At 46.3% G+C, this 53,161-nt stretch overlaps 1 protein-coding gene across 1 annotated transcript; it reads right to left on the minus strand.

Annotated features, from left to right (window-relative positions):
* Positions 1-12,913: 12,913 nt before the first annotated feature.
* On the minus strand, positions 12,914-52,958 carry CYP19A1 (cytochrome P450 family 19 subfamily A member 1). Its single transcript, XM_077918794.1, has 10 exons — positions 52,582-52,958; positions 31,020-31,195; positions 25,708-25,858; positions 21,824-21,978; positions 20,112-20,288; positions 18,493-18,607; positions 17,661-17,775; positions 15,588-15,750; positions 13,938-14,179; positions 12,914-13,378 (listed from the first exon to the last, which is right to left on the minus strand). Exons 2-10 carry the CDS (start codon positions 31,156-31,158, stop codon positions 13,127-13,129), a joined length of 1,509 nt encoding a protein of 502 aa, XP_077774920.1. The 5' UTR covers positions 31,159-31,195; positions 52,582-52,958; the 3' UTR covers positions 12,914-13,126.
* Positions 52,959-53,161: the final 203 nt, after the last annotated feature.

Here is a 53,161-nt window from a genome sequence, read left to right on the forward strand (position 1 = left end):
CATGTGATTGCCTTTGTTTAGGACTGTTTAGGAAAGCTGTTTTCAATTACAGATCAGAACAGGAAAATTGCTATCAAGTGTGGTGTCCGTGCCAGCGTGGAGTTGCACCAGGAATAGCAAAAAATGGGAAGGGGGCAGAAGGTTCAAGAATAAAAATGTGGCAAGCAGGACCAGCAACAAAGAGTTGCAGTGTGGAGTGCTCCAGTTTGGAATTCAAGTCCTTCTATTCCCCTTCCCCCACAGTTTTCTGATTCCCCCTTTCCTCCAGAGAGTGTGCTTTCTGCAGCGACTGAGCATGCTCAGTGCTCATTAGACTGCTTTATTGTGTGTGTGTATGTGGGGGGAGGGACGCGGGTGGCGCTGTGGGTAAAAGCCTCAGCTCCTAGGGCTTGCCGATTGAAAGGTCGGCGGTTCGAATCCCCGCGGCAGGGTGCGCTCCCATTGCTCGGTCCCAGCGCCTGCCAACCTAGCAGTTCGAAAGCACCCCCGGGTGCAAGTAGATAAATAGGGACCGCTTACTAGCGGGAAGGTAAACGGTGTTTCCGTGTGCGGCTCTGGCTCGCCAGAGCAGCGATGTCACGCTGGCCACGTGACCCGGAAGTGTCTCCGGACAGCGCTGGCCCCCGGCCTCTTGAGTGAGATGGGCGCACAACCCCAGAGTCTGTCAAGACTGGCCCGTACGGGCAGGGGTACCTTTACCTTTTTACCTTTATGTGGGGGGAGGAGCTCTCCAATGGTCCACCCGCCCCAAATATTTTTTGTATTTCTGCAAACCTCAGGACCCCCCAAAAGCTCCTGATCGACAGCAGTGGTAGGTAAGTACTGCAGACACACTGTTTTTCAAAAGCCAAGACACTGGCCCCCTACTTTTGAAAATTCTATGGGGGCGTCTATGGGGACGCGGAAAGGGACGCGGGTGTCTAGGACTTGCTGATCGTATGGTCGGCGGTTCGAATCCCCGCGGCGGGGTGAGCTCCCGTCGTTTGGTCCCAGCTCCTGTCCACCTAGCAGTTCGAAAGCACTCTTAAGTGCAAGTTGATAAATACCGTATTTTTTGCACCATAACACTCACTTTTTTCCTCCTAGAAAGTAAGGGGAAATGTCTGTGCGTGTTATGGAGGAAATGCCTACGGGTGGCATGCCTACGGATTTTCCTCCTCTAAAAACTACGTGTGTGTTATGGTTGGGTGCGTGTTATAGAGCGAAAAATACGGTAGGTACCGCTTTATAGCGGGAAGGTAAACGGCGTTTCCGTGTGCGGCACTGGTGCTGGCTCACCGGAGCAGCTTTGTCACGCTGGCCACGTGACCCGGAAGTGTCTTCGGACGGCGCCGGCTCACGGCCTCTAGAGCGAGATGAGCATGCAACCCTAGAGTCGGACACGACTGGCCCGCACGGGCAGGGGTACCTTTACCTTTACCTTTATGGGGACGTGGGTGGTGCTGTAGGTTAAACCACAGAGGCTAGGACTTGCCGATCAGAAGGTCAGCAGTTCGAATCCCTGCGATGGGGTGGGCTCCTGTTGCTCGGTCCCTGCTCCTGCCAACCTAGCAGCTTGAAAGCTTGTCAAAGTGCAAGTAGATAAATAGGTACCGCTCCAGCGGGAAGGTAAACGGCGTTTCTGTGCGCTGCTCTGGTTTGCCAGAAGCAGCTTAGTCATGCTGGCCACATGACCTGGAAGCTGTACGCCGGCTCCCTCGGCCAATAAAGCGAGATGAGCACCCAACCCCAGAGTCGGCCACGACTGGACCTAATGGTCAGGGGCCCCTTTACCTTTATGGTAGTTTTTGTTGTGTGAAAGGTGCCACAGACCCCCTGGGTAGGTACCACAGCCTCCTGGGGTCAACAGACCACCAAATGGGAACCACTGGTCTAGAGAAACGACTATCTCTGGCGTTCTGAATTAAATGATGGGTGGGCCTGTTCAACCATTGACCTGGTGGTCAGGGGACCATGATCCAGACCATGTACCTGTTTCCCTTCCTTTCGTCCTCCTGGTCCCAATAGACACCAGCCACCACTGGCCAATCCCATGCACCATGGTTTGTTACTATCACCATTAGGGGAGCGGGTGGCGCTGTGGTCTAAACCACTGAGCCTCTTGGGCTGGCTGATCAGAAGGTCAGAGGTTCGAATCCCCATTATGGGGTGAGCTCCTGTTGCTCGGTCACAGCTCCTGCCAACCTAGCAGTTCGAAAGCACACCAGTGCAAGTAGATAAATAGGTACCGCTGTGACAGGAAGGTAAACGGCGTTTCTGTGTGCTCTGGTTTCTGTCACGGTGCTCATTGCACCAGAAGCGGTTTAGTCCTGCTGGCCACATGACCTGGAACGTTGTCTGTGGACAAACGCCGGCTCCCTTAGCCTGAAAGCGAGATGAGTGCCGCTACCCCTAGTCACCTTTGATGGGACTTAACCACCCAGGGGTCTTTTACCCTTTTTACCTTTTACCTTACTATCACCATGCTCTTGGGTCAGAATGAAGCTGAGCTACATGCAAATGGCTTCAGATCAAGTGCAGAGTTCCAGCTGAACTGAGCTTCTTGGTAGCATTCCTTTGGGAGGGAGTTGCAAAAGGTTAGGGTCAGGGTTGAGAAGGCATAGGGTTGTTGCCAAGGTAAAGGTAAAGGTAAAGGGACCCCTGACCATTAGGTCCAGTCGTGACCGACTCTGGGGTTGCGGTGCTCATCTCGCTTTATTGGCTGAAGGAGCCGGAGTACAGCTTCCGGGTCATGTGGCCAGCATGACTAAGCCGCTTCTGGCGTACCAGAGCAGCGCACGGAAATGCCGTTTACCTTCCCGCTGGAGTGGTACCTATTTATCTACTTGCACTTCAACGTGCTTTTGAACTACTAGGTTGGCAGGAGCAGGGACTGAGCAACAGGAGCTCACCCCATGGCGGGGATTCGAACTGCTGACCTTGTGATCAGCAAGTCCTAGGATCTGTGGTTTAACCCACAGCGCCACCCATGTCCCTTTTGCCAAGGTAGGTCTAAGTTAAAATCACTTAGCAGTACATTTGTTCAGTGGGTAGCATGCTTGGTGCCAGTGAGATGTTCTTGTGCAAGAGAATGCATAAGCAGGTTGCTGGTAGCTTTATTGTGAAATAGATTGCACAGTCAGTTGCACAAGAAGTTTCTGCTAGCGCAAATGTTGCAATGGATTCCTCCAGTGGATTCCTCCAATTGGATTCCTCCTCCTGGAGCTAGCAGATAGAGAACACAGGATACAGCCTCCTATCCCCAGTACCTGCAAGTCTAAAACAACAACAACAACAACATTTTTCTCTTTAAAAATGTTTAGGGGTATGCTCATTTTGTCTCAAGAAAATCACCATTTTATAGTTCAAATTGGGAAAAATAAATACAGTAAATGGACAAAAGATTCACAAAATGTTTAGGGGTATGCGTATCCCTGCGTCCCCCCAGATAAAAAGCGCTGAAAATAATAATAGACTGATCTTCATTTTTTTTTTTTATATAAATTTTTATTGAGTTTTCAAGTTTTATAACAACAAAAAGAACAAAACAAAAACAAAAAGAACAAAAAAGAAAAAAAAATAAGAAGAATACAAATAGATTCTTTCATCACCCTCTTTCTTGACTTCCCCCCACCCCACCCCATGCATCCCAATTCTCCTGTATAATTCAGCAAGTTCTTATTTCACTCCTTCAACCTGTTCTTGTTATACTTAAACTTAATTCCCTTTGCTAGGCCCAATTTAATTATCTAGTTCTCTTATATACATTAAATCCATTTTCTAAGATCGATCCAGGTTCTTATACCATAAATTCCACTTTTTCATATTAGAATCTAAATTAAGATAATAAAACCCAAAAATCATAAGATGAAGTGAGATTTCCCCCCCCTCCTCCCGCCCTGGTATCTGTCCCTTCCCAGATCCCTGTCCTCTTGTAGCACTCTTAGCCCGGATTTCTCACATCAGAGGCTTTTAAGTCCCTTTGAGTCTCTCTCCGCCTGTTCTGTTGGTAGTCCTTCTTGTAGGTATCCAAGTCTCGAGGGATGTTAAACACAGTCTCTTCACCTTCTCTCCAATCACCTTCCAATCGGGTTTGCTGCCAGAGTTCTAACAAAAGTTCCTCGAAATCACAGTCAACAAGGCCAGAAAAAAGGAGAAAGTCCCAGTTGTGTTTCTTTATTCCTTTGACTTTAACTCCATGATGTCCGTGGGCTTTCTCCTTTGCTTTTCTTCTCTTGTAACTTGTAATCCAAAAGAGTTCTCTGTTCCCTGGCTGCACAAGTTCGTATTCCTGCACTTTCCCCCCTCCAGACTCCTTTTCCACCAACTCCAAAGATGTTTTTTCTGGTTCAGTTGTAAAATCTTTCAAGGTCAAGTCCTCACTCCCATCCGCAGGGTTGTTTATTTTAGAGATCAAGGTCATCAGCTGCTTTTCCATAACCATCTCTTGCTCTTGTAGAGTTCCCACAAGACAAAGAGTTCTTTCTATTTCTGCTAGTAGTTTTCCTTCCGCAACCATTGTAATATCACTGGTTTCCCCTAGGGGGATTTCCATTTTTCAAAGTTCCTCACCAACAGTCCTGTACTTTATTGTTACTTGTTGTTACTTTATTTCCAATCCCTTCTAGTTAAATGTAACACCTCTGTGTCAGAGAGATATAAGGATACAGTTCTTATCTTGATCTAGCCGTTTGACAGCTCAGTTGACAGCTGTCAAACTCCCGTTCTTTCACGCTAAGTTAATACAGGACACACCAGGGTCCCGGAGGGGGGGGGGTCCGTAAAAACTTTCCAAAAAAGAAAAAAAACACCTCTTCTCTCCAGCACCGCTTTGAAATAAAAAGTAAGAGCTTATTCTCACAAATTTATGGAATCTTTTGTCAGTCCAAAAAGGCACAAAAAGATTTTTTAATCCGATCTTAGGTTTTCGTTCCTTGCTTCCAATTATCTGCATGAAAAAGGGGGGGTGCGGACTTCCCTTTAACACTACCCCCCCGTTCGTTCCAGATTAAGGATATTAATTTCTTCTAAAGTCCGAATTTCGTTCTACTTACGGGGTATTTGTTTCCAGTCCAATTGTCGGGAAAAAAGTTGACGCTCTCCGGTAATGGCTTGCGGCTTCGCTCCGCTGAGGTAGCGGTCTACTCTCAGCACCACGCCACTCCTCGTACCTTCTCCGCAGCCTTTAAAAAGGCTCTTCGACTGTCAAGGAGGGCGTTTAAGGTGCCCACCGAGTCACCAAGTCCACAGGCATCCGCGCCTGTGGTTTCTGAGGGTCCCCGCGTCGCCGGCACGGTAAGACCCGTCCTCAGCAGAGCCGATTCCCTCCGGAGCTCGGAGGGAATCCGCCATTAGCCGATCGCGTCAACCCGGAAGTCCAATAGACTGATCTTCAAGGTGGGAAACAAACAGGTTCTCTGATGCCGATCTTAAAACACAGGCAGGTTCATATGGACACAGGTGGTCTTTTAAATGCGTAGGATTTTGTATGCTTAACTCTGTTAGGATACTGTTCATCAGCATTGAATCAAGGTGAAATAGGGAACGTTTGCTTTAGTCCAAAATGGGTTAGGCTAGCCAACCTTTGCAGTTCTATGATTTCATTTTCATATAATGTACAATGGGTCATAGTTTCCCTCTGTGCCCCCAAGTAATGCACTTATTTCCCTTGTCGTTTATTGCATTTGTTGATTGCGAAATACAATTTGAGAAGGATGAAATCAAATTTCCGTACAAACTACAAGTTTAAGGTAAGCTTTATAAAGCACCGCATGAGAGGTGGGCAGTCGCCGCCCATTACAATCGGAGACATCCATGCTGCTAAAACTCTGAGGTCTCGTTTCTCAGCGGCCTGGCTGTGGAAGTGGACCCTGCAGACCCCATTAATCCTCTCTGCTTCCTTCCTGGCTTGGACGTCTTGATTCCCTGACATGTTACAATGATTACCTTAAAGACTGTATATTGAATTTCAAATCTCTCTCTCTCTCTCTCTCTCTCTCTCTCTCTCTCTCTCTCTCTCTCACACACACACACACACACACACACACAGTTTTCAAAAACCTGAAAGCTCACCCACCCTGTACTGACCTGTAAGTTCACACTTAGACCATCTGGGAAGAGATTTTATTCACGCCCCTGCACTGTACAGAATATGATAGGTTTGTGTCTCCAGGGCCGACTTAAGCATATCCGGTGCCGTGGTGCAAAGATCCCTCCAGTGCTCCCCCCTTTCCCAGAGTTGTTGACCTTTTTTTGGGGGCTGGAGGAGGCAGGCAGCGGCAGGAGGGCGGCTCCTCCAGCGGGGAAGAGGCAGAGGGTAGAGGCAGCGCCTCCCGGCTCAGCTGGCTGCTTCGTGCCACGGTGGCCACGGCAGGCAGCACACCGAGCGAGCGGGCCTGCGCTGCTCCTGCCAAGCATCAGCTTGGTTTCCCCCCCTTTTTAGGGGGAAAAAACCAAGCCGACACTCAGCAGGAGCGGCACATGCACCCTCGCTCACTCAGCGCGCTCATTCGGTGTTCCCCGGACTCTTGCCTGGCGCCCTTCAGAACTTGGCGCCCTGGCACCCCGCGCCACTAGCCTCTATGGGCAAGACGGGCCTGTGTGTCTCCAAAATGGGCATTTCTCTCCATAGTCTCCTGCGCTCTGAAGCATTATCTATCAAAAGCTTCAGACATCTAGTAAAGTCCTTTCTTTCTGCCCATGCTTTCCGTGATGCTACTCCTGATTTCTGTTTTTATAATATTGCTTAACTGGTTTTTTTTTTATGTTGTACAGTTCTGTTTTTATCACATTGTTTATTTTCCTATACCACTTTAGAGATTTTTGAAATATTAAGTGGTTCGGATTCTATTTATTTATTTATTTATTTATTTATTTATTTATTTATTTATTTATTTATAAATAAAGAGGCAATTTCTTCTCCCTGCCTTCCCTCCATTTACCTCCCACCCACAACCATAACTCTAACGTTCTGTACTTAATCGATAAACTCACACAATTTGGCTCATTTCTGCTTCCTTTAGACCAGATGTTTTGGGGTGCAAGCTCCATCACTCCATCACTGACCATGCTGGCTGTGGCTTATGGGTGTTGTTGTTCAAAGCACTCGAAGGGAACAAGTTTGGGAAGCCCATTTTAGAACTATCTCTATCAATAGAAATGAGAGTTGCCTATAAACAACAACAACTAAGGAATCTGGAGTTTCAGCAGAGCTGTGATTGGGCAGCTGTACTCATTCCTCACTCAAAAGAGATGTTGCTCTCTTTGGCATTCATTGTGAGCCTGGAAACTCCATCTGCAACCGATGGGGCGAGTTATTGAATAATTTTTTGCCTCTAGGGACTCAACTACCATCCACATGCCCTAATTCCTCAAAGCTCACCTGTCCCTGCTTTTTAACAAATGTACATGTTTGTGTATGTATACAACAGGCAGCGCTGTGGGTTAAACCACAGAGCCTAGGGCTTGCCGATCAGAAGGTCGGTGGTTCGAATCCTCGCAACGGGGTGAGCTCCCGTTGCTCGGTCCCTGCTCCTGCCAACCTAGCAGTTCGAAAGCACGTCAAAGTGCAAGTAGATAAATAGGTACTACCCCGGCGGGAAGGTAAACGGCGTTTCTGTGTGCTGCTCTGGTTTGCTAGAAGCGGCTTAGTCATGCTGGCCACATGACCTGGAAGCTGTATGCCGGCTCCCTCGGCCAATAAAGCGAGATGAGCACCGCAACCCCAGAGTCGGCCATGACTGGACCTAATGGTCAGGGGTCCCTTTACCTTTACAACAGGCACACAAAAACACACCTTTTCTTTTCCTGTACAAATTTCCATACCTAGGGACACCCCAAGTGTGTAGAAACGCACCCAGCAGTGTTTATGGCCCGAGTTTCCTCCCAAACATGGAAAAATAGCAAGGTAAAGGTAAAGGTACCCCTGCCCGTACGGGCCAGTCTTGACAGACTCTAGGGTTGTGCGCCCATCTCACTCTATAGGCCGGGGGCCAGCGCTGTCCAGAGACACTTCCGGGTCACGTGGCCAGCGTGACATCGCTGCTCTGGCGAGCCAGAGCCACACACGGAAACGCCGTTTACCTTCCCGCTAGTAAGCGGTCCCTATTTATCTACTTGCACCCGGAGGTGCTTTCGAACTGCTAGGTTGGCAGGCGCTGGGACCGAGCAACGGGAGCGCACCCTGCCGCGGGGATTCGAACCGCCGACCTTTCGATCTGCAAGCCCTAGGCGCTGAGGCTTTTACCCACAGCGCCACCCGCGTCCCTAAAAATAGCAAGAGCTCAGCTGAATTAGACCAAAAGCCTATGTAGTCCAGTAGCCTCTCACAGTGGCCAGTCCGTGGCTAGTCAACGTGGCAGCCTCCAGCCAGTGGTCAGGGCTGATGGGAACTGAAGTTCAGCATCACATGGAGGGGGAAAGCACTTTTGGGTGGGAGGGATTGTGAATTCAGAAACAGCAGAGGAGGCGACTTCCTAGCTGCTTCCATCACCCCTCTGTAGAGTTCCAGATACAGCATTTATCCTGTCAAACATGGTGAGCAGAAGCAGACAGAGTGGTGGATTCAGAGAGACAAATCAGTGGATGGGGAAAGTCTAGAACTGGGCTAGAATTCTGAGAAGGATAAGGTCCTGACCAGAGTGGAATGGCAAACTGAGATGTTGGAGTACGCAGAGATGGCGGAAATGACCGGGAAGATCAGAAATCAGGAAGACCAAGACTTCAATAAAGATTGGGGAAAATTTATATTATACATGGGAGACGACTGTAAACAACTGGATTCTTTAGCAGGATTCAAATAACACTTGTAATGTAACAAAGACTTTGGATACAATGGATAATTGAACAATTAATAATATGCAGCAAAAAAGATTAGCAAAGAACCCGTGGGGGTTGGGGTGGAAGGAAGTCTAAAGATTTGGAAGAAACTTGGTTATTTGTTCTTATATGCGATTTTGAGTGTAATTATCAATTTGTAAAACCAAATAATTTTTTTATATTTATATAAAAAGAATTCTGAGAAAGAATACCCCTGAACCTCAATGAGCAGGTTTCTTTCTTCTTCCTCCTCCCTCCTCCCCTTTCTTTCCTCCACTCACTTGACATCTCAACATTCCATGAATCCAGGAAGCTCACAAGTCCTTATCAAGTGGTGCCTTCCCCCCCCTTTTAAAAACCTTTCTTTACAAACATATATACTTCTGCATATGTTGGGAGTCCCACAAGGAAGTGTAAACCAATCCTTTACTTTTGGGTGTCCCCATTATGTTTCCAAACTGAGAGGTGCTCAAGCGCTCTTGTTTTGCTTGGCATTTGTTATTTTATTTTTGATATTAGAGGGAATTAGGATGATGACATTTTCTGTGTGCGCCCTCTGCTGCCTGACATTCAGCATAGCACTTAAGCTGAGGTCTCATTCTCACAGATCAACAACAGGTGACACAAAGGAACACAATAAACTGTCTTGTAGTGAGTCAAATCATTGGTATGTCTAGTTCAGTATTGTCTAAACTCACTGGCAGCTGCCTCCCAGGATTCCTTCCAGTCAAGAGATCTTCCTAGTCCTACCTAGAGATACCAGGGATCAAGTCTAGGACTTTCTGCATGCAAAGCAGATGTCCTGCCCCTGCCATAAGGGAACATATTAAAACCTCTGTACAATAATTTACAATGCAATTTTACAGTAATTTTACCTAAAAATGCTAGCAGCTGACGCGTTACAGAAGATAGCCCTCACATTGCTTACTTTCACCCTTTAAAATCAGTTTTTTTGGGGGAAAGTCATGGAAATTTTGCTTTGCGCCAGAAAGAAAGAAAGAAAGAAAGAAAGAGAAAGAAAGAAGGAAGGAAGGAAGGAAGGAAGGAAGGAAGGAAGGAAGGAAGGAAAGAAAGAAAGAAAGAAAGAAAGAAAGAAAGAAAGAAAGAAAGAAAGAAAGAAAGAAATTTGTCATGGCTTTAGGTGACTGAATTAGTGGGTGTTTCCCCCTTCTTAAAAATTTAAAGCAAGCTTTATATAAAAGCTTTCCCCAACTTTATGTTATGTTATGTTGTTATGTTATGTTATTATTTCTTAATTGTGCAACCCACCTTCCTGCCCAATGATGCTCAAAGTGGCTAACAGCAGTGAAATACAAAGTATAGTACAAAATAGCAGTCAAAAACGTACAAACATCAATAAAAATCAATAAAGCTGACCGAAACAACAGCCAGTTGAACAAATTGCAACATATTAATTGTACCCATAACAAGTCAGCGCGTGACATTGAAGGCTTGTCTGAATAAACACATCTTCACATGCTGGTGGGAGGCCCTTGGAGAAGGAGCTTAGATGGTCCTCCCTTGGCAAGGAAATGCCAAGCCTGGGAAGCAACACTGAGAAGTGCCTCTCCTGAGTTTTTCCCAAATGGGCTTCAGATGTTGGCCAGACCAGAAGAAGGCTCTCTCCTGGAAGAATACAGCCATTCAGATAATCTTGGCTTGTATCCAGCTAAGTTCTCCTTCGAGAAGACCCACTGAAGTGAAGAGACCTAAGTCAGGCTGCTATTCTAATCGTAAGCCCATCTGCCCTATACATTTAAAGTAGTTTCATTCCACTAGAGTTGCTAGGAGACCTCCTATTCCCCTCACAGAGCTACAATTCCCATAGTTCCTTGGGAAGAGGTGTTGATTATCAATCAGCTCTGGAAATTGTAGTTCTGTGAAGGGAATGGGGGGGAGGGACTTAGCAACTCTTGGTACCCTTAACAAACTACAGTTTCCAGGAGCCTTTGAGGGAACCCATGACTGCTTAAAGTAGAAGGATATAGCATTAAATGTATCAGGCATGTGAGGCCCCTATCTACCATAGCTGTCAACGTTTCCCTTTTTTAAAGGGAAATTCCCTTATTCCGAATAGGATTCCTCGCAAGAAAAGGGAAACGTTGACATCTATGCTATCTACTCAGACTAAGTCCCATTGAATTAACAGACAAGGCACACCTGCAATCCTAACCCAATTTACTCCCAGTTAAATCAGACTAGGATTGTAGTTTAGTCATGTCCATTAATTTCTGTGACTCTACTCTGAGTATAACTAGTATTTGATACCACTCCAATGTAACCAGTACCTTGAATGGTGCCCACAATTGGACCAATAACCAGTGAAATTATTGTCACAGGGAAATCACATTCTCCTTATAATGACCCCCACATTGTAGGAGAGTACCAGTTAACCGCAACTGATAGCCCTTTAAATATACCTCGCAAGCAACCTTGCGTGTCTACGTTTAGAAAACAACCCCCCCAGCTTTGATCTGTGCAACAGCCACTGCACAACAAAGTCATCCCCCAAATCAGCAAAACCTTTCACAGGAGCTGATCACAACAAAGCAGTGCTTGAATCCAGGGCAAGAGTGTGAAATCATACAGTCAGTTTAGGCATACATGTTTGCATGCAGAGTCAGGAAAAAAACACCACAAGAATCAATCACAAGAACCAGAAATCAGTCCTGCAGAACTCAGCAATAACTCTTTGAAATCAGTGTACTATCTGGTATGGATGTGTTTGGTCCAGTTCATCAAAACAGAGCAAGAACTGCAAGGACCTCAGAAGACGGTGCCAGAGTTCTCCCAAGATTGGCCAGGTGGGGTCACTCAAGGGATGATCAGGCAAAAAGCAGCAAGTTCCATTGCTGTCAAGGCTGATGGATAAAGGAGAGGGAGAGGTTCAATTCTTGGACCGAGCAACTTGCTGTTCCTTGAGCTTCGTCCTGGAAGAAGGAGGTAAGCTGAGTTAAGACTCAACGCATGGAGAGAAAAGGGGAGGCAGAGTTGAAGCCAAGAGTGAAGAGGCTGAGACTTGAAGAGTAAACTCCGAGTTCTTCTCCCATTCTAAGGTATTCATGAACAGTCTCTTCTCAGTAGCATGGATATCCCTTTTGAATTTGAGCCCTGAATGGCTGGGGCTGAGAACATAGCCCATGGGGGGGTCACCAAGTTGACTAAGCTTGGCCAAAGGCAGTCATCACGAAAAGGTGGAAACTCCGAGCCAGGAATCAGACGTAGCAAAAGCTTCTGTGAATGCCCAGAGAAGTCCCACCACAATCCAGAAACCTTCATAGTCCTTCCAGATGTGAGAGAGCCAATGGACAGCTGACCCAGAAATAGTTACTTTGGAGTCCTGGGGAAATTTACTGCCCAGGGAATGTTCCAGCCTGTCATTTCAGTGGTGGGCCAGAAAGGGCAGGAGAACATAGATCTGTGGCCTGCCAGTTAGCCCAGGCAGTTGCTGAATGCCTATGCTGCAGAATGTGGCAGCATTTGGATTTTTGTCGTCCCGGCTCTCACCATTGGCAGAGGCAAAGAAAAGATGGCGGCCATATGCTTCGCTGCAAGCAGACGCCCAGCTCGTATTCACCCAACTCATACTCTCAGCCTGGAAAAATAGTTCTGTGAAAGTGACCCGAACCCCCCACCCCACACACATGCACCCCACAACGTACAAAACAAATGGGAGAGAGTCACCCATCAAGTCCAGAGAGAATATGTGTGCTCCTCTCCTTCAAATCAAACAGATGAAGAAAATCAGTGCTTTGCGGTACTCCAAAGTGAATCAGGATGGCTTGCCATGATAAGACAGCAAGCACAGCCGTCAATGAAATTTTCATGACTCCACAGTAGAGTTACATTGTTCTGTTGCTTTCAAAGAAGTCTTATCTGTGCATTGTGCAGCTCAAAATTTGACTTCTGCTTCCTAATCAACAGTGGTGCGAGAATCCAGCTGCTGCCTCTTGCATAATTCTTATCTCATCTCATCTCCATGGATCTACATAAACGGGTTCTTCAGTGCTTCTTGCAGAACGGAATTTCCATCACACAATTTCAGCTGCCCAGAATAATTTGCAAAGATACTTGTAGGTCTTCCTTGCATGAATGTTAACTTTTTTTGGGGGGGGGGGGTATACCAAAAAATGGTGCTCCATCCTGAACGGCAGCCAGAACCTGAGTTCTATCAAATGGCCACTTGCACCAGCAATTTATTCATTGGATGAGTGAATGGATGCTCCCCAGATGGATGAGAATTCTTCATTTGAGCAGAGTAGTCCAACCAATCAGTTTTCATTAGGGTAGCCCAAACAATCAGTGTTTGGAGACTTCATGGGCTGTTTTATTAATCATGATGGTTGTTGCTCACGTTATTTCTTGGCACGAAAAGCATCTGCAGCAATGGCTGGCTTTCATCTGGATGCATTGACAAGTCATTGTTTTTTGGAATGTGGTTAAGACCTTGGTCTTTTAGAGTCCGGATACTGCACCTTCTCAGGAAAGTCACCAGGATAGCTTTCATCATCACCATGGCAATAAACTTCCCAACACAGCCACGGGGACCAAATCCAAAGGGCTGAAAGTAACGATGGGGGACCTTCACAAAAAAAAACAATTTTCGAAGAAAAGTCAGAATTAAAAAATTTCATAAACAGCACCCCAAAACACTACACCCACCCACCAAGGGAGATGTGTTCATCCCTATTCCACAACTTTATTTTCCTTCCAGTTCACTCTTCCCTGAGTTCCACTCCAAAATTCTGGAGAAATTAAATAGGGAAATTACTAAAAGCAATTCTGGAGCAGTTTGCTGCAGTTTTTGTGTGACTCCCTTCCCATTACGAATCAGTTTCTATACACTGGTAAAACACTACAGAAAAAGAAACCTTGTGTCAAAATTCTTTTTGGACGGTGTTTTACTGGTGGGCACACGTGCTCTTGTGGCAAGGTTGAATTTGAATTTGTATCTAAGTCTGCCTTTACCTATTAGACTTAATTTTATCACCAGTAACTTCCCTGTCCTAAATAAGACAGGACCCAGATCATATGTCAGCGGTGGGGTCTCGGGGCCCTAGCAACTAGTTGAAGAGACCAGATACCGATGCTAGTGAAGCAACAGCCTCAAACAATTAAAAACAAACAAACCCCAAACTTACGTTTTTCTCAAAGTTGTCAAGTGAGAATTCATTTGGCTTTGGGAAGAACTCAAGCTTATGTATGCGCCCGATGTTCAGAATGATGTTGGTTCCTTTCTTGACAGGATAGCCATCAATCACATCGTCTTGCAAGGCTTTGCGCATGACCAAGTCCACGACTGGCTGGTATCTCATGCTCTCGAGAATAAAATTCTCCACCACTTTTAGCTTTGGGATGTCCTCACTTTTGATATCTCTGTCACCTTTAGGAAGCATGTAAGATAAAACAGCTGGTCTCTGATATCACCACTGAGAAAGAACTGAAATGACATTTCTGCACAGATTTGGAATATGGTGGAATTGCAGAATTCATTTGTACACTTTTAAAGCCAGCTTTTGAATTTTGCTTCAGTATAAAAACCTAAAACTTGAGTCTTGCTGATCACTTCTGAGAAACAGACTATCAAGACTACATCCTCGCTTGATGTCTCTGTTGTGGGACTGAACCGCTGCAGATAGCAGGTGGGAGAATCATGTGAAAACAAAACAAAACCAACTCCCTGCACAGTCCAAACTAACAGAGCCATGGCGCTGAAGCCCTGAAGTTAAGCTGGCTGTTGGGGTTTCAAAGACCCATACATAGTCCTCTGCAAGCACAAACAATCAGCGATCCTGTAGAGAGACCCTTGATGATCAGCTGGTGGTGCTTGCAGAGAGCAGCACTGAGCACTCTGAAGTTCCAACCACCAGCTTATTGTCAGGGCTCCAAAGTGGCAAGAACTGATCACCCAATGTTGTTGTGATGTGAGGTGACCTACAGCTGTGTAGGAGACCATTCCCAGTTCCCCACTCCTGCTTTTGTTAGTTAGCAATAGGGCAGCAACATTTCACACCAATGGAAGTTTCCAGAGTGCTTTGAATGCCACAGAGAGAGTATCACAATAAATAATCCAGTCGAATTTTTTGAACATCCAGCAGTTATCAAAGGCACAAGAGCCATTCTATTCCCTGCCGCCAAATTAAAGCGGCAAGCCTAGTGTTCAGTGGGGTTTTACAGAAAACTTTGGGATCATTATCTTTGGATCCCTAATAGTTTGGACCCTTTTCAAAGAATATTTGAAATATAAATATAGTAGTTTAAACTCTGTTGCAGCATTCGAGGAACTTCAGTAATAGTTGCAAGACAGATATAAGAATTAAGATATATTAAGAAAAAGTTTAATTATGATAAAAGTGTGTATTGGCAATAAGTAAAGTGAAATCAAATTATGGAATAGACGGGAGGTTGGGTCTTTAGTGTTAAGACCAATTTATGTTTTATTGTTTGTTAAGAAAATTCTGTGTCTATGGTTATTCCTATGTGTAATTTGGTATTTGTGTTTTCTCTTTTTTCTTCTGTATCAATAATAAAAAAAAGAATGCCACAGAGAGAGTATCACAATAAATAATCCAGTCTAATTTTTGAACATCCAGCAGTTATCAAAGGCACAAGAGCCATTCTATTCACTGCCGCCAAATTAAAGCGGCAAGCCTAGTGTTCAGTGGGGTTTTACAGAAAACTTTGGGATCATTATCTTTGGATCACTAATAGTTTGGACCCTTCCTAGCTCAAAGTACATATTTGTTCATTAGGGAAATCACCCTTGTCTTCCAGTGTCACTGAATACTTACCCATCACAGCCTCTATTTCCTTCACCATCTCCTTTTCCACCTGAGGGTGTTCTGCAATCAGCACCAGCATGAAGAACAGAGTCACGGAGAGTGTATCTGGGGCAGCTATCAGCATTTCCAAAACACACTGGTTGACCATCTCACCAGTTAGGTCTCCACGGCTCTGAAAGATTGAATGGGCAGATGATGGCTACTAGACTTGGTTGCCAACAACAGTGTTAAATTCTACTCAGATCAGCGAGCAGTGAGAGAATGAACTCAGTAGGGCAATGTGTCTAGGGCAATGCATCAATGCATCAGAGGACCAACAGCTGGTTGTGTTTTGGAAATGTGCAAATCACTCAATTTTGGTTTCTCTCAGGTTCTCATTTTCCCCTCAGTCTTAACTCTAGTTCCCCACATTTCCACATCCAGCATGTGGACGTCTTTAAAAAGCTCTCGTGGAAATTTACCTGAAATTATGTGCAAAGTTCTCCTAATATACATGTGGCGTAATGGTTAGAGTGTCGGACTATGGCCTGGGAGACCAGGGTTCGAATCCCTGCTCAGCTATGAAGCTCACTGGGTGACCTTGGACCAGTCACTGCCTCTCAGCCTAACCTATCGCACAATGTTGGTGTGAGGATGAAATGGTGAGGTGGAGAACCATGTACACCACCTTAAGGTCCTTGGAAGAGAAAAGGTGGTATATAAATGTCTTAAAACAAATAAATAAACATTTCTAATATGCATACTCTTGCAAACCAATTTTCCCCAATATAATGCATTTTCGCATGCAATTTCTGTGCACACTTTACCCTAGTATATGCCTTTTTGTACACATTACTTGGCAGGAGAAAAGTGCAAATTCCGAAGGACAGCTGCGCATAGCTGTTAACTTACAGATTTGAAAATAAGGGACCAGCAGCCTTGGAAATAAGGGATCAGCAGCCAAAATAAGGGATTTTCAGAGCACAGGTATGTTTGACCTCTGAGCCCCTCCGAGCCAAAGGCAGAAAGCCCAGCCAGCAGCCAAACGAACCCTCAAGCGGTGGTTCCCACAGCGCAGCAACCCGGCAAAGGGAATGCAGCAAGGAAAACCACCGTCACCTCTCTACTGGGAAGCGCTGAGCAAAGGCGAGTCCCCAGGCAGCGTGGCCGATTTGATCGGCACAAGGCATGAAAGCTCCACCCCCCCCCAGTCGTTCTTAGACTCCTTATTGGAGCCTCCCTCCTCCCTGGCCGGCAGGGAGGGAGGGAGAGGAGCTGCTTCCTTTGAAACCCGGGAAATTTAAGGGACATCATTAATAAGGGACAGCAGCGGGACACGGCGCTGGGATAAGGGACTTTCCCGCCAAATAAGGGACGGTTGACAGCTATGCAGCTGCGTTTCAGTTTGCATACTGTTTCAGAAAATGTGGATTGGGTAGGTTCACCGATTTCGCCGACAGAATCCCATCTCTCTCCCATCGCTACTGTGTTTGTGGTGGAAAAAGCCAGGAATAAATGAAGCAATTTGCTCATCACAGGTGGGGAGAAGTCATAGGTCCATGGCAGAAGACATCCTTTGCATGCAGAAGGTCCCGGGTTCCATTCCCTGGTGCTTCCAAGCATGGCCATAGGCAAGGGGGCAGGCCCCCCCTAGATCCACAGAAATTCATGAAAAGCATGCCCCCACCATGATCCCTCCCCAAAGCTCACAACTTTGATGGGTATCCTAAAGAAAGCTCAACAACTACCTCCCCCCAACAAAAATCCTGGCACGCCCATGTCTCCAGGTAGCAGATGAGGGGAAAGCTCAGTACTTTGAGAGCTGCTATATGTCAGAAGGCATAATACTGAGCCACAGTCCCACAGGATGTAGCGATGGCCACCAACTAATTAATGGAGGATTTGGCTATCATTGGCTACCAGCCATAGCGAGGAGCGGGACTCTTCATGGTCTCATCTAGCGGGACTCTTCTTAAGATCTTAAGATACATGAACTATCTGTTCTATAATTTAAAAAGGAACTTTCTATAAAAGCAGCATTTTATGCCCCAACGTGAGGTGATCAATTACAGTTCATGCATTATTATTTTTTTTTTAAATCACCTGAGCAAAAATCAGCTGTGATGCAAAATCCATGTGGTCCTCCAGTTTCTCAAGTTTGAAAAGCTCTTGTCGTTTCTTCTCTATTAAGATTTCAATGACTTCTTTCAAATCCTTCCTAAAACAGAAGGGATCCAGTATATCACTTAGTACCTGCAGTGCCTTGGTGTAAGAATCAGACAGCCCTGTATATTTCAACCTATACTGCAGTTGAACAGGAAGTAAGTGACATTTGTCTACTGCAGACACAGACATGCACACCCAAACAGACACCCCCCAACCTTTCACAACCTGTGGAGACCATACCCTCCATTGTCCTGATTTTCCAGGGACAGTCCCAGAATTACAGAAGCCATCCTGGTTTCTGATTTGATCCCAGAATGTCCCAGTTTCCCTTTTTCCTCCCCTCAACATCTTGGGGAACAATTAAAAGTGGTGTGTGTGTGTCTGTAGATGCAAAAGCAGAGTCCTGTTTCTGCTGGAAATAAAATACCTGCACCAAAGGTAAGAAATGGTGACACTGACGTTTGAAGTCTTTCCTATAATTTTGAAGGAATCCACTTTAAATTATTTAATTGCAATGCTTTCTTAGGAAACATGTGGAGCGTTCAGTCCTTGATTGTAAGTGGAGTCTTACACTGTCTACTCAGAAGTAAGTCCCACTGTATTCAATTGAGCTTACTCCCAGGTAACTGTGTAAAGACGGTGCAGAATTACACTGCAATCCAAGCACTTTTTACTCGTCCCACAAACGAAGACTCTAGAGTAGGTGTGTAGGCAAGGCACGCAGTCCTGGTCCACTCTCAGTAAAATTGCTGCTGTTGCTGGTACTTACGCAGACTTCTCATATTTTTTATACAGCCAAGAAATCTTAAAGTAGATGTCAGGTTTCAGGAGCAGCGCTTGCCAAGCATCAAAGTAGTTTTGGATTTTAAGCACAACTTCGTTTTCTGAAATGACAAGGGAAACAGAAACATAAATGGAAAGAAGCTCCAACACCGTGAACAGCAACCCATTGATGGGGCCAACCACATCCTTCTGGAAAATTGTAAGGCTAGGTTCTGATTCATGTATTCTTTTTTCCAGAAAGTGTGGATTAGGGAAGTTTGGTAAGAAGTGAATCTTAATTTCTCGACCATTCCAAGCAGGGAATTACATCCGGGCGTAGAGGGGGTCTCCTGTAACTATCGATTCATCCACTTATTTAGGAAAATTACATTGCTTCCTATCAGTGGAGAAGGAAAAAAACACACCCAGAAGTGGCAGCATGGATAAAACAAATGAAGGAAAAGGATCTCAACAGGCAACTGAAATGGTTAATTAGGAAGGAAAACTGAGACCCAACTCTTTTTGGTGGGTTCAGCCAGTCTAAGATCAGCCAGGTGATATGTTAAACCAGCTTTCCCCAACATAGTGCTCTCCAAATATTTTGGACTACAACTCCCATCATCCCTAGCCAGCATGGCCCATTGCCAGGGATGGTGTGAACTGGAGCTCAAGACATCCACAGATCCCCAGGCTGTGGAAGCCTGTAGTAAATGCACAATGACTAACTGACAATCTCACAAATTAAGTGGGACATCAAGACTGTGCTCACCCACCCCAAAGGAGACTATGGGTTGTAGTGAACAGTCCTACTCAGAGTACACCCATTGAAACCAATTAAACTAAGTCATGTCTATTAATTTCAATGAGTACTACTCCCAGTGTACAGGAAGAAGCAAAGATTCTTCAACATCAACCGTTGGACTGGTCATGTTGTTCATATGCCTGATTATCGTCTTCCAAAGCAACTATTCTATTCCGAACTGAAAAATGGAAAGCGTAATGCTGGTGGTCAACAAAAGAGGTTTAAAGACTCTCTCAAGGCAAATCTAAAAAATGTAGTATGAACACCGACAACTGGGAAACACTGGCCTGTGAACACTCCAATTGGAGAACTGCCTTTACCAAAGGTGTCATGGGCTTTGAAGATGCTTGAACTCAGGACGAAAGGGAGAAACGTGCTAAGAGGGAGGCACGCTTGACAAACCCTCACCATGATCAACTCCTGCCCGGAAACATGTGTCCCCCCACTGTGGAAGGATGTGTGGATCCAGAATTGGCCTCCACAGTCACTTATGGACTCACCATCAAAACTGTGTTCATGGAAGACAATCTTACTCGGCTATGAGTGATTGCCAGAGAAGAAGAGACTCTGAGTAGGGCTTGCGTTGAATGGTTTAAATGGGTGCATTCATATGTACATAGCCTGACATCCCCTCCCCCCACCAAAAAAGAGAGATTTTGTACTTCTGCCTTCCTTGGGGTTCCACCACACCTCCCCAAATTTCCCTCTTATGTGCAGATAGTGATGATTTGGCTAAATAAGCACCCACACTCATCAGTGGACTTTGGAAATAGAGGGGATGATTATGGAATCATGGCGAAGCCTAAGAAAGATAATTTCAGTACCGTCAAGAGGAATCCCAAGAAAAAGTCTGTTTGACGTGTCCAGCATGATACGTCTCATGAGATTCAGGCTGTTGAAGTATTCAGGCTTGGGAGCCGATTCCGTTAGCTGGTTCAAATGTTCAGCCGTTGAGTCAACACAAATAGATACCATCCGCACGAGACCCGGGCCAGAGAGAGCTGCAATTTCACAAATTTCCTTATAGTCTAGACAGTTTGGTACTGAGCTATATATTTCAAGGGGAAGTGCCCAAACAAGGAAGCAAAATGGAAGTCTCTGGGGCTAGCACTAGGCTCCAGTAAGCCTTTAATTAATATCACACACAATTTTATTCCCCCTCATGTAATAAAATTCTCTAAGCAGTCTCCAAGAAACCATATGAATACAACTGGGGCCTTCAATACACTTTCCTAAAAACTAGGTAAAAACTAAGCACAACTGTCCAAATCGAACTAAGCAACAGGGGCAACAGGGGATTAAAAGAGAAGAGGCAAAGTCCAGGAAAACTTTGGAATATACAGTGGTGCCCCGCAAGACGAATGCCTCGCAAGACGGAAAACCCGCTAGACGAAGAGACTTGCGGAACAGATTATTTTCGTCTTGCGAGGCACCACTGTATACACAATTTTAAATTACAGTGGTGCCTCGCAAGACAAAAATAATCCATTCCGCGAGTCTCTTCGTCTAGCGGTTTTTTCGTCTTGCGAAGCAACCCTATTAGCGGTTTAGCAGCTTAGCGGCTTAGAAAAAAGGGGGGGGGAGCGGAAAAAAAATCGCAAGACTAGCAAGACGTTTTCGTCTTGCGAAGCAAGCCCATAGGGAAAATCGTCTTGTGAAGCAACTCAAAAATGGAAAACCCTTTCGTCTAGCGGGTTTTCCGTCTTGCGAGGCATTCGTCTTGCGGGGCACCACTGTACTATCTCTGCCTCATGAATTACTAAGGGAAGGCACACCAGAGGGAGAATGCTCTTGCCAAGAAGGATGTCTTCTGCATCCTCACCGAGTGACAATAAACAAGCCTTGGACTGACTAGAAGGGTTTCATCCGAAGATCCTTAAAGATCAGCTTGGTCTGCACTAGGGGAGGCAGTCTGCTAGATATAATGGTCCCAAGTTGTTTAGGGTGTCTAGTGTCAGCAGAAAACCCTCTGAATTTGGCTCAGGAGCTAGGAGGCAGACAGAGCAGATCCTTCCGCACCGGTGTAATATTTGTAAAAATGGGTGACCCAACAAGCACCCTGGCAGCTGCATATGGAAGTTGCTGCATCTTCAGAACCTGGTGCGAAGGAGGACCCACACAGAGGACATTACAGTAGTCTAGCAGTGAGGTTATCATCACATGGACCTCCACGACCATCCTGTGCACAAAAGGGCATAGCTAGTACACAAACTGGAACGGGTAAAAGGTGCTCTGAGCCACTGAGGCACAGTGGCATCTGGGACTTCAGGTTGGCCCCAGTGGTTTGGCTGGGTTGTGCCAGTCAGTGACGGTCTCTTCTGAGCCCCAAGACCCTGGGAAGGTCCTCATTCATGCTGAACCCTGAGACCAGGCCTGGAAGTATCTCAGTGGAGCTACTTGCCGTTGCTTGAGTTTGAGCTCTTCTTGCTCATTTGGCATGGCAGCCATCCTACTTATTTATTTAAATGACATAGGCTGACTGCACTTTCAAAACAGGAATAGATGCTGCAGGGAGAACCAGAAATCCAGAGCTTACCTTTGGTGAAGAAGGGTCGGATTTCTTTCCAGAGTTCTGGGTTATTGTTAAATATGATCCCGTTCTCATGCATGCCGATGCACTTTAAGCCCAGCTTGCTCCCAAATCGAGAGGTGTAATGCCCGTATTTCATTACGTGGAACATACCTGAAGATCTAGCAAGCAGAAGAAAGACTATTAAGGCCGCATTCACATGGCAATTCATTCTGTTTCCTTGATGTTTCCCTAACTGTTAACTGTGGCATTGTATTCAAGATTCCAAACCATGTAAAATCCACTTCCGGAAAACAAATGGAACGTCGCACACGTTTAACACCCATTTTCGTGTTATTTGAATCCTGGTGAAAAACCACATTTGCAGCCCCCTTAACTTGGGAATAAAATGACAACATTTAAAACAGTATCCCAGCATGCAGTTATTTCCTGCAGTTTTCATGGGGGGGGGAGTGGGAGGACAGAAGTGTACATGTGCAGAAATGATGGGGGAACAGCAACGTCGCTAAATCAGTCTAAAAGTCACAGGGCCATGGCACAACAGGTACTGCAGTATGAAAGGAATAGGAGCCCTAGCGTTATATTCTGGATAACGAATGCAATATTCCCCATGTCAACAAACTCCCCCAGTGTCAGCTAATTGCTTTCAGTCGGATCATCCCCATTGGCCAATCTCTTCCTCTGATGGAACAAAATAAAACCCACAGATTTATTTTATTTTATTTCTTAGCTCAGCACAGAAGAAGACATAACAAGTTGATTGGCAGAGTGCCTGACGTTGTCTTTTATTATGACAGCTGTACACAACTCCTTCTGTGAGATTTTGGGTCACTTTGTAGCACAGACACTATCTTTGCAGACCATCGCAGTCTTGCAAGATCCAAAACCAGAACAGATGCTGAAAGCTAGGCAGGGATGTTGAGGCTGAAGACATTGGCAGGCTTGAACTTCAGCAGTTGGCATCACCAGAAACAATGGCCTGGTTTGTTCCCACCCCTCAAGGATATCCCAGAGGGTACCACTTGGCTTTCTCCAAAGAAATGGCGAGCTGCTATTGGGAGTACCTTCATCAGACATCTGCTGACTAAGCCACTTCTGGCGAACCAGAGCAGTGCACAGAAATGCCGTTTACCTTCCTGCCAGAGTGGTACCTATTTATCTACTTGCACTTTGAGGTGCTTTCGAACTGCTAGGTTGACAGGAGCAGGGACCGAGCAATGGGAGCTCACCCTGTCGCGGGGATTCGAACCGCTGACCTTCTGATCGGCAAGGCCTAGGCTCTGTGGTCTAACCTACAGCGCCACTCATGAGGGTAGAACATAGCTATTGAGTGTCAGGGACTGTGTCCCCTCCAAAGAAATGGCGAGCTGCTGTTGGGAGTACCTTCATCAGACATCTGCTGAGGCCTCCGCCCTGCAAGGGGCAGTTTCTGATTTTTCTAATCTGATGTTCAGTTTTACACACTTCCACATCCATTTGCAATTTTTATTTTTTCCAGGGAAGACGTCAGGAAAACTCTTCAGCATTTTAGCACAAGTTTCTCCACACATATGTCTGTAAAGCGTTTTTCTTCAATACAATGCATTTCTGCACGTTCTTTTCACAAACATATGCACTTACACGCACACATTTCCCATAGTGTATACATTTTCTTTTTAAATTTTTTTTAATTGAATTGTGACTACCAGGTTACAGAAAAAAGAAACGAAAGAAAAGTTAGTTTCAAAAAAGATAAGTTGCCGCAATTGCTAATAAAGAAAGAGCCCACATTTGTGAACATTTGTTGAAAGATGGTTCACAAATAAATCATGCCAATACCAGAAATAAATTAAAATGTACGATTCAGGTTTTCATCATTTTTCTGTTTGTGCAGCTGCTGTGGTTTATCCTAAGACCAGCAACTGAAGCTGAATGTCCGCAAGAGGGAGCTATAAGCTAAGAAATATCAGCGTGGTGTCAACAGCAAAGCTCCACAGTGCAAGGAATGTGATGAGGCTGGGTTGTCACATGGGCAGGAAAATGCAACCAAGACAACGCTCAACTTCTGGCCTGGCCTCCTCCCATCTCTTAACAGAGGTGCGCTTTGCAGAAATTAGCAGGTGGCTTTTTAATGGCACAAAACTACATTGGACATGAGTCAAGGCATTTGCTTATGACGGCTGAGTTTCTCTGATAGCCTAGATAGCTCAGTGGGCTAGAGCATGGTGCTGATAATGCCAAGGTCACAGGTTCAATCCCCTTGTGGGACAGCTGTATTTTCCTGCATTGCAGGTGGTTGGACTAGATGATCCTCATAGCTGTCAACTTTTCCCTTTTCTTGCGAGGAATCCTATTCGGAATAAGGGAATTTCCCTTAAAAAAGGGGAAATGTTGACAGCTATGCTCAGGGTTCCTTTCAGCTCTACAATTCTATGATCTATGACGTGTTCTCTGATCTCTACAGACTAGCCAGCATCGGGGCTCCTAATCTAGATTAGGATCCTGGCATGTGGCTGGGGGGGGGGGGGGCTTCAATTCCCCCACACTGAAGCCCTGATTCAGATTGGGCCCCTTGCAACAGAAGCAGGCGGTGTTTTCTACTGCTCTTTATGAGCCTGGCTTTCCCAGTAGTGATGTATGGAAGTGAGAGCTGGACCATAAAGAAGGCTGATCGCCAAAGAATTGATGCTTTTGAATTATGGTGCTGGAGGAGACTCTTGAGAGTCCCATGGACTGCAAGAAGATCAAACCTCTCCATTCTGAAGGAAATCAACCCTGAGTGCTCACTGGAAGGCCAGATCCTGAAGCTGAGGCTCCAATACTTTGGCCAACTCACGAGAAGAGAAGACTCCCTGGAAAAGACCCTGATGTTGGGAAAGATGGAGGGCACAAGGAGAAGGGGACGACAGAGGACGAGGTGGTTGGACAGTGTTCTCGAAGCTACCAGCATGAGTTTGACCAAACGGCAGGAGGCAGTGGAAGACAGAAGTGCCTGGCGTGCTCTGGTCCATGGGGTCACGAAGAGTCGGATACGACTAAACGACTAAACAACAACAAAATTATTTACACAGAGAAAGATTCCGTTTCAAATTTTCCTCTTTAGATTCTCCTCTCACTGCCATGGGAAGTCAGCAGTAAAAAGAGTGCAGTCAGCTCCATAAAACTAGTGAAGAAGGATCTAGCCAGGATTGTGCCAGTATTGGATTTAGGGTGATGTGGGTGCAGTGGCGTAGCGTGGGGGGTGCAGGGGGGGCCAGCCGCACCGGGCGCAACATCTGGGGGTTAGGGTTAGGGGGCGCAAACCCACGGGTTAGGGGGCGCAAATCCACGGGTTAGGGGGTGCAAATTACTTGCCTTGCCCCGGGTGCTGACAACCCACGCTACGCCACTGTGTGGGTGGTTCCCCTACGAAGGTGGTGCAAGATTGAGAAGATCCATTTTGGGGTACCAGATTTTGACCTCACCCAGGGCACCATATTAAAAAGATTGCCCAAGCCCACCCCTGGTTGTGCCCTAGCAATCAGACCTATGATGTCATTGTAATTAATCAGTATATACGTTCTCTCAAATACACAATAAATAAATTAGAGTAACCAGATGCAAACACTAAGACGTCTCAAATGCCACACCCTTTCCTTGTAGAAATTATGTCAACCAGATCGCCTCACGCTCTCCGCTGTTGACACTCTCAACAGACTCTGAAAAGTTCATGAGACAGGACTTGCCCTTGCAGAAGCCATGCTGGCTGTGCTTTAGCAAGGCTTGTTCTTCTACCTGCTCGGTTATTTTTTCTTTAATGGTACTTCCCACCTGTTTTTTCAGGACAGATACCAAGAAATTTCCTCTTACATCTGGACACTCTAATAGCAATAGTTACTCTCCATCCAGACTTTCAGAAATCAAAGATTTACTTGCTAATAATGAGGGTCTCTTCTCCGTTGATCCAGACTCTCATAAATTCACCGTACATCTTGTTGTAGTAGTTACAGGCACTGCCAATCCCCATCCACAGGAATCTCCAATGCGAAATAAGGGGACCAATCCCCATACAGTAGCCAGGGCCTAAAAGAAGAGGGGGGGGGGGAAAGAAAGATGGATTTTATCAGTAGCATCCATTCATATATAATATTTTGTTTGTTACTATGTTATGTATGGGACGCGGGTGGTGCTGTTGGTTAAAGCCTCAGTGCCTAGGACTTGCCGATCGAAAGGTCGGCGGTTCGAATCCCCGCGGCGGGGTGCGCTCCAGTTGCTCGGTCCCAGCACCTGCCAACCTAGCAGTTCGAAAGCACCCCCGGGTGCAAGTAGATAAATAGGGACCGCTTACCAGTGGGAAGGTAAACGGCGTTTCCGTGTGCGGCTCTGGCTCGCCAGAGCAGCGATGTCACGCTGGCCACGTGACCCGGAAGTGTCTCCGGACAGCGCTGGCCCCCGGCCTCTTGAGTGAGATGGGCGCACAACCCCAGAGTCTGTCAAGACTGGCCCGTATGGGCAGGGGTACCTTTACCTTTACCTATGTTATGTATGTTTGTGACGCTATATTGTAAACCACTCTGTGATCCCTGGATGAAGGGTGCAATAGAAATGGAATAAAAAAAAATTGAACAATGCGGTGCTTCAAAATTTCCCTTATTGTGAGGATAAAAACGGGGAAGGGAGAACCATGTATACCAACTGAGCTCTGGCGAGGGGTGTGTGTGTAAAAGTGGCATAAAGGTAAAGGGTAAAGGGACCCCTGACCATTAGGTCCAGTCGTGGCCGACTCTGGGGTTGCGGCGCTCATCTTGCTTTATTGGCCGAGGGAGCCGGCGTACAGCTTCTGGGTCATGTGGCCAGCATGACTAAGCCGCTTCTGGCGAACCAGAGCAGCGCACGGAAACGCCGTTTACCTTCCCACCGGAGCGGTACCTATTTATCTGCTTGCACTTTGACGTGCTTTCGAACTGCTAGGTTGGCAGGAGCTGGGACGGAGCAACGAGAGCTCACCCTGTCGCGGGGATTCGAACCGCCGACCTTCTGACCGGCAAGTCCTAGGCTCTGTGGTTTAACCCACAGTGCCACCCGCGTCCCTCCAAAAGTGGCATACACATAGCTTATTTCTCCAGCCAAAACTTGCTGGAACTCAGAATTGAGCCCCAGGCAGCTTGTCATGTAAAATAGGAGTTGTAGTCCTGTAACATAGGTTCCCCAATCCTGATACTATCCGTAAGGTTGTTACAGTAATTGAAAGGATATGAGAGGGCTAGTTTAATCCAGCCTGGCATTTGTTTCACTGCTTTGTTTATTTTGAGAGTATGCCGCAACCGTTTACGCCAAATGATCTCTCAAGGCTGCCCCAGTCATATGCTCCAAATGCGGTTTGAAAAAATGCAGACAATGTTTTGAAAACAGAGCGAGGCAAATGTGTAAGATATTGGCTCTTCTCCAGGTTCTGGAGAATGGAAAAGACCAAATGCATTTCAGCATGAAATTGCTCCACTGAGATCAATGAAGTGATGCTCTCACACGAACTTCTACAGTGTCAAGCTTCCTGATTTCTCTTACTTTACATTTTTACATTTTACATTTAAAATAGCTTCTTGGCAAGTACGCATGTTTAGAGTTTTTGATATATCCTTTGCTTCTTGTAGGTAGATTTAATAAATGATAACATCCCATCCTAAACTTGCTTGCTTAGAAACAAGTGTTGGGATCACAAACACTGGACTGGTATCTTAAGTCTTGTTTCCCTGAGAAATAAATGCAGCTAATTCAGTCTGGCTCCCACCCAGAGTTTCCAGTAAGCAGAATCATCTTGCTGGATGCGGCAGAGCTGGGAGCAGTGCTATTTTTTCTAGAAAAAGAGGTGCTGGAACTCACCAGGAACACCTCCCTCGTTCTCTTCAAATGGCAATGGCACCCACCTGAGACTTCTGGCTGAAAAAAAGCCCTGGGTGGGAGACAGTGACTGAGCCAAGGTCACTCAGTGATTTTCACTGGCTGAATAGGGCACCCAAGCCTGGAATGACCAAGGTGTGTGTCGAGAACACAGGGGGCTAGCCTAGTCCCCCTGGTCCACTGACTGCATGCCACTGCATTCCAAATTTGAAGGACCAGGCACTTTGAGAAAGGGAATTTCTCCCATTGATGGGCTGACGGGAGATGAGAATTCAGCAACCCTGGTTCATGGAATCCTCTGCTACAAGGTCCCACTCACTTGTATGGATTTCAGGGGGAGTTAAACATCAAGTCAGAAGGGACCTCACAGGAACAAAGGATATGTCTTATGCAGAGTCACATAATAATAATAATAATAATAATAATAATAATAATAATAATAATAATAATAAACAACCCCGCCCTCCCTAGCCAGAGCCGGGCTCAGGGCAGCTAATACCAGTAAAATTATAGTAAAAACGTAATAGGGAAAAAAACCAATTTAAAATACAGGTTAAAATGCAATTTAAAATGCAGCCTCATTTTAAAAGTAGCTCATAGATCAAACCATAAGGGGAGGGAAACATAAGGGTCAGACTGAGTCCAAACCGAAGGCCAGGCGGAACAGCTCTATCTTGCAGGCCCTGTGGAAAAATGTCAAGTCCCTGGTCTCTCGTGAAAGAGCGTTCCACCAAGTCAGGGCCAGTACTGAAAAGGCCCTGGCCCTAGTTGAGACCAATCTTGCGACTTGGGACCTCCAGAGTGTTGTCATTTGTGGACCATAAGGTCCTCCGCGGGGGCATACCAGGAGAGGCGGTCCCTTAGGTACGTGGGTCCTAGGCCGCATAGGGCCTTAAAGGTCAAAACCAGCACCTTAAACCTGACCCTGTACTCCACTTGGAGCCAGTGCAGTTGGTAAAGCACTGGATGAATGTGATCTCGCGGCAAGGACCCTGTAAGGAGCCTCGCCGCGGCATTCTGCACCCGCTGCACCATGAGCTAGGTCCATCTAGCTCATGGCTGTCTATATCATGGGTAGGCAAACTAAGGCCTGGGGGCTGAATCTGGCCCCATCGCTTTCTAAATCCGGCCCGCAGATGGTCCGGGAATCAGCGTGTTTTTACATGAGTAGAATGTGTCCTTTTATTTAAAATGCATCTCTGGATTATTTGTGGGGCATAGGAATTCATTCACCCTCCCCAAAATATAGTCTGGCCCCCACAAGGTCTGAGGGACAGTGGACCGGCCCCCTGCTGAAAAAGTTTGCTGACCCCTGATATTGACTGACAGCACCTCGTCAGGATTTCAGACAGGCACCTTCTGAAAGCAGAGTACAGTGGTACCTCGGGTTAAGAACTTAATTCGTTCTGGAGGTTTGTTCTTAACCTGAAACTGTTCTTAACCTGAGGTACCACTTTAGCTAATGGGGCCTCCTGCTGCCGCCGCACCACTGCTGCACGATTTCTGTTCTCATCCTGAAGAAAAATTCTTAACCCGAGGTACTATTTCTGGGTTAGCAGAGTCCGTAACTTGAAGCGTTTGTAACCTGAGGTACCACTGTAGATACTAGAACTGACTTATGGTGAGTTCCTACTGAAAAAAACAACAGCCCGGCTGGGGACAGTGACCGAGCCAAGGTCACCCAGTAATTTTCATTGGCTGAATAGGGCATCAAACCATGCTGCTGACTATCTATGGCCAGTTTATCCCGGTGGCACAAAGGACCAGTCCATCTGGCTCTTAACCAGAAGGTTGGTGGTTCGAGCCCACTCAGGGTGGCTGTGAGCAGGAACCCTGCATTTCAGTGTGTTCGACTAAATGACCCTCTGGGTGTCTTCCAGCTCCACAATTCTGTGATTCAGTAATATGCAAAATCCTGTCTGAACATGGGAAATAAGCAAAGAATTAAAGTGACACCAATGCCAATAGATATGTATTAGGAGCGAGGCACTAACAGCAGCAGCCTACAGAGGTCTACTTGGAAATGAGACTGAGTTCATCGAGAGTTCAGGCTGCAGTCCTAACACTGAACGCAAGAGGACTTGCTTATGAGGAGACAAGGTTAGGACAGCAGTCTGCTCATGCCTCAGATCAGGGGTCAGCAAACTTTTTCAGCAGGGGGCCGGTCCACTGTCCCTCAGACCTTGTGGGGGGCTGGATTATACAGGGGACGCTCGGGTTGTGAACGTGATCCGCAGTGTTTGCAACCTGCGTCTGCGCACACGTGGGTTGCGATTCGGTGCTTCTGCGCATTTGCAAAGCGTGATTTAGCGCTTCTGTGCATGCACGACCGCTGAAACCCGGAAGTAACCCGTTCCGGTACTTTTGGGTTTTGGCAGTCTGCAACCCAAAAAAACGCAACCTGAAGCGGCTGTAACCCGAGGTATGACTGTATTTTGGAGGGGGGGGAAAGGAACAAATCCCTATGCCCCACAAATAACCCAGAGATGCGTTTTAAATAAAAGCACACATTATACTCATGTAAAAACACGCTGGTTCCTGGACCGTCCGAGGGCCGGATTTAGCAGGTGATTGGGCCGGATCTGGACCCCAAGCCTTAGTTTGTCTACCCATGCCTCAGATGAATCAGTGGCAGGAACAAGTAACATGAGGAGAGTAGTTCTAATGGGATGAAGTGTGAAGGGGAAGATTCAAATTGCAATGTGCTTTCAGCTCCTGAGAGAGGCCATGTACTTTTTTAAAATTGCAAATAAAATAGAAGATAGCCCAGATTTCATTTGCCATTTCTAATTCTCCTTGAAGGAGAGTCCCCCCCCCCATCTTCTGCATATATTTAAAAGTGGAAATTATAGGCTATCTCATGCACAATGGGTTGCATTCAATGTTAGTCAGAGTAGTGTGACACAGGATGTTAGGAGACCTGGGAGACCTGAGCTCAAATCTTTACTTTGTGCCCTTCATCACCATTCAGCCTGGCCTACCTGCTAGGGTTGTTGTGAAGCTCATATGAAGAAAGGAAGATCCATGGATACAATATTGAGATCCTTAGAGGAAAGGCAGGGTATAAATGCAGTAACCAGTGAACAAATTGAAATTCATGAACATGGTTAGGAACATATGACTTAGCCTAAGTCAGACCATGGTTCCATCAAGTTCAGTATTGTCTACACTGACTGCCAGCAACCCTCCAGCAATTCAGGCAGTGATTTCTCCCAACCCTACCTGGAGATGAACCTGGGGTCTTTTGCATGCAAAGCCCCTTCCCCCATTATCTCAGATCCTTTACTTGCAATGGGTCTTCTCTGAGTAAAAGTTGAATGCAAGCCTCTGCTTCGAAAGAACTTACCTGGTATGGTTGTCGCTTCTTCACAAGTCCACATCAGGAACAGGAAGCCTATAAAGAGCAAGACTGGGACTGTGGCAAATGGCATCGTCTCTGAGACCGCTCTGGTGATATTGTACTGCATCGGGTTGAAGGCTTCCATGATCGTCTTTGCCCAAGGCCCGAGCCAATCGATAGTCCTGCAAGAGCAAAATGAAAATCCAGCGTGTTGGGAGAGCACTGACAAAACACTCCGTCACTTTGGGTTGTTATCGTGGCTCCAACTGATGCCTTGCAACGCCCCCCTTCTCCATCCCATAAACTGAGAGAGCCTGTCCCACTACCAGCTTTGCTTTATGACAAGGCCAGTGGTTTAGATTAGACAACGGCAGCAACAAGTCAAAACAAGAGAAGATACGCTCTTTCTTTCCCCCCACCAAACAAAAGGGTCTCTGACCTTGGAATTGGCGCGCAGGTTTGCTCGCGACATTTTAAGCCAAGGGAGTTACTATCTCCCAGGCTTCCCTCGAGTAAGTTGGTCGGCCGGCCAGGATGCAGACCTGGGACCCTGTGCCAAATTTCTAATCAAAGGAAAAGGAAATTAAAAACCCTGGGCTGTGAGCAGAGCCCCAGAAAGCCTTTCATCCTCATCACCTTCCGACAACCATTGCAAGGAGTGACAGGAGCGTCCTTGAATTTCAAAGGCGATTGAATATATTTCCCCGGCCACACTGGGAAGGCTGGGCCATGCCTGTGAATGAAGAATTGGCAGGGTTTGTGACTAGAATATCTCTGTGTGGATTGTGCAAAGCTTTAATTTGCAATGGCCATCCGTTCGGCTGTCGAGGCCAGCCCAAGGGATTTTGCTGTCCGTGGCAAAGAACAAAACGGTGCCACGCGAACGCCCATTCTGAGTAGAGTAGACGACAGGACTGGCTGCTGAATCCTACTTCAGTGCTGGCAACGGGGCACTGCCCTGCCCTGAGGGAGATTGTCAAGGTAGTTATAAAAATAGAGGGCAACACACAGCTCTCTTGTCCAACAGAAGGGCCTGGTTCAGGGAGATCGGGAGCAAGGGCTGAGGGGCAATAAGACCTACACCAGCACCTGATACTTCCAGGAGGCTGGGGAAAATACCCTCCAAGTGTCCTGATTTTCTAGGGACAGTCCCATGGCCGCTGCCACCAGCTTCCTCCCTTGGGCAGCTCATAGCAGCTGTTGAGTAGTCGGTGAGGAAGGAGAGGCTGCCACCTCTGATGCCCAGCCCTGTGTGGTACACCAGCTCTGGGGGCAGGCAGAGGGCAGGGCTGCCCTGAGAAGGAATAAAGGAGGAGCTGAATGGAGTGCAAGGAGTCTTGATTTTTTAAAAAATTCTTTGTGCGTCTAATCTTGCCCCTTTCGAAAATGTATTTATTGGTGTGTGTTTTTCTTTTTGCAAATTGACCCAAGAAAAAAATAAAATGAAACTGGGATTAAGGAGTTTTCTCAGGACGTTATAGGGCATGGCATGTGTACTGTGTCCCGTTCAGGTGGTGGCATCAGCACTCGCCCTTCTTCTCATAGAAGATGCTCTGCATGGGGGGGGGGGGTTGGGGACAAAAATCGGGAGGCCAAGGAAAATCAGTAGCCGGGGACTGAGAAATGTCCCTATTTTCATCTGTGGAATGATGGAGGGTATGTGGGAAGAGACTGACCATCGCTGCCATTCCATTTGCCTTTTGCTGTGGACAGCCTCCTCTGGAGTAAGGATATGAGACCCTGCTATCTTCCACCTAGCTTGGCAAGAGGACCCCTGCCCTCTGAACTGTATTTAAGCCAGGATCCTTGCAGACCAAGAAGACCAGTACAGTGGTACCTCGGGTTAAGTACTTAATTCGTTCTGGAGGTCCATTCTTAACCTGAAACGGTTCTTAACCTGAAGCACCACTTTAGCTAATGGGGCCTCCCACTGCTGCCGCGCAGCTGGCACACGATTTCTGTTCTCATCCTGGGGCAAAGTTCTTAACCTGAGGTACTATTTCTGGGTTAGTGGAAAGCGTATGTAACCTGAAGCGTATGTAACCCGAGGTACCACTGTACCAGAAACTTTATTGTCAGTTAACTCTCGTTTTGCTTTGCATTTGTGTACTTAAACCGAGATTGGGCATTTGTTTTTTCTTAGGTAATGATTGAAATTACCCTGTGTTTGACATGCTCTATATTTCATATAAGGGATGTGGGTGGCGCTGTAGGTTAAACCACAGAGCCTAGGGCTTGCTGATCAGAAGGTCGGCGGTTCGAATCCCCGCAATGGGGTGAGCTCCCATGGCTCAGTCCCTGCTCCTGCCAACCTAGCAGCTCGAAAGCATGTCAAAGTGCAAGTAGATAAATAGGTACCGCTCCTGCAGGAAGGTAAACGGCGTTTCCGTGCGCTGCTCTGGTTCACCAGATGTGGCTTAGTCATGCTGGCCACATGACCCGGAAGCTGTACGCTGGCTCCCTCGGCCAATAAAGCGAGATGAGCGCCACAACCCCAGAGTCGGTCACGACTGGACTTAATGGTCAGGGGTCCCCTTTCCTTTATATTTCATATATTTTGATGTTTTGAATGTTTGCTGTAAGATAAAGCACTTTAAACAAAAGAGTAGATAAGGACAGACGATTTTACTATTTTGTTGAGATACATATGGCATGAAACAAGTGACAGAGTTTTGGTTAACGAGAATTGTTCCTGGGCCGGAAAAAACACATCACAATCCCCCCCCCCCCCCCGCGCGCATTGTTGCAACAACAGGACAGAAGCATGTTTCATCCTCTCCTGGGATGGACTGACTATTGTCAGGTTAAGTTTAGACAGACAGGAGCAACTGCCCCCTGTAAAGGGGGAGGGACCCATTTGGGATGGCCCACCCTCAGAGACTAATGGAACCTGATGTGTTCCTAAATGCTCTGGGGGAATTTCTAGTGGAGAAGGTTGGCAATCTGGTTGAAGCCTTTGTCTCGCTATGGAACGGTAAGATTAAGTGAGGGGTTGACACAATATCTCCTGAATGCCCTCTATGGCATTTTGGAGCTTGAGCAGCTCCTTAGTATTCTGAGTAGCTCTGGGTTATGAAAATGCCTGATGAAATGATGCATGATTTCCCTCTTGGACTACTGCAATGCGCTCTTCGTGGGGCTACCTTTGAAGGTGACCCGGAAACTACAACTAATCCAGAATGTGGCAGCTAGACTGGTGACTGGGAGTGGCCACCAGGACCACATAACACCTGTCCTGAGAGATCTGCATTGGCTCCCAGCACGTTTCCAAGCACAATTCAAAGTGTTGGTGCTGACCTTTAAAGCCCTAAACGGCCTCGGCCCAGTATACCTGAAGGAGCATCTCCACCCCCATTGTTCAGCCCAGACACTGAGGTCCAGCCCCAAGGGCCTTCTGGCGGTTCCCTCACTGTGAGAAGAGAAGTTACAGGGAACCAGGCAGAGGGCCTTCTCAGTAGTGGCACCCGCCCTGTGGAACGCCCTCCCACCAGATGTCAAAGAGAAGAACAACTACCAAACGTTTAGAAGACATCTGAAGGCAGCCCTGTTTAGGGAAGTTTTTAATGTTTGATGTACAGTGGTACCTCAGGTTACATACACTTCAGGTTACATATGCTTCAGGTTACAGACTCCACTAACCCAGAAATATTACCTCAGGTTAAGAACTTTGCTTCAGGATGAGAACAGAAATTATGCAGCGGCAGCACGGCAGCAGCAGGAGGCCCCATTAGCTAAAGTGGTGCTTCAGGTTAAGAACAGTTTCAGGTTAAGAACGGACGTCCAGAACGAATTAAGTACTTAACCCGAGGTACCACTGTATTTATTGTGTTTTTAATATTCTATTGGGAGCCTCCCTGAGTGGCTGGGGAAACCCAGCCAGATGGGCGGGGTATAATTTTTTATATATTATGATTATGATTATTAGTATTATTTACTACTTATATTACTACATCTAAGTGGTGTGCGTCTCCCTCAGAAGCAGAGGTGTACCTAGGGGCTGATCAGGTTGGACCCCACCAAGGGTACAGGACCAGGGAAGCACAAAAATTGCATCTCTGCACTCTGCCTGTGTGGTGTAGTGGTTAAGAGCGGTAGTCTCGTAATCTGGGGAACCGGGTTCGCGTCTCCGCTCCTCCACTTGCAGCTGCTGGGTGACCTTGGGCCAGTCACACTTCTCTGAGGTCTCTCAGCCCCACTCACCTCACAGAGTGTTTGTTGTGGGGGAGGAAGGGAAAGGAGAATGTTAGCCGCTTTGAGACTCCTTCGGGTAGTGATAAAGCGGGATATCAAATCCAAACTCCTCCTCCTCCTCCTCCTCCTCCTCCTCCTCTTCTTCTTCTTCTTCTTCTTCTTCTTCTTCTTCTTCTTCTTCTTCTTCTTTTACTCTTCTTCTGTCTCAGAGTGGCTAGGAGCCTGTTGGCCCATCTGTGCATTCCCTAGGCTGCTCCTCCACTGCTTTGGGTGGCCGGGCGAGGTGCGCAGGCTCCTCTGGGCATCTCAGCAGAGGAGTCTGGTCCCTGGCATGGGCCATCACAACAGCCCTGTGGGGGCCCCTACCCAGTCGGCCAGCGGCGCTATTAGAAGTGTGAGTGGAGTATTCAGTGGGGCTTGGAGGGAAGAAAGACGGAGAGTGTAGGTGAGAGTTGCAGGAGGAGGGAGAAGGAAGAGAGGGAGGAGGCAGAAGGGAAAGCAGTGTGCAGAGGGAGGGAGGAAAGTAGGGCGGCAGGCAGGCAGATGGACTGATGGAGGAGGAGAAGGAGGCAATTGGGAGGTGGAGCAGAGCAGACCTGACCCCAATGACTGCTGAGGAAGTCACTGGTGGAGAGTGAAAGAAGAAGAAGAAGAAGAAGAGGAGGAGGAGGAGGAGGAGGAGGAGGAGGAGGAGTTTGGATTTGATATCCTGCTTTATCACTACCCTAGGGAGTCTCAAAGCGGCTAACATTCTCCTTTCCCTTCCTCCCCCACAACAAACACTTTGTGAGGTGAGTGGGGCTGAGAGACTTCAGAGAGAAGTGTGACTAGCCCAAGGTCACCCAGCAGCTGCATGTGGAGGAGCGGAGACGCGAACCCAGTTCACCAGATTACGAGACTACCACTCTTAACCACTACACCACATTGGCTCACAGGCAACCAAAAGCAAACTTTTTGCTCTTCTGGTCCATGGTCTTTCCTGGTTTCAGAGGTGCCGATACATCTCCTTGCCAAGAGTCCAAGGGATGTGGGTGAATGCCAATACAGCTCCTTGCATGGGTGCATGGCAGACTAAGTACACGTTTGCTCAGAAACCAGTTGAATGCTGGCTAGAGCACAGAATTGTGCCTACCATGTGGCTATATGAGCTGCAAAAAAAGGGCTGATTTCGCAGCTTGCATTGCATCCTCTAGTAGCTGGCTGGCAGAAGAACATCACCTGGAGTCCATTATTCCATATTCTAGTGCTTTACCAGTTGCACTGGCTCCCAGTGGAGTATCGGGTCAGGTTTAAGGTGTTGGTTTTGACCTTTAAAGCCCTTTGTGGCTTAGGGTCCTCGTATTTACGGGACCGCTTCTCCTGGTATGCACCGCAGAGGACCTTAAGGTCCATGAATAATCATAGTTTAGAGGTCCCGGGCCCTAAGGAAGTCAGATTATCCTCCACCAGGACCAGGGCCTTCTCAGTGATGGCTCCGACCTGGTGGAATTCTCTGTCCCATGAGACCAGGGCCCTGCAGGATTTAACCTCCTTCCGCAGAGCCTGTAAGACAGAGCTATTCCGCCTGGCTTTCAATTTGAACTTAGCCTGATCTTTTATCCCCCTCCCTTCCCTCCCCTTTTTATGAAGATTATCCGCTCTGGGATCCCACAGCTAATTCTCCCCTGGTCTCCTCGCTGGCCCAAATAGGACTGATTTAGCCAGCTAGCCCTGGTGATCATCTAATGTTTATTGGATGGATTTACCCCCTAAATTGATTTTTGAATTCTGAATTTATTATTATTCATATTTTATATTGTATTTTATGTTGTTTTTTGTTGCCTCAATTAAGTGTTTTAATTTTGTTGTTAGCCGCCCTGAGCCCAGTTTTTCTGAACCGGGAAGGGCGGGGTATAAATAAATATTTATTATTTATTATTATTATTAGTAGCTATCGTGACCTTATCTCTGAACTGACTCTCTTCAGCTAGTTATGCGTTATATGTGTGCGTATCTTCAGTAAAATGAAATCTCCTTTTATCTATGGATTGTTCCCCCTGGCCACCCTTGCAAATTGCAAAGCAAGTGTGTGGAGGGTGATTTCCATCAGGATTATAATTTGGGAGCTATGCTTCTAATGGAAATTGCCCCACCCCTGCCATGACCACAATTGCATTTTAAAGCCCATTGACAGGGTTGCAAGTGATGCAATTAACATAGCGTGTAAGTAAGGCTGAGAGATTGTGACTTGAATTTGAACCCATTTCTTCTTGTGTTTAGTCTGATACTCACAGGTGGACTACAATTCTCATCATCTCCAGCCATTGGTCATGTTGGCTGGGGCAGATGGAAGTTGAAGTCCAACAATCATTGGGAGACGACAGACCACCCCACCCACTCCTGCTCTAACCACTGAACCACACTGGCTCTCATCCTTATGCCAACGCTGCAAAGTAGATCAGTATTGTTGCAAGTGTGGGCCCAACACGGCCAGCCTCAGATGGTGCCCCCTTCACAGAAGTTGATGTCAACACTCTGGGGCCCCATGTAATTTAGTTTGCCAAAGCCCCATCTAGCAAGTTGGTGGTTGAGGTGCAATTTGAAAAGAAGAATTGCCAGATATTATTTTTAGCCAATGCGCTATGGCAATGGTTCCTAATTATCTAACTACTGTGGACTCCCTGTTTTGTAAAAGCTAAACTATGGACCTGCTGCTTTTGATTTTCTTTATATCTCTGTGGTAGTTTTTGTTATGTACCTGGTGCCATGGACCCCGCTGTGGTCTGAACCACTGAGCCTCTTGGACTTGCTGATCGGAAGGTCGGCAGTTTGAATCCCCGCGATGGGGTGAGAGCTCCTGTTGCTCTGTCCCAGCTCCTACCAACCTAGCTGTTCAAAAGCACACCAGTGCAAGTAGATCAATAGGCACCCCTGCAGCGGGAAGGTAAACAGTGTTTCTGTGCCCTCTGGTTTCCGTCACGGTGTCCCGTTGTGCCAGTACCGGTTTAGTCATGCTGGCCACATGACCCGGTAAGCTGTCTGTGGACAAATGCCGACTCCCTCGGCCTGAAAGCGAGATGAGTGCCACAACCCCATAGTTGCCTTTGACTGGACTTAACTGTCCAGGGGACCTTTACCTTACCTGGGTGGGTTACTCTGCGAACTACCAATTGGGAACCAATGCCCTATAACATCCTTCCTGTGTGTTAAAGCACATTTTTCTTAATCTCTATCTTCCTTTGCTGTCTAAGATGAGGCAGCAATTCAGAGATTTTCGTTGTCCTTGAATCCGGGCCAGATGAGATTTTGCTGAGTAAGAATTGCGGAAAGTTTTCAGATATAGGGAGAATCCATTTATCCCTTAAGTCTCTGCGCAAATCACATTCCAGCACACAGTGTTCTACATTTTCAATGACAGAATACGAAGACCGACAAGCTCTGTATCTGTGGTCTATTAATTTACTTAAATCTGAATGGTGACATGCAAATAACTATTGACTGGAAACCCCCTGCTCCTATTAGATACTGAAATCGACCTCTTATTGCTTCCAGGAGTTGACTGAATGAAGAAACATTCAGTTGGTACCAGTAAGCTGTGTATTTGTGCTGTGCCATGGATCTTGGGTTGAGACAGGGGAGAATTTTGACTCGGTTCACATTTAAAGGCGTACCTACCCAATTCACACTTCCTAAAGCAACTGAAGAACTGATACACAGCCATCCTTTGAAATTTGCAAGGATCTGACTTTTGCAATGTAGTTCCCCAACTGAAGCACATTTACAAAAATGGTTTCTGTTCTTCTTGTTCATAAATAGTGGGCAAGGTACTCTATATCCCTGGTCTCTCAGGCACAAGAGGGCAAGAGGGCACATGGGGACTCATTGAAAGTGGGCCAATATATGAGGCACAGGATCCGTGCGATAATATGAATCTCTAAATGCATAGGAGCAGAGTGATCACAATATTATGTTGGCAGATACTTTCCTCGATTTGCCTTGTACAAGCTTGCAAGTGTGCATAGTTTAATGAAAATCCATGCTTAATGGGAATTTAAAAATTGTTTAAAATGTATTTATTAGGGATAATCTGCACAAATACGAATAAACTAATGGAAATAAGATGCAAACATTTGTTAAGGGAAAACAGTTTGCAAAAATGGATCCACTAGTCAAAATGGCATTGTGAAAAATGTGTTGGGAGAAATTTGCGCTAAAGAGCATAGCTGTTGTGGCTAGTAGCCATTGAGAGCATTATTCTCCCCCCCTTGTCCCTTAATATTTTTTGAATGCAGTCTCTTTTTAATGTAGTTGATGGAAAAAACAACAACAGCAACAACACACACATACCAAATGCAATTTTGCCATGGCATTCATTGGAGCCGTACTTCTTTGAAAAGACACATTTTATGGGTTCTCCAAAGATGAGGACACCTGCCCACAAGTATTTAGACTTCCCTGTTGGTTTGCCCATCACATATTTTTTAAATGTACCACTTCTTTAGTTGTTGTTGTTGTTTAGTTGTTTAGTGGTGTCCGACTCTTTGTGACCCTGTGGACCAGAGCACGCCAGGCACTCCTGTCTTCCACTGCCTCCCGCAGTGTGGTCAAACTCATGCTGGTAGCTTCGAGAACACTGTCCAACCATCTCGTCCTCTGCCGTCCCCTTCTCCTTGTGCCCTCCATCTTTCCCAACATCAGGGTCTTTTCCAGGGAGTCTTCTCTTCTCATGAGGTGGCCAAAGTATTGGAGCCTCAGCTTCAGGATCTGTCCTTCCAGTGAGCACTCAGGGCTGATTTCCTTAGGAATGGATAGGTTTGATCTTCTTGCAGTCCATGGGACTCTCAAGAGTCTCCTCCAGCACCATAATTCAAAAGCATTCTTCGGCGATCAGCCTTCTTTATGGTCCAGCTCTCACTTCCATACATCACTACTGGGAAAACCATAGCTTTAACTATACAGACCTTTGTTGGCAAGGTGATGTCTCTGCTTTTTAAGATGCTGTCTAGGTTTGTCATTGCTTTTCTCCCAAGAAGCAGGCATCTTTAAAGACTTCTTTAGTAAAAGGTAAAGGTAAAGGTACCCCTGCCCGTACGGGCCAGTCTTGACAGACTCTAGGGTTGTGCGCCCATCTCACTCAAGAGGCCGGGGCCAGCGCTGTCCGGAGACACTTCCGGGTCACGTGGCCAGCGTGACAAGCTGCATCTGGCGAGCCTGCACCAGCGCAGCACACGGAAACGCCGTTTACCTTCCCGCTAGTAAGCGGTCCCTATTTATCTACTTGCACCCGGGGGTGCTTTCGAACTGCTAGGTTGGCAGGCGCTGGGACCGAGCAACGGGAGCGCACCCCGCCGCGGGGATTTGAACCGCCGACCTTTCGATCGGCAAGCCCTAGGCGCTGAGGCTTCTACCCACAGCGCCAACCGCGTCCCCTACTTCTTTAGTACATTTATATAAAAAAAGAAAAGGTAAAGGACTTCTGGACAGTTAAGTCCAGTCAAAGGCGACTATGGGATTGCGGTGCTCATCTCGCTTTCAGGCCGAGGGAGCCGGCGTTTGTCCACAGACAGCTTTCCAGGTCATGTGGCCAGCATGACGAAACCATTTCTAGCACAACGGGACACCGTGACGGAAACCGGAACGTGTGGAAGTGCCGTTTACCTTCCCGCCGCAGCGGTAACTATTTATCTACTTGCACTGGCATGCTTTTGAACTGCTATGTTGGCAGGAGCTGGGACAGAGCAATGGAAGCTCACTCCGCCATGGGGATTCAAACTGCCAACCTTCTAATCGGCAAGCCCAAGAGGCTCAGTGGTTTAGACCACAGTGCCACCCGTGTCCCATAGTACATTTATGCCCAAGATTTCTCACCACCACCAAGCAACTCAGTGCAGCAGACCAGGGAGATGGGTTGTCCAATCTGGGCACTGACCTGCCTCCCATCTGCTTAGCTAAAGCAAGGCAATTGCACCACATATTTCATGTGAAAGCCGTTGGCTAGACGCATTAATGTTCGTACACAGCGCACTTCAGCACATGTACCAGTGGTAGCAAAAGAATAGCAGTGGCAATGAACCATTAAGCTTCCAGCAATGGTGCTGTGCTACTTCTATAGCTGTGCAACTTCTGAAACTGTAACAGCTGACTACTTTGCAAATGGTTCCTGCAAACTTGATGTTCTGACTGTGAGAGATACCGGTGTAGCCACAACAATAATTGCCCTAAAGTCAGCAGCTGCACTGTGGCTGCAATCTGAAATATCATACGAAGTAAATCCCATTGAAATCAGAAAGGCCAGGGTGATTGTGAAGGTTAGATAGCAAGATAGCAAGAAGTCCAGAGACCAATAGCCCTCTAGCTAGTCTGGCTTTTGGATAGCCCCCCGCGAAGCCTCCGTAGGGCAGGGGGAGGAAGGCTCCCCGCTGCCGTGTGGAGGCTTTGCGGGATGTGGGGGGCTCTGCCCCTTCCCCCACCTCCCAGAAAAGCTCCCTTTAAAGAGCGCGCGGTTCTTGCGGGAGATGGGGGAAGGTACACAGGGCAGCTTACCCGCGCGCAGCCTCTTCCAGGCAGGGGGAGCCTTCATCCCATTGCCCAGGAGAGGCTTCAGCGGCTATCCCAGAAGCCAGAACAGCAAGAGGCTATCCCAGAAGCCAGATCCCTCTTGCTGTTCTGGCTTCTGGGATTCAGAATTTTTTCTTTTCTTGTTTCCACCCCCACAAACTAGGTGCGTTTTATCGTCTGGTGCGTCCTATAGAGTGAAAAATGCGGTAGTGTTTTTTTGCTCTAAAGCAGGGGTGGCCCTCCAGATATTGCTGCCCCACAATGCTCATCAGCTCCAGCAAGCATGGTCCATGGCTAGGGCTGATGGGAGTTGTAGTTCAACAACAACAACAAACCTATGGTTACGTAAAACATACTCGATAAACACACAAGACGTAACTGGCTGTACTTTTGAATAAAGAAGGTATACTATTCATTGTGGTGTTGACCTTTAAAGCCCTAAACGGCCTCGGCCCAGTATACCTGAAGGAGCGTCTCCACCCCCATCATTCTGCCCGGACGCTGAGGTCCACCGCTGAGGGCCTTCTGGCGGTTCCCTCATTGCGAGAAGCAAAGCTACAGGGAACCAGGCAGAGGGCCTTTTCGGTAGTGGCGCCCGCCCTGTGGAACGCCCTCCCATCAGATGTCAAAACGATAAACAACTACCTGACATTCAGAAGACATCTTAAGGCAGCCCTGTTCAGGGAAGTTTTTAATGTGTGATATTTTAGTGTTTTTTGGTTTCTATGGAAGCCGCCCAGAGTGGCTGGGGAAACCCAGCCAGAAGGGCGGGGTACAAATAATAAATTATTATTATTATTATTATTACTGTATCAAATTGTAGATTTCAACAGAAGTTTCATAAAGTTCAACGAAAAAAGCAGAAGACCCAGGAGATCAGTTCCACCCGTCTGTTCATAGAGTCCCATAATCCACATGAAGGGTTGTTACAGTTCCAAAGAATCCTTTCACAGAGTCAAAGACAAGGATTTCCAGAATATTAGCCTGGTTTTCCATCCTAGGCTTCATCAGTAGAACAGGCTCATATGTAAGATTACAGGATATTGGATCTTATAGCATAGTAGTGGTTGCAGTAGTGGTTGCAGTAAGAAACGGCTGTTACCAGTCTGTTCTACTGATGAAGCCTAGGATGGCGAAACAAGGCTGCAGCAACCCTTCATGTGGATTATTGGACTCTATGAACAGACAGGTGGAATAGACACTTATACATGTATGGACCTTATGCATGAACTGACTAGAGAATGAACTGATCTACTGGTTCGTCTGCTTTTTTCCTTGAACTTTATGAAACTTCTGTTGAAATCTACAATTTGATACAATGAATAAGGTAAAGGTAAAGCTACCCCTGCCCGTACGGGCCAGTCTTGACAGACTCTAGGGTTGTGCGCCCATCTCACTCAAGAGGCCGAGGGCCAGCGCAGTCCGGAGACACTTCCGGGTCACGTGGCCAGTCTGACAAAGCTGCATCTGGCAAGCCAGCGCAGCACACGGAAACGCCGTTTACCTTCCCGCCGGTAAGCGGCCCCTATTTATCTACTTGCACCCCGGGGGTGCTTTCGAACTGCTAGGTTGGCAGGCGCTGGGACCGAGCAACGGGAGTGCACCCTGCTGCGGGGATTCGAACCGCCGACCTTTCGATCGGCAAGCCCTAGGTGCTGAGGCTTTTACCCACAGTGCCACCCGCGTCCCAATGAATAGTATACCTTATTTATTCAAAAGTACAGCCGGTTATGTCTTGTGTGTTTATTGGGAGTTGTAGTTCAGCAACTTCTGGCGGGCCAAAGGTGCCCCAGAGCACAGTGGAGAGCGATGGCGACACCAGCGCCACAAAACACAGCAGGAGAGCCAACATTGCGAGGCTGCCCACAAATGTCAAAAAAAGAGAGCAAAAGTATCGCTGCCAAATCAGTACCCTGTGGCGTACTGACAGGCCAGCTGAGCCACCCAAAAAGGCAATGGCTCACAGTCATGGAATGAGGAAAAAGTGAATGTTTTACCCATCAGAAACAGCGAGAGGCGGGTGTTTTTCAGGTGGGTGGGGCTCCTTCAAGAAGGGGATCAGGAGCCAAGCAGAAGTGGTGGTGGGACAACAATGGGTGGTCAGAGGAAGAAGACTGGGAAGAAGAGGGGTCAGAAGCTGAAGGGGTTAGTGAGCTGGGAAAGTCGTGGAAGAGAGACGTCCAGAATCAGAGACACAACAACAACAACAACAACAACAACAACAACAACAACAACAACAACAACATATTATTTATACCCTGCCCATCTGGCTGGGTCCCCCCAGCCACTCTGGGCGGCTTCCAACAAAACACTAAAATACAATAACCTACTAAACATTAAAAGCTTCCTTAAACAGGGCTGCCTTCAGATGTCTTCTAAAAGTTTGGTAGTTATTTTTCTCTTTGACATCTGGTGGGAGGGTGTTCCACAGGGCGGGCGCCACTACCGAGAAGGCCCTCTGCCTGGTTGAAGTTGAAGCTGGTGAGTGGGAGGAGGAAGGCCAAAAGCCAGAGATGTGTCAGGGTGGGGAAGAGTCACAGGGTGGTGAGAAGCTCCCCTCCGCCTTGTGTCTCAGAACCAGAAGAGGCATGAAAAGGGTGGAGAAGAGGTTGGCTGCACAGAGGCACAGTCTCTGACCGCTTGGGAAAAACGCTTTGCTCAGCGCTTCCCAGCAGAGAGGTGACGGTGGTTTTCCTTGCTGCATCCCCTCTGCTGGGTTGCTGCGCTGTGGGAACCACCGCTTGAGGCTTTGTTTGGCTGCTGGCTGGGCTTTCTGTCTTTGGCTCGGAGGGGCTCAGAAGTCGAACATACCTGTGCTCTGAAAATCCCTTATTTTGGCTGCTGATCCCTTATTTTCGAGGCTGCTGGTCCCTTATTTTCAAATCTGTAAGTTGACAGCTATGCTGCTGACTGTGAGATATAGGTGACAGGTCTCTGGGGCCCTGGGTGCCTGAGCACCCACAAATTTCCCCATGAAGGGGCCGGATACCCACAGATTTTGGTGCCAGGGCCATGCACACTGCATGGCACCCATGGATCCGGGCACCCATGGTCGTGGAGCCAGGTTGGCGCTCCTGCTGGGCGAGATGCCTGCCTGAAACAATGGAAAGGCACTGCTAGTCTGTGTAGACAATACTTGGCCAGATGGACCAATGGTCTGGCTCTGTTTAAGGCAGCTTCCTATGTTCCCACTTCTCCCAAAGTTTCCTGTAGTTTGTCAAGGGCGCTGTAGTTTGTCTGTAGTTTGTCAAGGGCGCTGGGAATTGTAGTTCAGGGAGTAAAGTACAATTTCCAGGATTCTTTTTCTGACTGGGGAAATTGTTTTAGATGTATGGTGTGTACAGAGCTTTGGTTCCTCCCTGCTCTCTATATTGGGCTACCTTTGAAGGTGACCCGGAAACTGCAACTAATCCAGAATGCGGCAGCTAGACTGGTAACTGGGAGTGGCCACCGAGACCACATAACACTGGTCTTTAAAGACCTACATTGGCTCCCAGTATGTTTCTGAGCACAATTCAAAGTGTTGGTTAAAAAAAGGGTAAAGGACCCCTGACAGTTAAGTCCAGTTGCGAACGACTCTGGGGTTGTGGCGCTCATCTCGCTTTACTGGCCGAGGGAGCTGATGTTTGTTTGCAGACAGTTTTTCCGGGTCATGTGGCCAGCATGACTAAGCCGCTTCTGGCAAAACCAGAGCAGCGCACAGAAACGCCGTTTACCTTCCCACCTGAGAGGTACCTATTTATCTACTTGTACTTTGATGTGCTTTCGAACTGCTAGGTTGGCAGGAGCAGGGACCGAGCAACGGGAGCTCACCCCGTTGTGGGGATTCAAACCGTCGACCTTCCGATCCGAAAGCCCAAGGTTCAGTGGTTTACACCACAGCGCCACCCCTAAACGGCCTCGGTCCAGTATACCTGAAGGGACGTCTCCACCCCCATCGTTCAGCCCGAACACTGAGGTCCAGCTCCAAGAGCCTTCTGGCGGTTCCCTCACTGCGAGAAGCGAAGTTACAGGGAACCAGGCAGAGGGCCTTCTCGGTGGTGGCGCCCACCCTGTGGAACGCCCTCCCTTCAGATGTCAAGGAAATAAACTACTACCTGACTTCTGGAAGACATCTGAAAGCAGCCCTGTTTAGGGAAGTTTTAAATGTTTGATGTTTTATTGTGTTTTTAATATTCTGTTGGGAGCTGTCCAGAGTGGCTGGGGAAACCCAGCCAGATGGGTGGAGTATAAATAATAAATTATTATTATTATTATTATTATTATTATTATTATTATTATTATTCCTCCCCTCTTTCCTCCCTCCTGATCTTTCTCTTTGACTTATTTTCTTGCAGCTGCTACTTTTCCTTCCTGCCTCAGCAGAGGAGTCAGAAGGTGCAGTTTGCAGACACAGTCTTACGGAATGATCATGTTGCAGCAACAAACAACAGCCTGAAATTAAGGTCATGACTGGAGTCCTTGTCACTCTCTTAGGTACCATTGTACTCCTGCCTGCATTTCATTCAGCACACTGGACAAAATATTGGACTGAGTCATACGTTCAATTAGAGTAAAAAAAAAAGTGTGGCTTTTTACTATATTTCCTTTCAAAACACTCTCAGCAAAGTTCAATCAACAAGTCCAGCTCTACCTTGGACAGAGCTGCCGTGTGTCCCCATGGGGAATAAATTTTCCCTGCTGATATTTTTGAGGTTATTTGCAATAACCTGAAGTCACAAGAGTGAAGCTCCACACACACCCCGTCCCGTTTGAATGGGAGTTAAAATAGTTCAGACCCAACCTAATCTAGCTAACCCTAGGAGAGGCCAAAAAATGAAGGGGAAAGTTTGACAGAGACAGAGAGGGAAAACAGGAAGGAAAAAAGTGGGTCTAAGTCCGCTGAATCAAACTTCTCCCCTTTCTCTAGCCCCCACTGCTCTGGCCGCTACGGTTTCCACACTTTCATTTATTATGTATTTATTCCAAACAAATTATACCCTGCTTGATTGTAAAAAGAAAAGGGGGGGCTGGAAACCCTCAAAACGGTTTCCAAAAAAAGGGGGGGAGGAGAAAGCAACAAAATTATCAATAAGAAAAATTAGCAACAACAATGTGAGGAATAAGTGGTATAAAAATGTAATAAATAAATGCAACCATTGGCTTCTAATGAGATGTGCCTTTTTCAAACCAGTCCTCCTTTTGAGTCTTCTTAATTATTGTTATATGATTAAACCCTGAATGCTCTGCCTGAAAAGTTCTTCACATTGTTACTACCATTATTATCAATAAATGCAGTATCATGAGCTCATCAAATGGCAAATTTACCAAATTCATCTGTAGCTAAGTTTCACCCAGACTAAACCCCCCTGAAATTTACTGACCTAAGCTTCTTGGACCTATTCATTTCAGAGTGCATATAACCCATAATAATGTTCTTTGCTGAGAGAGGTGGGGGGGGGGTTCGATTTATGGCACCAGGTGGCAAATCATAGAATTGTAGAGTTGGAAGGGACCCTGAGGATCATCTAGTCCAACCCCCTGCAATATGCAGCTGCCCCGAATGGGGATCAAACCTGCGACCTTGGCATTATCAGCACCACCCTCTAACCAACTGAGCTATCCTAACATTACTCTAAAAACAGATTAAAACTCGCGGCAACTTTCTTAACATCTGGGCAGGCTTGTCTAAAGAATATATATATAATTTAGCAGGTACTGAAAAGTGTACAGTGATATCAATAGGCAGGGAGTTCCAAAGATGCTGCCACACAAAACGATCAAGTTATTACAAATTTGAAACAGGTATTTCTGTGGTACTTGTAGCAGTGCCAGTTCTGCCAATCACCTTGCCAACAAAGGTCCATTTAGTAAAAGCTATGGTTTTCCCAGTAGTGATGTATGGAAGTGAGAGCTGGACCATCAAGAAGGCTGATCGCCGAAGAATTGATGCTTTTTTTGAACTGCAAGAAGATCAAACCAATCCATTCTTAAGGAAATCAGCCCTGAGTGCTCACTGGAAGGACAGATCCTGAAGCTGAGGCTCCAAGACTTTGGCCACCTCATGAGAAGAGAAGACTCCCTGGAAAAGACCCTGATGTTGGGAAAGATGGAGGGCACAAGGAGAAGGGGACGACAGAGGACGAGATGGTTGGACAGTGTTCTCGAAGCTACGAGCATGAGTTTGACCAAACTGCGGGAGGCAGTGGAAGACAAGAGTGCCTGGCGTGCTCTGGTCCATGGGGTCACGAAGAGTCAGACACGACTAAACGACTAAACAACAACAACAACAACAACATATCTACTAAGGCAGTCTTCATTCATACTTCTGTATATTGGCCTGGAATCTTTTGTTGAAGGTCTAGCTGAGAAACATTTTAAAATTAAAATAATAGGACTGCGTCCTAAGGACATGTAGCTGGGCTACAGACAGGAAGGGAAAGGGGTGGAGTATAAATTTCCAAGTAGCACCTAACAATCACGATAGCTTAAGTGGCTATTATTTACAGAACACAGAGCTGTTAAGTGAGGGACACAACATGCCACTCAGATACCTAGGATAATATAGGGGTAATTGCTTCCCCTTTAAAGGAGAATGGGACAAAATGAGGATTTGCAGGATGTTCTGTCTTGAGTCGTTAATTCCACTGTGATATATTTCCACCTCTCCTCTCCAAAGCACATTCGACAATGCCAGCTTTGTTACTTTTCAGTATAAGAAGACCAAAAACAGCAATCATCAAAAGTAGCTTCCAGAATAGATGGTAATTTCACATTGCACCTTTCGCCCTCCATTCAGCAGCTTTTTGAAGGAGAACAGTGGGGACATCAGCTCAAAATAGCCATCAAAAGGAGCAATTGGTACCCAGCATCTCTGTTTATTGTGGTTTTTTTGGAGAGGGAGAAAATCTGTCCTGTGTGACCCTCCCTTTGCACACTGTATCATTATTTTGCAAGATCTCATTCATCTCTGTTGCTTCCAAGGGCTGCCTTAAAAGTTAGAGAAGCAAAATAAAAAGACACTTAAGTTTTCAAAGGTGCTTGGTGGGGGAGAGAATGAAATATTTTATTAAATTTCACCGAGGCTCAAGCTACACTTTCCATAGAATTGAATGGTCCTTTCCTGTGTTGGAATGCTGCATGGAGAAAAAGGCTGGCTAACTCTCTGCTCTCTGCTCTAAGTCACCCTCCCAAATATGCTCTATCTCACTGTCCCAAATGACTGGTTAATCATGGAATCAGAGAGCTGGGAGGAACTTCAGAGGTCTTCTAGCCTAACCTTCGGTGCATGGAGGAAATCTACACGGAATCATAAAAATACAGAGTTGGAAAGGGTACCAAAGAAACCATTAATGGCTAGTCAGTGTCTCATTATGGGAAATCATTGCCGCAGAATGGCTTGCTTTTGAATCAATCTGCAATCAATCTACAAAACTGCATTTCAGAAGTGAATTTATTAACCATGGTCTCATTCCCTTCATTTTTAACTAGACTGTTATTTTGTCTTTTATTAGTTTCTGTAAAGGCAGATGCTTCCAAGGCTACTCCATCACAACAAAGGGTAGCACAACTTTTGTCACGCTTTCAGTTTCTTTAGTTGCCTGATTACGAATTTGAGGGACCAAATGGATGGAACGGAACGTCAGTCAAATCGCCAAGAAAATCTCCACGTCTAATGACACAAGAACCAGTACAAAGTCTGCAGCAGAGCACACTAGCCAAACGTTCAGATGTGTCACCATCTGTTAACCCCCCCCCAAATCAGGGAATTTTTCTCACTTACCAGGGACCAGTTCCCTAACTAAAAATGCAAAATGAAATTCAGGAAACCCCTTCAGTTCATCCCAGTTTTATAGATGGAAAGCCTGCCTGTGGCTCAAACTTGCCAGCTCATCAGATCAGCTTGCCAGATGACAGAAAAGAGCCCTCACATGACTCTAGAAAGGCTGGGTTGAAAGATCTTCCTTTTGGTAGCATGGAACTTGACCAGATTGATTCAAAAAGTGTTAATACCCCTTCTGCCAAATCAGAAGCAGAAAGGTTTCCTGGCACATGTTGGTTGATGGACTATGAGAGCCATATGGAGAAAGTGAGGTCCCTCAAGCTTGAGGGAGGGGGCAAGCCAGGTGTGTGTGTGTGTGTGTGTGTGTGTGTGAGAGAGAGAGAGAGAGAGAGAGAGAGAGAGAGAGAGAGAGAGAGAGAACTAAAGAAAAAGCAGGTTTTGAGACAGTGAGATAGAGAATTTGATCCCTTAGCAAAAGATGGCTTAGTACTTGGTGGCAAAACCCTTGTTGGCAATTACAGAGGTCAGACGTTTCTTGTAGGTGGCCACCAGGTTTGCACACATCTCAGGAGGTATTTTGTCCCATTCCTCTTTGCAGATCTTCTCCAAGTCAGTAAGATTTTGAGGATGATGTGTAGCTACTTGATTTTTGATGGGATTAAAAGATCAAATACTTCTTTCACTCATTATAATGCACATCAATCTCTGACTTTTGACTTCTGGGTTTCTGGGAGTTTTCCTGTTGTTATTCTGTCTCTCACAACTACAAGAAACCTACCATTAAAATTATGGACTGGTCATTTCTTCGTCAGAGGGCAAACGGGCAAAGTTAGCAGAGGATCAAATACTTTCCCCCCTCACTGTATATGTAAATCCCCCCCTCTCTCTCTGGGGTAGGGGTGGGCAACCTTCAGAGCTTACCTGTCGAGGGCTGCATGGTGCTGCTGTGCAGGGCAAGACCTAATGATGGGCAGAAACAACAGTGTCCTGGATGAACTAGTCTGTTACAATGGCCACCTGCTAGTCCCTGTTCTCTATGACTATCTGAAATTAGAATTCAAAATCCTATGCAGAAATGAGCCTCACTGGGATTGCTGGGATTAATCTCAAAATAAAAATTCAATGCACATTTTTTTTTTTAATCTACAGCAGACCCATGCATTTGCTGTCCTGGAAATTGAGGGAAACTAATTCTTTTCTGACTTTAGTGTGCTATACAGAGACACTTGGTATAGAAGCCTACCAGTTTGTCCTCATGCAGCTGAGCAGTCTATTCCCCAAGCCATGCAACCAGAAAAGAAGGTTTTGTTTAAATTATGTTCATGAAATAAATTACTCTTTGAAAGTACATAAGAAGATAAACACTTTTGAAAGCCAGGAAAAATAAGGAGGGAAGGAACTTGGGTGGAAGGGGAAAATGGGGCAACTTTGGGTAGTTCAGGGGCAACAAACAAAAAAATGAAGCTTTTCTTCTTCTTTTGGCAAACCAAGGTTTCCTAATGCATTTTTTAAATGTTATTTTCACAAATATATGGATTTTTGTGCACACAACCCCCAGTATATGCATTCTTGTATACATTCCTTGGCTGGAGAACTGCATTGCAAAATTCGGAGAAGTGTGACTTCTGAAGAGCGACTGCATTTCGATTTGTGTATTGTTTTCGAAAATGTGAATGATGTATGGTAGGTTTGTCATTAAATGCCATCTGAATTGAATTCGCCCCCCATCCCTACCTGCGCTCTAGGGAGTTATTGTGGGTCTGTTGATTTGCTGCTTCTTAGGAAGTGTCTCCCTCCAGTTAGGCTCACTTTTATCCTTGTAAATAAAACTCACAGATTGCAGAGCTACCTTAAGTCCACCTTAGAAGAAACCCTGGGAAGCTCTGCCTCTCTAGACTAGATCGCTAGTCAAAGAAGTGGAGAAGAACACATTAACAACACAACAGAGTTTATATCTCATGTACATGGCTGGTTTTCCAAATAGCAAAAAATATTGCCAAGGCATTTAATAATCCACAAAGTGCTCTCTCTTCCTCTCTCTCTCTCCCATCTGAATCTGGGTTCTGTCACTACATCCAAAAACTTCTTTTTCTTTGTTCAAAACAGATGATCATCAACACCTCTCCTTCCTTCCCCAAATAAACATAGAACAGTATCAACAGAATGCAAAGCAACTCAGGGATTGAATGCATTATTAATTTTTTGCAACATTCTAAGGAGCTATTAGGCATTGTAGCCCTTGACAGAATTATTTCTTTTAAAAGAAAAACCTTTGGGTGCACCCCTTGCTGTTTAAATGAATATCTAGGGTGTGAAACCCATGGAAACATATGAAAACAAGGAGAGAGAACATACATTTCAGAACAACAAAACAAACTTCTTTTAAAAACAATGGAAAGAGAAGAGCAAATTTAATTTAGGAGGCTGACTGGGGAATTTCTCTTTTCCAGTAAGCTGACTCAAAGTGTTCAAAAAGAATATCCGATAAAAATAGGCTTGTAGGTCTTGCCAATGTCATCAGTGGAGAGTCACCAGATCATTCATCCCTCCAGTTCAGCTACAGGTAATTCTTTTGCATGAAGGTCTTTTAAATTTATCAGTTTGGTCAATCAAGTTCTCCTTGCAGAAGCTGAACCCCTCACCCCCCCCCCTGTCTAATTTGGAGTAACAGAAACCAACCCAAATTTCAACACGATCAACAAAGAAAAGCTTCTTCCTTTTGGGTGATGGAAATAATGGAAAAAGTAATGAAGTAGAGAAGCAAGTTTGCCTTGGGAAGCAGTCTCCCTGTTAGCATGCCACACCATTAAAAGTTACAGAAATAGCTGCTTCTCTCAGCTCAAGAAGATTTAAGCCCAAAGCAAGTTTGGAGGAAAATTCTGATCTTCACTGAGTTACAATAACTACAGTTGTTCAGGCAGGGGGGAAAGGTATCCCCCCCAAAAAAAACCTCCCCAGGATACATTGAGATGAAGGCAACTCAATAAATAACTCACAATCAAAACTCCAATACTTTTTCATATTAGTTTTTCATCCCACTATAACACATGTTAAAATAGAAAAGTTTCATAAAGTTACCTGGTTCTTTTCTCACTTCCGTTTTCCAGGTTCTGCTCTGGAAGTCAGCTGCAATAGTTAAATGATGTGTGTGGTCTTTCTAAAGATCAGAAAAGATTTCCTGGTGATCACTCTTTTTGTAGCATCTTTTCCTGTCTCTCTCTCTCTCTTTTTTTAAACTAAAGGTACTCCTTGTTGCTAAGAGATTGGTTGCTAAGAGATTTTTGTGTATGAGGAGGTGGCAGGTCAGGGGGCTTTGCAACCCCAAAGAGAATTTTGCAAATTAACCTCTCTAGCCGAATGTACTTAAGCCCCTGCCCCAAAATCCACTGACGGTGGATTAAAAAAGGAATCCAATTGAAAAGAAATTAACCTGTTTGAATGCTCAGTGGCTTGACGAATGGTTGAGGGAGCTGCAAGAGATAGTTTGGCGAAGAGCAACGATATGCTGTTAGTTAGGCAAAAACTTTGATGCTAGGCATCACAGCGTGAAGATGAAGGTGAAATGAGACGTTAGGATTCACGTGGCCATTGCAAACTTGAAGGTAGCAATCCTGGCCATCGCTCCCTGTCTGGTTATATAGCCTGAAAGATGTGCTAT

The sequence above is a fragment of the Podarcis muralis genome, chromosome 14 (assembly GCF_964188315.1).
Source record: "Podarcis muralis chromosome 14, rPodMur119.hap1.1, whole genome shotgun sequence".
Lineage (NCBI taxonomy): Eukaryota > Metazoa > Chordata > Lepidosauria > Squamata > Lacertidae > Podarcis > Podarcis muralis.

What these genes read in the sequence shown, in the direction of transcription:
- CYP19A1 (XM_077918794.1), bottom strand. Translation starts at nt 31,158, where the DNA reads ATGGAAGCCTTCAACCCGATGCAGTACAATATCACCAGAGCGGTCTCA. An exon ending in AAAAAATATGAGAAGTCTGC is followed by an intron (nt 17,776 to 18,492) that starts GTAAGTACCAGC and finishes CTTCTGTTTTAG; the next exon opens with GAAGGATTTGAAAGAAGTCA. An exon ending in TTGACAACTTTGAGAAAAAC is followed by an intron (nt 13,379 to 13,937) that starts GTAAGTTTGGGG and finishes TTTTTTGTGAAG; the next exon opens with GTCCCCCATCGTTACTTTCA.